This window comes from Octopus sinensis, linkage group LG3 (genome assembly GCF_006345805.1).
Source record: "Octopus sinensis linkage group LG3, ASM634580v1, whole genome shotgun sequence".
Taxonomy (NCBI): domain Eukaryota; kingdom Metazoa; phylum Mollusca; class Cephalopoda; order Octopoda; family Octopodidae; genus Octopus; species Octopus sinensis.
The window spans coordinates 105,237,208-105,289,707 of NC_042999.1; the positions used below are offsets into that span (position 1 = coordinate 105,237,208).

Sequence of the window (52,500 nt, forward strand, 5' to 3'; positions counted from 1 at the left end):
GCTACGTATGTCAGTTGATACAATCTCTGGCAAGGGCTTTGAAATAGAACCAAGAAGAAGTTACAGACACCCAGCTGAGTACTTGACAGACACTGACTTTGCTGACGACATCGCTCTTATCAGTGATTATCTCTCCAATGCCCAGTCTCTTTTACAATCTCTTGAACAAGCCTCAAATTGTGTAGGTCTTTACCTCAATGAGGCCAAGACTGAATACAATAACAAGTGCCTGTCCAACAGTGATTGTATCATCCATACTCTCAACAATGCCCCCTTTAATATGGTTTCTGATTACAAATATCTTGGGTCATACATATCATCATCTGGAAAAGACTTTCTAACTAGAAATGGTATGGCCTGGTCAGCCTGTAATGAAATGCATAAGACCTGGTCATCAAATCTAAGTAGAGACTTCAAGCTTGAAATCTTCAAAGCCACAGTCGGACCAATTCTACTATATGGCTCAGAAACCTGGACGTTATCAAAGACGCTTGAGAGGCGATTGGATGGAACCTACACTCGCCTCCTTATGAGAGCTCAAAATCTCTCGTGGAAGCGCCATCCAACCAAAATGCAAATATATGGGAAACTACCACCTGTGTCATCTCTTGTGAAAGGTAAGAGAGTCCAGTTTGCTAGACATTGTTGTAGAGCTGAAAAAAAGCTAATTTCTACTCTTCTCCTCTGGAAGCCATCTACCCACGATACCAGAGGGCGCACACTCTCCTACCCTGATGTAATCTCCAGGGATACAGGCATCTAGCAACAGGACCTCCGTAATGCCATGATGGACCGTGAAGTCTGGCGTAGCATGGTAAATTCCATTGTCTCGACCACGGTCGAACAATGATGATGATGTTATTGCAGCCCCTATTTGTTCCACGTACTTCTCGAGATTTTTGCTCATTGTTTCCAGGTCTCTTATTCCGTCTGTTTAACTTTGACTTAAGGACCAGTCTCAGTCTGCGCAAGTACTGCATCTTAATTTTTTCTGTCATTTCTTTCTCCATCAACTTATCCATTTCCAAAATCCCCAAGTACTTATTGCCCGTCTCTTCTATCTGCTTCATAACCTCCCCCGACGGTATCGTTAGCCCGTCCATATATTTGATTTTACCCCTCCTCCTGATTAAGAAACAACACTTTCTCACTCGGAACACCATTGTGATATCAGCACTGAAGGTATACACCGTATCAACGAGGGAACTGACTTGGGCTTCATCTTTACTATAAAGTTTGAGATCATCCATGAATAACAAATAACTGACTTTTTGTTAGCGGCTTTTGAATACTTACCCAGCTTTTGCCATCCTCAGAATCAGTGGTAGTGGTATCAAGCACAGTCCAAACATCAATGCGGACAGGCAGTCCTCTTGGAAGATACCTCTTCTAATTTCTACTGTCCCTAAACTTCTTCCGCATCCTGTCAGATCCGTCCTCCAATTCGCCATGCTTTTTCCAAGCAATCGCTTAACATTCGATGCAATACCAAATAGGTTCATACATTCCACAATCCAAGTATGTGGTATCATATTGTACGCTTTACGACAGTCTATCCATGACATGGCTAAGTTACATTCCTCTTGCAGTCTCTAAGTACAGTTTTGTCTTTCAGGAGTTGATCTTTGGTGCCTCTGCACTTACGCTTGCAACCCATCTACTCATGTTCGTACAACTATTCCAGTCAATAACTTCTGCATAAGTGTCAAACAAGATATCGGCCTATAATTGTCTACCGTATTGCCTTTTTCAATGTATTTGAAGCACAGCATTTTCGTACACAATGTCAACCACTCTGGTGTTACTTGGTTGGCATTTAACAAGATGTTGAGTTGCGCAGCTATTCGTGCATGACATTCATTAATCATTTGGTCCAGTAGCTCTGAACTCAATCTGGTTCCGGGGCCTTCCAGTTGCTCATTTTCTGCTGATTTCCTTCACTTCGCTAACTAAAATGACTAGTTCTTCCTGTTTTGGACAGACTACTGTTTATTTCAGTATCCTTCTTGTGCTCCTTGTCTTTGCTTCAGATGTTACTCCAAAACCTTTGACTTTCATTGTTATCTAGTATCAACTTTTCATCTTCATACTCGCCATTATTTCTTTATAGAATCTCTTCTGATCTACTCTGAATAAACGTTTTTGGTGGTAGCACGTCAATACTTGGTCGTATCTTGCCATCTTTGCTTTCTTTGCAACCATGCGATGTTTCAGTTTCTCCATTACCACTTTCAGGCCTTTTCATTCCAGCTTCAAAATTTCCCCAAGACACCTCATGAATGCTGGAGGGTATATCAGCCGAAAAGTTGTGTTTACAACAAACAATATGAGGACGAATATCTGTCAAATGTAAATAATATAAATAATTTATTGCATATTGTTTCTGAGTTTTCAATGGAAGATATTTCATGCATACTATTCAACTGTGAACGGAGTTTGGATCCAATCTAATCGCCTAATTCTAGTAAAATACGTTTTTGCAAATTAGATTTAAGTCTCCTAATGATTAAATAGTATTCGCTTTATCAATTTAAAACTAAACGCGTTTTTCAGTTTTGAAAGTAACGTATATGAGGATATTTCTAATTCCTCATTTTCTAATTTGAGTTTCCATGAGGTTAATATTATATGAAATGTTGATCTTAGATTTAAGCAGAGAACTATTTTATCAATATTCGGGAAGTTTAAATTTGTCGCGTGATTTAATTGTACAACAGGAAAATTTAAACTTCTTTCACAGGAAAGCTGTAAAATTTAGTAGAATTAAATCGTCTATTAATCTCTTGCTTAATGATTTTTCCTCGTGATTCTATTGTAATAATGCTAATAACAATACCGTATCAGTTTACTAGGTCACATTAAATATTTTATGCACAAATCATATAAAAAAAATACCTAATTCACGATATTGATGTTGTGTAAAAGAAGGAACCAACGCTTACGTTTCGTTGAATATCGAGGCCACAGCACCAAAATGTCGAGTCCCATCGACACCGGACACCGCCAAATGCAACCAAGGAGCAGTGTGATGTAATAAACAAAGTGAGGATTTTGAGTCTAAATCCTCATGCAATTATAGTACTTCCGACAACATTCTATAAATTTCGATTCTCTATACGTCATCTCATAAAACTTAACCACCCTGCACATGCCTTCAGTGGCGTTGAAATTGGTATCTTGCTATCACTCTGCAGATATTCTCTTGTTGTTACACACAGAGGAGTCATAACTGCCTACATGGAAATGCCAATGAAATTGATTGTCAAGGCATTATTCACAGACGCGTTTCTGTATTTCATCTGATGAATGTTTTCTCCAATAACTCTCTTATTTCTTCGCCTAGTATCTGAGCCATGTTGCAGTACTTAGGCACTCATATCTCCCTCACTATTACTTTTCTTATCAAATCCCACAGGCTTCCCAATAATTCTCACAAGTGCATGTATTTCCTTAATGTTCCATGTACAACAACTTCAACGGAACGCGCACACCCTCGATTTTACTGGCATCTAAGGCCAGTGATCAACACGAGTAGAGTACCTTCCTCTAGACCTGACAATTGGAATAATTTCACAAATCATTCTTGGATCCAACTCTATGGAACGAGTCATTTGCAAAGAGGGCTTTCAATAATGTGTACAGTTATACCCTTCTAAATTAATCCCACTCAAGAATATAAAGCTGGGAGTTAATGACTCGTACATTCAAAGTTTAGACTATACGTTGTTTGTTCAACGTAGTAATGTGAACATATACAAGTTGTACTTGCTCGTTGTAGTTGTTCTATTTTAGGCATTTGTTAATTTGAGGTTGATAACTGAGTGTCAGTATGGGATTTCCTAAGATTGTTGACGTTTATCCGAATGTATTTGAATTTCATTTCAGTGTGATGAACGCTTAATACAATCTTCTGAGTGAATTATGTCAACCTTTTTTATTGAAAATATATGCTAAGAAAGAAAGCAATTATATTTTAAACTTCAGGCATATTTAAAGTTACAATTTTTATGATAAAAACATTCTAACCCATGGTGAGTTTCAATGACAGTAAGCTTCGTTGTATGCATTTGTTACCTAATTTGACCTTCTTTACTTAAGACACTGGTAATTCGATATATATATTGACAAGTATTTGAATCATTTCTATGTAAGTTGTTGAATAAAGAGTCGGATTAAATTTTTAACATACAAAAGTAAAATTCATGAGCAACAGGAATTTCTTATTTTATCCATTTTTGCATATCAGATTGTGTTCATGCATTGACAAGATATTACTTTAAAGAATAATTTCGAAAGGAAGGTGACATGTTTTGGAAAGATAAAGTGTTCGGAAATTGCTATGTACATATGTAAAATATGCTTATCAAATCCAATTCACGCCTTCATCTACAATACAAAACTCGGTAGTGGTCTTGTATCATATTATTGCCGCTTTTTAATTCCACGATAAGACTGAAAGTGCTCCATTTATGCCCAACATTTCCCCTTTTCAGTATCTTACAACAATTAATGTAAAGAGATTCGTGTGATTTGCAGCACTAAAATAAATAAATAAGTAAATATTTCTCCTATAGTCAACTTTTACTTGTCGTATCAATAGTTACTGGTGTAATTTATGCATAAGCGAATGAGTTGCGTGAATATGAAACGTGTAGAATACTACAGACTGAATATAAATTTAATAGTTTTTCGAAACTAGCCAACTAATTTAATAGGAGCAATAACCCCATCATATCACTGAATATTTACTTGGTGTAAGAGGGATGTCTACGTAAAAACAACTTATTCTAATACAAGCCTATGCAAATTTAAATATTCATTCAACTTCCCATTTTACACTAACTAGCAGCATAGCCCGGCGTTGCCCGGGTATGTAAGAGCCCCTAGTAGGCAACGACTAATCCCAATATAGTCCTTTCTCTCTAGGGAACGAAGGCGCATGTATAGGTTGCAATGTCTTCTCTTCACTCCCAAATAACTATCAAACAGCTATCGATAATTCAACCCAACCAATTCCTACCAGGAAGAAATTACATTCGAAACTTTACTGCTAATAGCTGCTGCAGCCGCAAGTTATTCGAATACTTTTTTTGTTTACACTTTCTTTATAACTACCACCCCAAACGTTTTACCTTAAATTTTTGACGTACCCTAAGGGTCCTCGGACGCTACTTGCAAACTCTTGGTTTATTATAAACCGCTTTTGTCGTGTGCACCAAAAAAACATTTTCCATTCGTTTGTTCAGTTTGGTCACTTTTGACTTTTTCGTTGTTGTCACTCACATTGCTGCCCGCTTTTTTGCCGTTTTGGTACATTTTTATACATTTTGGGATACTTACCCCACGTGTTCCGAGAGTTAAAAAGGTCGAGTTGCGTCCCCTAGACAGTCTGTAGAAAATGTGTTGCATGTAAAAAGCTTAGATTCTCGACCCATGTCGAATTTATCGCTTTTTTTCAGAACTGGGGGAACTTTTCAAAATTTTCGCTGCGTTAGTTTTGAATTATGACATTGGGCTATGTGTGTGTCAAGTTTCATCAGAATCGGTGGTAAGCCGTGGTCAGGGTGAGGGTACAACCTGACAGACACACAGACACACAGACAGACAAACTGCCGTTTATATATAGAGAGATGATATGTCAAGCCACAAATTATCCAGCCCTCGGATATTTTGGAAAATATCAAATATGTAGCGTGTATCTAGCGTGGCTAAGAGACTCATTTGGAAATTGGATTTGAAAATGAACATAAAATATAAGTAGATTTTAGTAAGGCACGAGATGCAAATCTAACATAATGCTAAATCAGGATATAAGAAGTTAAAAAATCTCACAAGTGTCCAAAAGAAAGCTGACACTTATAAATTATAAGGAAAAGAAAATTCTCACTAAAATAACACGAAACGCTTTTCTCTTGTTGCTCAGAAATAGTATTAAATGGAAAGAAATCACGGATAGTAACATGTCTTAGTTTGTGATAAACAAGAACTGAGAAACAAATATGAATATCATAGACATTAGTGGAGGAAATTTGTAAAAGAATGAAGTAGAATAATACCTCTATAAAACAAAACGAAATGGTGAAATATTTTTTTAAAGAAAATAAGATGAAGAGCGAGGATTAATTTAACTCAAATGACAGAAGATATTTCAGCCGAAACAAAACATATCAAGTGTAGAATAAAAAAGTACAAGCAAGTTTACAATTTATTTCTGAAACACACCAAAATATGAATTTCCAGATATGACCTTAAGCAAGTCAAGCAAATGAGGGAAGTGGAGAGAAAAAAATGTTTCCTATCTAGAAAAGAAAATATAAATGTATATCAATAAAATAATATGGACTGTGTAATCGTCAGTTTGTGCGGCTGGTCAGGCATACAATTATTACAGATTAGAGTTCAAGTGGAAAGACATACAATTACGTGGAAGAATTTTTTTCATTTGGTAACACACTGAATGTGTGTTCAAATTGCAACGTTTACATACACACATCAACAAACAGTCTGCTTTGGTTTCACACATCTAATATTGAAACGTTTGTACACAGCCATGATGTTAAGTTGATATTTAGTCAAATTCTCAGTTTAACAACATTGGATATATTTTGATTTGTGTTATATTTCGGAAATTCAGTAACTATATCTTATTTCTGTTATCTGGCAAACAAAAATAGAGGAAGAACCAAATGATAACAATGCAGAAAAATGAATCGAAAACGTAGAATTTTATGTGAATAATAACTAGGAGGTTAAGTCCTCATAAATTAAGTAATAAAATTTATAGGGAGATTGACAGTCATATTGTTCCTGCTTAGTATGCGATCAGCCTAAACCGAGCAGGCACAGAACGAGTGGTATCACATCAGCTAACCTGTTTTTCCTATACGTCTTGTCATTGTATGTTATGCAGATACCATTAGGCAGTATAAATGCTTTATATATTTTTTAAAATGATAGGATTGGATTTCAACGAAATTTGAGTGTGGAGACTTCTCCAGCGGTGCAAGATTTATGATGTTATATATGTGTATATGTATCCTTATGTGTGTTTACGTGTGTTTGTATCTGTCTGCGTGCATTTGTATACGTTTGTCTGCATGCGTGTCCGATTATGTGTTAGTATAACCGAGGTAATTCTAAAATGAAATCAAGAATAATATGTGCAAAGACCCCTCTCAATCGGAGTAGTATATGGTTTATACAGATAATAACTGAGGTTTGCTTAGTAGAGGTGATTTATATCTATTTGCAATATGATGATTGTCAAATTCTGAAATGAGCGATATAGAAAAATCACCGTGGAGAATTATCTTTCAAATAGACGAAAGAACAACTTTTTGAAAAATAGAATAACAAAAAATAAACTAGTGGGAATGCAGTTTTTATGCAAAATTTCAGCCGATATTAAATGTGCTTGTATTAATTTTCATGATTTTTTTTTCTGTCTCTTGCCATATCATTTAATTCCCTCTTATCAATATTTGCATTGCTACTATTGATATAATTAACTTTGTAGGATAGATCTGTGACAATTCATGCATTTTTATGTATTTTGAAATGTTGTGAAAAAAAGAAAACATTCAATTACATTGAAAAATAAACTTAGATAAAAGCATTTAGCAACTCTAAATTTACTCAATATACTAAAAACCGGTTGGGAAAAAAATCGACGACTAATTTATATATTTTGTTTTTAATTCATAGAAAACCATTTAATGATATTGAATTTTCAAATGTTGAGAAAAACACGAAGGGAAAAGAGTTTTATATGATATTTTTTATGCAATATATTAGGAAATATTGCATAAGGATCTAATGGTATTGCACATTGAAATTTCAGGAAAGCATTTGAAGACAGAAATCTATAGTCATTGTTGTTTGGCATTATATTTTTTGGTATAATAACAATTTTGAAATGATGTAATAATTTTTAATTACTATTGTATTTTGTAAACAAGTACATATTCCAAGCACATTTTCAATTTTTTTTGCCTAAGTGGCGTGATGTTTGCAAGTTTTCAAAACATTTGATATAGGTATATATGTGCGTGGGTGCATATATGAGCATGTGAGTGTGAGTTTCTGCGTATGAATATACAAATCTATACATTTATACACGTAGAAACACACAAACACACTCGCAGACACGCCAAAACACACGTGCACGCACACACACTCACGCACACTTATTCAATAACCCTAAATGTGACCGTCGATGTCCAAAAATGTGGGTTCAACTGTTAGTTTACACAGAAAGATAATCTGGTTTCAGGAATGAAGCACAAAGATGATGCAACTGTTTACAATAGATTCAGTAATACACCGGAAGAATCTCCATATCTATGGTTAGTTGCCTTCGCCAATGCTTAGAGTCCAGGCAACCCTGGGTGTCAACGTATGCACCTGGTTACAAGAACTGAATTTTCCTCGGAAATATATACATACATATTATAAACATATATAAATATATGTATACATATATGAATATATATATACGTGTGTGTGTATCTATCTATCTATCTACATACCTATCTATCTATGTATCTATCTATCTATATATAGATATATGCATTTTTATATATATATATATATATATATATATATAATATACAATAGATAATATATGTATGTATATATATATATATATATATGTATATATATATATATATATGTATATATATATAAATGAAGGGTGAAATTAATTAATTTGGAAAATTATCATTACACCAAGTAGTCTTCGGCATGTAAAAGCCTCATTCGAGGAAATTTAAGTAATACTAAGCAATAAGGTTTAGCAACGAGTTGCCTTACCACATACCGAATTTAGAAAAGCAGTCAAAGTTATAGCTATTTTAGTAGAAGAATAGCTATAACCCTTTGACTGCTATTTCTAATTCGGTATGTAAGGCAACTCGTTGCTAAACCTTATTGCTTATATATATATATATATTGTTTGGCATCCTTTCTGTCTCGAGACAATGGAGTTGCGCATTTTTTTTTCTAGGTCTAGTCCGGCTGTTATTTTATTTCCTGTTACATTCTTGCTGTGGCTGTGTAGTCCTATCCTGGACAAACACTCCCTCTGGCAGGTACTGCAAATGTAGCGAAGACTGTTCCTGGCTGATTGTAGTGCCATGGTCTCTTGTTTATGTCTCTTCCTTTCTTTCCATTTCTCCTCTCTCTTTCTGTCACTCCTCTGTATACCCTCTTTTACTGTACGTCGCCATTCTCCACGGTTGCCGGCGACTGCCTCCCAACCGCTAATGTTTATGTTGCAGGCCTTCATATCCCTTTTGCAAACATCCTTGTAACGCAAGATCGGTCTACCCACAGACCTAGTACCCCTAGCAAGCTCTCCGTAGAGTATGTCCTTGGGGATTCTGCCATCTTTCATACGGCTAACATGCCCAAGCCATCTCATACGTCTTTGTGTGAGGAGTGCAAACATGCTTGGTATTCCTGCTTGCCTGAGGACATCTTTGTTGGGGATATGATTCTGCCATTTGATGTGGAGGATTTTTCGGAGGCAGCGCAGGTGAAAGATTTTAGGCGACGCTCTTGGCGTGTGTTATAGCGTCCAGGTCTCGCTTCCATACAGTAGAGTGCTGAGTACACATGCCTGGTAGATCTTCATTTTTGTGGTCTTGGTCAGCTTATTGTTGTCCCAAGCCCGTTTGGAGAGTTGGGCCATCGCAGCAGCTGCCTTGCCAATGCGTATATTGAGCTCAGCGTCAAGGGATAGGTTGTAGGTGACGGTAGAGCCCAGATAGGTAAACTTCTCCACCTCTTGTAATCTGTGGTCTCCAATATATATGTTTGGGATGTCCGATGTAGCCTGGCCCATGATGTTGGTCTTCTTAAGACTGATAGCTAAGCCAAAGTCGTTACATGCTTGCTCAAAACAGTTAATGAGCCTTTGGAGGGCTTCTTCTGTGTGTTACCAGAGCGGCATCATCAGCAAATAACATCTCCTTGATCAGGACGTTTCTGATTTTGGTCTTGGCACGCAGGCGCGAGAGATTGAACAGTTTCCCGTCACTTCTACTGTGCAGAAACACTCCATCATCTGATGTCTGAAAGGCATGTGACAGCAAGAGTGAGAAGAAGATGCCAAACAATGTAGGAGCGAGGACACAGCCTTGCTTTACCCCGTTTTTTATTTAGAAGGCGGCTGATGTTGAACCGTTGTGCTGTATGGTGCCTTGCATGTCATCATGGAAAGACTTGATGATCCTCAGCAGCTTTGGTGGACATCCGATTTTTTGGAGCAGGAGGAAGAGGCCTGTTCTGCTTACCGAGTCAAAAGCCTTTGTTAGATAAATGAAGGCCATATATAATGGCATTTTCTGCTCTCTGGACTTCTCCTGAAGTTGGCGTATGGAGAATATCATATCGATAGTTGATCTGCTTCTTCTAAAGCCACACTGCGATTCCGGATAGATTCGAGAAGCAAGTAGTTGTAGCATGGCCAGGATAACGCGGGCAAAGGTCTTTCCAACAGTGCTTAGAAGGGATATACCACGGTAATTGTTACAATCACCACGGTCACCTTTGTTTTTGTAGAGCGTAATGATGTTGGCATCCCGCATATCCTGAGGGACTGTACCCTCTTCCCAGCACTGACACAGAAGCTCATGAAGGTGCCGAAGCAGGATGGTGTTTTTGCCGGCTTTGATGATCTCTGAGGGGATGCCGTCTTTTCCCGGAGCCTTATTTCTTGCTAGGGAGTCAACAGCCTTGGTGAGCTCTGCTATAGATGGCGGACTGTCAAGTTCGCACATGACTGGCAAGATCTTGACACTCTCGACTGCAGCCTCAGCCACTGTGGTCTCCCGTGAGTAGAGATCCTGGTAGTGCTCCACCCATCTATCCATTTGCTTGCCTTGATCCCTGATGAGATCTCCAGTAGTTGATTTCAGAGGGGCTGACTTGGTTGCGGACGGACCGAGGGCCTTCTTCAAACCAGCATACATCCCACGGGTGTCGCCCCTGTCAGCAGCTGACTGGATACTCTGACAGATTTCCTGCCAATACCTATTTGCACAGCATCTGGCTGTCAGTTGGGTTTTATTTCGTGCCTTTCTGAGTTCTTCGAGTGACTTTGTAGAAGAGTCACTCTTGTATTGCACCAGAGCTGCACGCTTTGCTTCGATAACTGGCTCCAGCTCTGAGAGCCCAGCATTGAACCAATCTGGGTTTTGCCTTTCTCTCATGCCGAAAGTATCCAATGATGTCGTATACAAGGCTTCCCTGATATAGTCCCACCTACTTTCAGCAGAGGAGGTTGGGCAGCTACTGAGGGCAACCTTGATAGAAGCAGCAAAACATTTTCGCAGTGTAGGGTCCGAGGTTCTGGCGGTGTTGATGCGTGGTCGGCCCACTTTCTTGGAGCGATGGACTTTTTTAGGGAGAATCCTCACCCATACATATATATGCAAATTGAATTAGTGGATCCGGTGAAATGCACCTAGCGAGCAGATTTCTCATGTAATAATCACCCAACTAGCTACTCGTCAAGGCGAAGATACTTTAATTATATGAAAGGTTACATTGTCGTTAAGTAATCTCAAGTTTACTCGCCAGAGGTCCCTTCCCTCACTTTGAATTTTTATTTTTATTCATAGCAACTGAAGTTGCTCTCCGTGAGTTACCAAAATCTATTTTCAACTGAACAAACTTTGATATGGGAAAAACCTGCAACCTTCAACGGTAGCAAATTAGTTTGGTTCCTTCCAAGTTGCTTATCATACCTACCTCAGACTGCTCTAATAGTTACATACACACACACATATGTATGTATATATGTATATATGTATGTGTATATATATATATATACACACATACCTATATACAATTATACATACATACTTATAAAGAGAGACAGAGAGGCAAAGTGAGAGGGAGCCGCACACGCGCTCCCCCAAACACACAACTTGTAATTGGATGACAGTTGCTATCTCTGACTTCATTCACTGTCCCAAATCAACTGTACCAAGCAGGCCTGCCGGTTACGCTGGTTGAGTAGGTTAGAGTTCGACCGTGCAACATATTTTACAGGGTTACATGTTACTAGTGGCACTCCAAAATAAAACAAATGGTCCTGGACACAGACAATAACACACACACACACACGAATATATATATATAATATATATATATATATATAATATATATATATATATATATATATATATATATATATATATATATATACACATATATATACGAGTGGGTGAAAGTGTGTGTGTATGTATGTATATATGTATTTTACACTCTGTATCTTATTTTCACAGCTGGCAAACAATATCATTTTCTTCTAAACAGTTACAACGTAGGATCGACAATTATATCTTCTGGAGGACAACTTAACAAATCGATAGGTAATGGAAATGCATCGATTCGTAAAACCATTGCAAAAATGCATATCATGCATAACATCAATTCACATTTTCCCCTGCTGTATGCATTAAATTTCATGCATCGTGACATTGTTTCAAAATCATACCAATATGGAAACATGAAGGATATCTGCTTCATTAGTTGCAATTTAGGCACATTCACAAACGCATATGTATATATATTCTCAGCTAGTTACTTCTACTATAGCCTCGTCCCGACTAAAGCCTTGTCAGTGGATTTGGTATACGGAAACTGAAAGAAGCCCGTCGTGTATATATATATATATATATGTGTGTGTGTGTGTGTGTGTATGTATATATATATATATATATATATATATATATATATATATATATATATATATATAATATATATATATATATATATATATATATGTATATATATATATATATATATATATATATATATATATATATGTATTCGTGAACAAGCGTCGATCTTCCAGCATTTTATTTGTGATATTAAGTCTCGATCGTCAATATATTATAATGCATCTCTTAGAATATATACGTGAATAATACGTCTTGTTCTACTGCAATAAAAGAAATCCTTATTCTTTGGTATCACATGCCGAAGTAATACTTTACTGACAAATATATTCTGCAAAGCTTAGACATGTAATTCTTTTGTGAGTCTAGACATTAGGTTTAAATTATTCATCAGGCAAAAAAAAAAGAATAAACACTTTCTGAAGCATTAAAAAATGAACTAAAATATAAAAACATTAATAAAAGAGAAACATTAAGGGTAACAATGATATAGAAATAATTATAATAAAAGCTGCAAGTGAAAAGTAATGAATGGAAAGGGAATAAAAAAAAGAGAATCTGAATTACCAAAAATGTAAAAGAAAAACAATTCTCTATTCTTTTAAAACACCGAACATATTCTCTGCATAACAATAAAATTTTTCTACAAAATTTTTTCTATTGAGAATCCAAAATAGAAAATGGACACTGAACAGAAATTGAGTTCAACAGAATTGTTGGCCTGTGGTAACATTACAATATCACATTTATTTCGCGTTGGATAGTTGTAGTTCTCATCATATATTTCATTATTCATTATTTGGTGTTAAAGGTACCAGAGAAGTAAGAGAATCAGTAAAACGGGGCACGGGTTTTTTTACGTGCTAATATGTTTAGAAACGATTATACTGCGCCTGGGCATACTATTGAGTCTTGTCTCTTGGCTCATAAATAGTAGACAAGTACAGGGATTACCTGATTTGAATACACCATTCATACACACATTTGTCCTACATTGATGATAAAAATCAACTTTATGAGAAGTGCTGAAAAGTAAAGTTTTAGGTGGTTACGTTGATTGTTTGTATGAAGAGAATGAACCGTTTGTATTTTATGACTATAACGTTGCTATAATCTTAGTAAAATCACTTAAAAAAACAATTTAAGTGTTAACGTAGTTGAGAATATTCACCTTGCAGAGCAGTATTTTAAAACTGTGAGATACATTAGTATCATAAAAATGAGTATGTTTTTGCACTGCCGCAGAGTGTACCGAAACTCTTATAGTTTATAGTTTGTAAAGGTAACGTGTAGAAATCATTGATGGGAACAGCTATTTAGCTCTGTTCATGGCATATATGTTAGCTGGATGATAATTTTATTATTTGAATAAGTATAAATACTTTATTTTATAAAGTAACGTGCATTGAATTGTGAATGCATGCTTTTTCTTAACCCACTATATCGTATCAAAAATTACTTATTTTATTTGCGCGACTGACTTTTTCCTAGTCTAATATTTTTAGTTTTGCTTTTCCTCTCCGATACTTGTGTGAGAGAAATGTCATGGAATGTATTGAATAATTTTTAATAGAAGTCAGTTCCTGTGTATTTTTATAAGTTACTGCTTGTCAATTTATTATTTTTGTTCTATATATTTTGTTTTATATATTTTGTTATTCTTCCTTGCTGACCTGATGGTCTTCTTTCTGTATCATAGTGCATTTATTGACGATTTGGTTAAATTCCATTTTATTCTAAGTTTAAGCAGAAGATATTTTTGCATAATTGTCTAAAGAGAACCTTTTTGTCATAGAAGATGTAAACGACCAAAGAAGTTTTTAAAATTTTCCAAAATGTTTCTGGTAAAGTGTTCGGATGATAACTTAGGCAATAAAATGAGAGGAAGTGAGCATTTTTTATGAAATCATGTCGGTCAAAAAAATGGGCAGCAATTGTGAATTGGGTGGAAAAGGGGATAACATGAGTAAAATTCTACAAACACGTTTTGTATAAATTGTAATGAACAGAAGTATTAGCTCCCTTCCACTATCACGGCCACCAATAAGCATTACTGCTCTTTTCCCACTGCCATCACTATCACCCAGGAATAACCACTACAAAAAAATCTGCATAGTCTTTACTGATATACTGACAATGTGCATGCTCATACCTGGTCTCTAGTGCTGAATGGTCTCTGTATACAGCAATATTTCCAGTATTTCCTCAGTGGCAAGACAAAATTTTCCCCTTAGCGAACACTTTCAGACTATGCTTTCCATCTGAAAGCATTCTACGCATTTCCCATGCCTGTGTGATTTGGCGCTTAAGTTACTGATATGCAAGTTAGAAACCAGACGGTTCTGTCGGTATGCATGCCTGACGTCACTGTTGTTACTGTGGAACACATCGAGTGTAAAGACGTTTGCTACGATTGTAAGTAATGCATGGGGGTATTGGATGTATGTTGGAACAATTAACAACAGTGGACACTGAAACCGACAGCCGTTCGTTTCACGGTCATGCAAATATGTTTCATGTCTAATATGTTTCGAACGTACTGGTAGTTAGAAATTATAACAGCAGTAATCTGAGCATGAACATTCGAACACAGAACTGAGTGACAATTTAAACTACAACGCAGGCGATAATGTCAGACGCTTCTATCTGCTGTGTACTACAATCGCATAATAGACACTTCTTGTCTAACTCCACATGACTAGAATGAAATACCGTAAACTTGATCTAGCTGTCGAAAACAAGATTAAAAAATTAACCAGATTAAAACAGTAATCTAAAGATCGCTATATGAAGAGTCAGATACAACTGCCCGGTAGCGTCGTAGAGCAGAGAACGGAATTACTAGATAAATCACTCGGTGTCTTGTTTGGTCCAAATCTTCAGTGGGAAAGAACGAGAGTGAGCTAATAAGCAAGGTACACATGTATGGGGCAAGAATAAACTACCCCGAAGGATGACAAAGTTGGCAAATACCCCCATTGCTTTCATAATCTATTACCACCTAACTTTCGTGCTATACAACAGATTCAGTCTTGAGAAAACCGAGTAGACCTTCCATATTTTATCCTATGTGGGGAAATTTTTCCTTTTTTTCAATTGTCTACGCGTTCTTATGTAACATCGCAATGCATTGCCATGCATCATATTCAATCCTGTTGCCAACCTTATGCTTACTACATACAGGTTATTATTATTATTATTATTATTATTATTATTATTATTATTATTATTATTATTATTATTAAGTGAGAGAGCAGCTCATGCCATCAAAGTGACACTGGGGTAAAATATACGAAGCCCAATATACCAATCATGACCACCCGTCCGATAAAGGTACACCAGGCACATGCATCACAACCATATGTGCGCGACATGGTCATCTCATATCAAGATAAACAGCACATGACCTTGCAGGTGGGGCCCAGTTAGAATTTTCTTCAGGTTGAGTAGCCCATCCCGCTCAAACGGTCCCTGAATAAGGGTTGTTTAAGGATGTTGAAAGAACCACCCATGTTTCCAGAGGTGAATTATTCAAACCCCAAAGAATCCCTCTCAACACATGGCTATGATGCTCCCCCACTACTTCTGCTCATGATCAGAGATGCACATATCGTCAGCCACTAAGGGACATGCTCAACTGGTTAAGGTCAAACAACTGACAAGCAAATCTGTGGTATTGAGCAGAATATTTGCTGTAGACCATCTTTTATACCAAGACAAAACAATATACATGATAACACTTCCAATCAGTTAAGATCAGAAGCCATGAGAGCCACTGCCTGGTACTGCATCAGGGCATATTATTATTATTATTATTATTATTATTATTATTATTATTATTATTATTATTATTATTATTATTACGTGATGAAATCTCGCAGCTGATTTTGCTGGATATGATGCTGAGTAAGGGTCAGCTACCCAGAGCCAGCAGGATAAGTTGACTCTTGTTTACTGGTCATGCCTCAAGAACACTGCGAAGAATTTCTGAAGTTCCATGCATCGCTGATTTTTGTAGATGTACTACCTTTACATTTGTGCCAATCTTTTTCAGCCAAGTTGGTTGTTGAGTGCTGATACATCCTAGTGCGCCAGTTACTGTTGAGTTCACGTTTACTCTCCTCATTGACCACAGTCTTCGTATTTCTCACTTCAAATCGTCGTAGTTCTTCATTTTTTCTTCTTTCTCTTTGATCTTGTTGTCATCGGGACATGCTATGTCCATTATCGGGCACGTTTTTCTTTTTTTTTTATTTCACCACAACATTGTGCAATTTCCGATGTCTGGTCAGGTGATTGCACTGAATCCTTACATCCCACAGGATTCTACAATTTTCATTCTCGGTATTTGCTTCTGGTTTTTTTCTCATAAAACCCCTTTGCTCTTTGTAGGCCGTGATTTCCAAAAGGATCCCAATTGTTCGTTCTTGCCACATTGTCATGCCGTCTCTTGTATTCGCGTTGTGCCAATTTCGGAAATACGATGTACCATGCCGTGTCATCCCTATCACAATCTCCTATTCAGGATCGATGAACTAAATAACGCAACGGGTTAGACCTTGTGCCTATAATAAAAATGTTTAGTTTCACTGCAGCGGAATTTATTTTCGCGGAGATGTGTGGTATCTAGGAGTGATATTATTTGTATGTTATTCATATTCATAAATCTTGGGATTTTTATTATGTATTCATCTGTGGTTTTAATCTTACCTAATGCATCTGTTAATATAGGGATTACTTTTACTTTCAGGCTCCATAGTCAGGTTACCTCAATTTTATAATTTTTGTATTTCGAGGTTACCCCTTTCTTTTAGCGATAGATTGTCCTCTATTGAAATTGATGGCTATCAGAAGGCATTTCGTTTCTTGGTAATCACTCGCAACTGTATCTGATCCAGTAGCCTTAATCTATCAGCTTGCGTGGTTTGGCATATTTCAGGTTGGTTTGACATTTTCTGAGATTTTCTAGAATATGCATATTCCATCCTTTTTCTCTTGTCATTGTGTGGGCCAGGCATAGCTTCCAGTGTGTACAGGCCGAAATTTCAATGGTTCTATTCCTTTTTAATCAGGAAGGACAGCCAGAAACAATATGATTTATTGTTTCTTTCACAATGCCACATATTCTGCCGTAACGTATTGTATTTTTCTTCCTTGCTTGTTTTTGTGGAGTTGGGGCTTGATTTGCTGCGCCGATTGAAATCTCTCCAGACACTGCTCTGAGTCCTGAGCATTTCAAACAGTGTTGTCTTTCATTTGTGTATGTGTTGCACTGTATCTAGTTCATTGTATTTCATCCTTTCGGGATCGATAAAATAATTACCAATTGAGTAGTTGGTTGATATAATCGGCTACCTCCGTGCTTATAAAAGAAAAGGATCATCATCATCATCACCATCATCATCATCATCACCACCACCACCACATCATCATCATCATCATCATCATCATCATCATCATCTTCATCATCATCATCATCATCATCATCATCATCATCATCATCATCATCATCACACCACCACCACCACATCATCATCATCATCATCATCATCATCATCATCATCTTCATCATCATCATCATCATCATCATCATCATCATCATCATCATCATCATCATCATCACCATCATCATCATCATTATAGTTTCTATTACTGTATTCAACAGAGTATGTAGAAGAGAAGAAAATGTAACCCAGAAAATTCAGTTATCTTGCAAAGTGAGACCTCAGGAAGCAAAGCCTCGACATGTACTCACCCGAGACATTGTGTACACTTAGAACGAGTGCGATATAGTCCAGTGCAGACCTCAAGGTGGACAGGAACGTGAACGATATTACGAGTACATTCTAAGTTGTAGCGATCACGAACATATTACGTGTAGATGCTGAATGCAATATGACATCTTATCTTACTACATTGTACATCAGACATATGATCCCAGTCCATCGGCTACCAAAATGTTCCGTGCAAAGGAATCTGTGACATAGCTATTGAAACATAGACTGCCGCTCAATTTACAGAATCTTCAGTCATTTAGCATGATCGCCTTTGGCGGCATATTCTTGTTCAAACCATTATTTTAATAAAATTGTAGTTCTTGTCAATGGAAGATCAAAACGGAGTGTTTGACAACTGGATTGCTGTCCGGCGATCACAGTCCTTAATCAGTCGAGCAAAACAGCCGGTTGAACATACACGTTTCTTCTCTATAGCAGAGTAGTTCTAATGAGCTGCATCGAATATTTGGGAGTAACTCGTTACATCAATGAAAACCAATTGTCTGCTCATTTTCCTAGAAAACTTACATCTCAGTGACATACGAATGTAGCAGACTTTTTTCGACGTAGTCTCTGGAAAGTCAATGCTCCGTTATTCTGGTGTGCTCATTGTAAGTTCACGAACGATACATTGTGCATCCAATTGATATATATCTGAATACTTCTGACATTGATCTGTTGTCTCATATGAAATAAATCGGGTTATCACTGAGTCCAACGTGAATAGTAACTAACTTTTTTTAACTGGAGAGTAAGCGGTTTTCCGTTGTCTGTGCTTATAGTGAAAGAGGCTACATGGTGAAGGCGACTGAAGGAATTGAAATTCGATACATTATGTCGATGAATATTATATTGACTTAAAATTCTGTATTTTGTATTTCATTTACAAATTACACACCCACTACTATTCACTTTGGTAGCCTCTTTTTATATTCATACATTTTATTATTATTTACACGTAAACAAATTTAAATGTCTAGTTAAAGCACACACATATATATATGTATATGTATATATATATTTGAGAGTGAGAATCCTATGTTAATCAACTACAAATGTTATGTATTTATTTCAGTTCTTAATATTAGTATTTTGCCACAAACTTGTGATCTTCCCATTATTATATGTCTCTTTTAACGATCTTTTCTTATATAAGTTATTTTTTAATATTTCGTTACTGTACTTTGTTAAATTTTATGTGTTTTTTGTCTTTTTAATATTTTTTAGACACGGTGCCACGAAGTTTTCTGGTTCAGTCATATTGGATAAGTTTTCAAATAAGATATAGAAATCATTTCAATAGATTATGAAATAAAACAGATTCAGAAACATTGATGTTTTCATAGATCCCAACCAGGCTTTTGAAAATATATTTATTAATGGGAATCAATGTAAGTTATGTTGCAGACATAAATTTGTTAATAGCTATTCTAACAGAAATATATATACACTGAGTTTGTTTTGAATATGTCATAATATATAAAATCTCTCGACTTCAAGACAAAACCGCAAACATTTTCCCATTATAAATCTATGAAGCGTATATTCAACATGATATTTCAATAATAACTATTTGAATACTTGTATCAGTTGCCTTACAAATTCTGGGCAGACGTCACATGCTGTGTTATTCACACACTCCATGAACTGACTCCAATAATGTCATATGTAGACGTGTGATATTGTTTTGTTTATCCATCAGTTTTCTAGTAATTGTTTCTATCCAGACATTTTGTTTCATGGAATAAGTAAAAATAAATCTTGTGTTTTATATCACAAAATGTTATCCAAAAATCCTCAAAATACACTTTGACTAAGAAATTAAATTACACGCAATATAGGAATTTAACATACAGAACAACGTACCCCTGAATTATTTTTCCTTTAAGCATACATTTGATATTTATAATCAGCGTCACATTTGCTATGTCTCTATTTATCATTACTCGTGATTTTTTTCAATTGTCTGAGAATATACTTCGGTGAGGAAGATAAAATAAGAACCGAACATGTACGTTACGTTCATTACTCAGCTTTCAAAACCAGATGCACCCACTCCTATCTCAACCAGCTTTTTTACTTGAAAGAATCGGTTGATATGACTAAAGACTAAAGTTGCTAAAATAGTTATTGAAATAATCACGGACGCTGGGACGAAACTACGAGTAAAGAAATGTGCAAAACTCAGATTGTTTGTTGTTTCACAACATTTTAACGTGTTACAGAATATAAATATTTTAATATTTACGACTAAGGGAAAGCAGAATATATAGAAATAAATGCATCAATGCTACAAACTCTCGCCTAGTTAATATCCGGATACCTAAAACTGAGCTTCATTAGCAAGTGAGAGACTGTAATGCGTATGGAATTGCAATCAAATGGAGATATTGGCTTCTATTTGCTTACTGGTAGAAGAGAAATTGCACACACCTAAACACACACCTACAATCAATACGCACACATATACAAATACAGTTACACGGCATTACAACTTTGCAAACATGTAGGGAGATAGAACATTCAAACCAATAGTAAAAAGTAAATACAGAACAAGTTAACAAATCAGTGCACGTGTAAATTTTGGCATCAATATTTTTGTATTTATGTATCTGTCTCTCTATGTCTATCTATCTACCTACTTATTTGTCTGTCCCCTGTCTCTCTGTATGTATGCGTGTTTATATATACATATACTTACATCTTAACTATCGTCATCATCTTAGCCATCGTCTTCATCGTTATAGTCCTCACAATTAAATCACCATATTTCATATGATGGTGCTCATGATTATAAAATGGAAATATTATTCGGCTGATGAAGGTTAATTTTTCTAAAAATGTAATAGATAGTGATGTTTAAGATTAAATGAAAAAGTATTTACGCTGAAGATTTATGTACAAATATAAAACAATACAGAAAACTATATAAATTAATATTTACTTTTCTTTTTATTTTACTTCCTTTTGCCTCTATATATTCTGCCTTAAAGACCATGAGGTTCATCAATATTGATAAATATTGGAAGAAAATACGTCTTTTCTAATCGATTAGTTGACATAAATATAACATCACCAGGATAAATTCCTTGCAATATTTATCTCTGAATTTAAATCTAGTCTAGAGTAAAACCTGGCTTCTAGGTCAATAAGTGATAGAAAATATATGGAATAGATTTGACTGGTGTATGTGTGTCATGCAGAATTGGTTTTGCGCAGATACAGGAGGAATTTATATTTCTTGAAGCCACAAATTGTAATACATTTAATGTGGAAATAAAATTTGTATAGTGTAAAATAAGAAAAAAAGAAAAATGAAGTCAAATATTCAACCTTTTGGCTCATGATTAATATCAAATCTACACCAGACATTGTCACCATACATGACTGCTCTATAGCAAGAAGATCTAATTAAATAAGATTACAATTCAAGAATAGAATTGTCATTGAAAAGCTGCTTCTATTTCTCATACACTCTTTTATAAGTCTTTTAATAGTACATTTGAACTGTTACCATTATATAGAATTTTGCTTTCACTGAATGTGTGATCATTGCTACTAGATTTAAAAAAATGATTATCTGAAATAGGTGACTATCAGAGACTATTTTGAAGAGAACTTGCGACAAGCTTTTAACATATTTGAAATGTTAAAATGTTGCACTGCACTCCTGCGAGCGACAGTTTAAAAATTTCCTATATTTACTGTGCATAAACATTGGCATTTTAGAACCAAACGCGCGACAGAATACAGGAAAATAAGTGTTCGATTTTCTTGTGCTATGGTCAGGATATTTCATTCTTCATGTCCTAAGTTTATATTCATATGAAAACTCAGTATAGCAGTTTTAACGAATAAGAAAATCTTATAACGATACCTTAGCAGATCTATTGTCTAAATTTTGTAATAATCATACAAGAGCAATAATATTTATACAAATATGTTTTATTAAATACAAGGACTTGTAGAGATAAGATATGCGAAACTAAGTTTTGGAAGAAAAGTAGACTGTAAAACCCATTTTTACAAATAGCAAATATAACTGAAGGAAATAATAAATGAAAGTATACTGACACAATACATACTGAAAAACTTTTGGATTGATTGATTTCAACAAAGAGTCCCTGGTAAATGTTGTTGTAGAAACGTTCCAATATATTCGTGGTATACATTTTAATTTTACAAGAAATCTCTCATTCAGTTGTTAATTATATTCGGAACCTGTTTTTTTGCCATATCAGCTTCATAATATCTGAGGCACAGTTGATGCACAATTCAGTCAGACTGAATTGTGCATCAACTGTGCTAGCTGCAGAGCTATTGCTAGGTACAGAAGCAGTATTAATACCAAAAGATAACCATTGTATCCAACTTAACACTAAATTCCTCTAAAATATAACTTGAAATTGGCTTATATACAATGGAATAAAAGTTTGTGTCCAAATTAATGCGTAAAAAAATATTTTTTAAATATACAAGATTCATAATAAGAAACATCGGATGTTCACCTTCACTTTTGTATCACGGTAGAAATGAGTATTTGAAGCATGGCTAACGAAAATAATATATATTTATGGGATGTCTGAAAATATGTGAAAGTTCTAATGACCGAGAAGACCACAACGCCATACCGAAAGTCTGCCCACTGAAAACACCATGACAAAAAGCATGAGATTAACGATAGAAAGCCAAAGGCCTTGATGCTATACTCCATGTAGTAAGGACTACATGGGAGCTTAATGTCCTGAAGAACTGAAGAATATAAGAAACAAATAGAGGGACACGTAACTAACGGGTATCGATGGAAATAGTAAAAAAACAACAATATAACAGTTTCCTGAGTAACGTCAACCAAGACTCAGGTGTTTGTGCTCACTATAAGAAACAAATACGGTAGGGCATTATCCCCTAATCTTGCTAACCAGTAGTACTACTCCATCATCGCAGGGAGAGAAAAGTAGTTGAAGTCGGAAAGAAAGAAGAGTCGACATAATGGGAAGGGAAGATTTAATGTCTTCAAATTAATAACGATAAAATTCTTCAAGAAAATATCGAAGAAAAAGAAGAGGAGGAAAAGAAACTAAGCTTCACCATCCTTCGTAAATTTAAGAAACAATATTTTTTTTTTAATTAACCTGGTTCCTTGCAACATCAGTGTCTGAAGAGTCAGTGAAATTCCATAATTCGCTTTCAGTTAGATTTACCTGGTATTCAGCTACCGAACGTCTGCACTGAAGTGACGGGGCACATCGAAATAACGTGATCTGCCGGTTTGAGCGCCCATGGCATATGATTCTTATCTGCCAGCGATATAAGTATGTGTACTTTTATGCACCATGCGTCCATATGAAAAGGTCATTCGACGTAAATAATGCAGTATTTACAGATCTAAGAATATATACACACCAAGACGGATATAAAGACATGTTTGGGACATTAAAACTGCTTCCATCAATAATAATTATTTAACAACAACAACAACAACAACAACAACAATAATAATAATAATAATAATAATACTGCTGCTGTTATTGCTGTTACCTCTGCTGCTGCTACCAATGCTACTGCTGTCACTACTACTAATACTATTGCTACCACTGTTGTTGTTGCTGCTACTACTGCTAGTACTACCACTGCTGCTGCTACTACTACTGCTGCTGTTGTTGCTGCTGCCATTACTATTGCTACTACCACTGTCGCTGCTGCTGCTGACAATGATATTGCTGATGCTACAACTACTGGGGCTGCTATTTGGTTTTGACTGGACTTTGTGTCTTCTGACATACGTTCGATTAAAATGCGTGCGGAAAGTCGATTACGTGTACTTAAAACTAAGTTTGTCGTCAACTGAATTGGTTATTATTATTATATTGTTCATGAGTGTGTATGTGAGCGTATGGGTGCGTATGTGAAGACGGTTGTGCGTGTACGTATGTATATCTTAGTATATCTGTATTTCTCTATGTAGAAACAGTTTCTTGATATTTCAGTGATTGAAGTCATGTTATATTTCGAAACATTAACTGAAAATGCAGGAAAATTTGATGTTAATTTAATTTGTGCATAGCAAATGTACTGACAATCTGCCGATGGCGAAGTAAGTATGTATACGCGTGAGGCTCTGAGTTATTTAACTCAGTGACGCATCAAGATTCTTAATGTTATATACGTGATTATGCATTCAACATCCCATCACATATTCGTAAGAATTCATTGTATGAAGATACGAGTGAAATTCTAAGTTAACTGTCTCCGCAATAAACAGCCTTGTTTCATTAAAACCATACACAAAGAACTAGGGATACAGAATATAGAAAGGACACAATATCTAATAAATGTTGCATAGGCGAAAAATGTTGCATTATTCATGGTTGTAATACATTTCCTTAGATTTGCTGGAACAGCGCAGACCTGCAGGTAAACAACAGCTCTCAGACTATTTTCTTTGATATAATAGACATTATGAAGGATTCTTTAAGTATTTGATATACTCATAACTCGATTACATTCAAATAATAATAATAATTATAATAATAATGATAATAATAATAATAATAATAATAATAATAATAATAATAATAATAATAATAATATTAATGATAATAGTAGTAATAATAATAACAACAATAATAATAATAATAGTAGTAGTAATAGTAATAATAATAATAATAATAATAATAATAATAATAATAATAATAATAATAATAATAATAATAATAGTAGTAATAATGATAGTAATAATAATAATAATAATAATAATAATAATAATATAATAATAATAATAATAATAATAGCAATGATGATGATGATGATGATGATGATGAAGATGATGATGATGATACAAATGATAACATCAATCTTAATAATAGATGGCAATAACAATAACAATCATAGCAATAATACATAACAACAACAACAATATCAACTGCGATAATAATAATAGAGAGTAATGTGGATGATGACGCTGTCGCTGATGATGATGATGATAACAACAAGAATTATGATATTTAGAAAACAATGTTAGGAAAGAAAACAATAAATTACGTGTAAAACGAAAAGAATCAATATGAAAATATTACTAAATATTTCCCAATTCCCCATTCAAAGAGAAATTTTCATTTAAAATTCCAGTCACAAGTATTACTAATTGATACTTGTAATTAAATTATATTATTTTTTGAAGTGATTGAAACTTTATTTGGTGATTATGTGTCAAGTAATTTATTTAAAGTTTCAACTTTCTTCTGAACTTAGAATAGAACGAGTTTAATTAGTTAAACATTTCAGATGAATATTACAAATGAATTAAAAACAAATAAAGCAAAAAAAAAAGAAAAGATAAATTAAGACTGCAAAAAATAAAGAAATATTCAAATATAAATAAACATTCAATATAAATAATAAAATATGAATTACGAATTACTAATATTACTGCTAATGCTGAACTGCTGGTGCAGCAGTTGCAACTATAATAATAATAATAACAATAATAATAATAATAATGATAATAATAATAATAATAATAATAATAATAATAATAATAATAATAATAATAATATTATTATTATTATTATTATTATTATTATTACTTCTTTTTTTCTTCTTTCAAATTTGCTTCCATTTCTTGCCGAGTGTCTTCCCGACTCCTAGGGCAAAGAAACTCATAGTATACATTGGTAGGCCATTAAACCAAACTCAGTAGTTCGTTCATTTTTTTTTTTTAAGTTAAATTAAAATACATGAGCAGCAACAGTTCTCACATCGACAATGCTCTTCTCAATACGTGTGATGTACCAGTTAAGACAATCTTTTGTACTTCTTGCAGGGATGGTAAGCCAGGGATCATTCTCATATAATTTTTGGTTCCCTTCTTGATCATTCCTAGTGCTCCTACGATCACTGGTATTGTAACCGCCTTGAGATGCCACATTTTCTCAATTTCAATGAGTAGGTCTTTATATTTTCTGAGCTTGTCAAACTCTTTCGCTGAGATATTATGATCACAGGGGATGCTCATGTCGATCAATAAGCAAACTTTATTGTTTTGGTCTTTCACAACAATATCTGGTTTATTGGCCTTGATGGTTCGGTCTGTATGTACTGGAAAGTCCCACAGAATGGTTACATTTTCTCCTTCAGTTACAGCTTCAGGGTGGTGATTATACCACTTGTCGGCAGTTTTGATATTGTAATGCCGACTTATTAGCCAGTGTAGATATTGGCCAACTCTGTCATGTCTTAATTTATACTCCACTGGAGCTAAGACTTTATTTCATCCGTCATTACGTTCTGACGTTGAATTGGTCTTTCATCCTTTCGGTGTCCATAAAATTAGTACCGGTGAAACACTGGGGTTGGTGTAGTTGACTTATCCTCTCACCACAAAAATACAGGCCTTGTGCAAAAAATTATTATTATTATTATTATTATCATTATTATTATTATTTATTATTATTATATTATTATTATTATTATTATTATTATTATTATTATTATTATTATTATTATTATTATTATTATTATTATTATTCAGTAGTTTTATTTTTATAGCGTACTTTCACTTCACTACCGAGCGCAGCTCTGTGTGCCTTGGGTATGTGCTGTGATTTGTTGTGATGCTCTGATGGTTATTGTATGGAAAGTGTTCTGCGTAGGATGTGTGCAGTGCCTAGTAGTGCAATTTTCTGTATGTTGTATGTGTTTGTAAGTCCTGGTGTTTTTGTTATGTATTTGTCTGAATATTTTTTTATCATGCCTAATGCACCTACTATGATAGGAATTGTTTCTGTTTTCAGGTTCCACATTCTAGTTACCTCTATTTCCAGGTCTTTGTATTTTGAGAGTTTCTCCATTTCTTTTAGAGAACGTTGTCATCTGCCGGTATTGATACATCAATTAGAAAGCATTTTTTTCTTCATGATCTCTGACAACTATATCTGGTCTGTTGGCCTTAATTTCTCTATCTGTGTGTATCGGCATATCCCAGAGTATGGTTGCTTTCTCGTTTTCTGTGACCTTTTCTGGTGTGTGCCTATACCATCTTTTTTCTGTTGTTATTCCATAATGTTGGCATAGCTTCCAATGTATGTAGGCTCCAACTCTGTCATGTCTGTGAATATATTCCTTCTTAGCCAGGACTGGGCAGCTAGAGATAATATGATTTATTGTTTCTTGTCCATCTTCACATATTCTGCAGTTACTTGTAATATTTCTTTTCATTACATGTTTTTGGTAATTTCTGGTGGGGGGGCTTTGGTCTTGTGCTGCAATTAAAAATCCCTCTGTTTCTGCTTTGAGTCCTGAGCTTCTCAACCATTGCTGGGATTTTTCTTTGTCTATTTCTTTTGCGTTTAGTTTAGTGCAGTATTTACCATGAAGGGGCTTTTCTTGCCATCGTTTATCATGGCTCGTTGCTGTTCTATTTTTAGTTTGGATTTCATTTGTTTTATAGCTTTTGTTGTTTCTTCATCATCTTCTTCTTCTTCTTTGTGTTTATTAGGTGGTATGATTTCTTGTTTGTATTTGTCAGCTTCCTTAAATACTGAGAACAGTTTTTTTGTTTTGCTCGTGTTTTGCTGCTATCTGGATCAGTTTTCCTTCCTTCTGAAGTAGGTATTTTTGCAGTTCTATGGTGGTTATTTTATAGTAGTTTTCCAGCTGTATAAGGCCTCTACCACCTTCTATACGTTGTATATATAGTCTTTCTATGTCAGATTTTGGGTGATGCATCCTAGATCCTGTCAGTATTTTTCTTGTTTTCCTATCTATTTTGGACAGTTCATTTCGTGTCCAGTTAAGGATATTGTAGCTGTAACTTATAACTGGGACAGCTAAAGTGTTGATACCTATTATCTTGTTTTTAGCATTGAGCTCTGTTTTTAGTATTGATCTACCTCGTCTATAATATTCTTTTTTTATTTTCTCTTTCATTTGTGTGTGTTGTGTCTTATCTAGTTCATGGATTCCTAAGTATTTGTAAGTTTGGCTTTGTCTAATTCTTTTATTTCATTGGTTTTATGTAGTGTGATGTTGTTACTCTTAACTAGTTTTCCTCTTTTCATGGTTACTTTGGCGCATTTTTCTAATCCAAATTTCATATCTATTTCTTTGGTAAATCCATGAACTGTCTTTAATAGTGTTTCCAGCTGTTTGTCATTTGCAGCGTATAGTTTTAGGTCATCCATATATAAAAGGTGGCTGATCGTTTTGCCGTAACATTTATATCCGCATCCAGTTCTATTTAGCATATCAGATAGAGGTGACAGTGCCAAGCAGAAAAGGAGTGGAGAGAGCGTGTCTCCCTGGAATATTCTTCTTCTAATGGGGATGTCTTTGGTTTTCATGAGTCCCTCTTTTGTTTGGAGGTGTAGGACTGTTTGCCATTTATTCATAGAGTGCCCTATGAATTTTATGATTGTTGGTGCTACTTTGTTAACGGCTAGTGTTTCGAGGATCCATGTGTGGGGGATGCTATCAAACGCCTTTTTGTAGTCAATCCAGGCCATACTGAGGCCTTTCTTCTTTCTGTGGCTGTCTTCAGTTACGGCTTTATTAATCATTAGTTGATCTTTACAGCCATATGAACCCTTGCGGCATCCTTTCTGCTCTTCTGGGAACAGTTTGTTTTCGTCCAGGTGCTTGTTCAGCCTTTGCGATATCACTGCAGTAAATGCCTTGAACATAGTAGGGAGGCAGGTTATTGTAGTTTTCTGGTTTTGTTGTTTCATTTGATTTGGGGTTTAAGATGGTTTTCCCCTTCGTGAGCCATTCAGGCATTGTCTCTGGCTCTGCTAGTATGCTGTTAAAGTTTTCAGCCAGCTTTTTGTGCATTCCTGTTAGATATTTCAACCAGAAGTTGGGGATCTTGTCATGCCCAGGTGCCTTCCAGTTGCTTAGTTATTGCAGTGCCTGGGTGACCTCTTCAGTCGTTATGGGGGTCCAAAGTTGTTCAGATGCCGAGTTTGTTATTTTCATACTCCTTTTTTTTGGCTGTTCGTTCGCCGACCATATTTCTCTCCAGAATTCTTCCAATTCTTCTGCCGTTGGTGCTGCAGTTATTATTATTATTATTATTATTATTATTATTATTATTATTATTATTATTATTACTTTTTTTTCTTCTTCTTTCAAATTTTCTTCCATTTCTTGCCGAGTGTCGTCCCGACTCCTAGGGCAAAGAAACTCATAGTGTATATTGGTAGGCCATTAAACCAAACCTAGTAGTTCGTTCATTTAAAAAAAAATTTTTTTTTTAAGTTAAATTAAAATGCATTACCAGCAACAGTTCTCACATCGACAATGCTCTTCTCAATACGTGTGATGTACCAGTTAAGACAATCTTTTGCACTGTCATATTATTATTATTATTATTATTATTATTATTATTATTATTATTATTATTATTATTATTATTATTTAAGCTTATTCTTTTCTTATTTTTATTCATATACACACAATACACAACAGATAACACTATTGGAAAAGAAAAAATTTCTAACGTCAGGCTAGAACAAGTAACCTTGGATGCCAAGAGCCCGCCTAAGTAACCTTGGATGTCAAGAGCCCGCCTAAGTATCCTAACTGTCCCTAATAACATTGTTTTCTGGAGATATACTAAACTGAGTTTTATGTATATTTCCTCTATCCATCAGTTCGAATCTTTATAGATACTCCTTAATGCTTTCACAGTACGTAGTTGTCCTTTAAGCTCATTATCGTCTTTGCAATATAAAAATTATCCGTATTAAGTCATCCATATATAATAGATGACTTATTTTCTTTTCACCAATTTTATATCCATACCCTGTTCTTTTAAGTCCGTTTGTAAGGGATATTAGTGCTATGCAGAAAATAAAGGTGAAAGTGAGTCACTTAGGACTTGATATTAATATTTTGTCTGGTTAGTACTCCATTAGTGTGGTATAACTGGAGATTCCTATTCCACATCGACATCAGAGGAGAAATTTTGAAGATGTCCAGCGATTCAAGATCTATGAATGCGGTATGCTGTCGAAGTACTTTTTATAATCAATCCATGCAGAACTGAGATTTCTGCGTTTGTTATGACAGTTCTCAACTATCATGCGATTAATTAGGAGTTTGTCTTTACAACCGTACGAACCTCGTCGGCAAATATCGTTCTGTTGTATAAATTTGTATGTTTTCGCCACGAGAATGGTTGTTAAAATTTTATAGCCATGCTATGGGCCGATAGTTTTGGAGAAATTCGGCTTCATTATTTTTCAAGAGTAGGTAAGTAATACCTCTTGTTATCAGTCAGGTGTTTTCGAAGGATCTCTCATAATTTCATTGAATAACTGGACTACATCTTTTGTGCGCACAGGATCGAGGCGAGCCAGAAATTTGGCACCTAATCATTACCAGGGGATTTCCATTTATGAGCTTTCGTGTGTGTCATCCTTAGGTCTGCTATTGTGATGTGTTTCCATGCTTATTCTGGTAAGCTTTTGTAGGGTCTTTCTGCGCGTCTAATCCAGTCTACATTTTCATTGTAAGTCTTTTCATAAGACCAGATAATTTTTCCAGAAGATTTCACCTTCTTCCCTAGCAGTGAAGTGGTCTACAGCGGCTAATTTCTTCCCTATTTCTCTGTAGAATATTTTCGCATTGGATGTGAACAGCTTATCTTGCTCATTATTATTATTGATATTATTATTATTATTATTACTATTATAATAATTATTATTATTACTATTATTATCATTAGTAGTAGTAGTAGTAGTAGTAGTAGCATCAGAAGCAGTAGTAGCTGTAGCTGTAGTAGTAGTAGTAGTAGTAGTAGTAGTAGTAGTAGTAGTAGTAGTTGTTGTTGTTGTTTTTGTTGTAGTACCATAAATGCGGCGAAGTAGCAGAATCGTTGGAACGCCGGGCAGAAAGTTTAGAGGCATTTTATCCCTCTTTAAGTTCTGAGTTAAAATTCCTCCATGGTCGACTTTACCTTTTATCCTTTCGGTTTCGATAAAATAAATTCTAATTGTATACTGGGTTCGATGCAATCAACTTTCCCCTCTCCCTCACCTACTGTTCTTGTGCTAAAATTTGATGCCATCATCATCATCATCATCACCACCACCACCATCATCATCATCATCATCATCATCATCATCATCATCATCATCATCATCATCATCATCATCATCATCATCGTCGTCGTCGTCGTCATCATCATCATCATCACTACAAGGGTGTCGGTGATCTGGCAGAATCGTTAGGACGTCACGCAAGACGTTTAGCGGCCTTTCACCCGTCTTTACGTTCTGAGCTCAAATTCCGTCGAGGTCGTCTATGTCTTTCATCTTTTCGGTGTCGATAAGATATGTATCAGACACATACTAGAGTCGGTGTAACTGATTAGCCTCCTCGCCTAGATATTAAGGTCTTGTAGAAACATTGTGATAATTAGAAGTATTCGGTCAGCTGACCGAACAATTAGCACGTCGAACAAAATGCTTAACAGTATATCTGCCGGATTTACCTTCTATAATGAAATTCAGCTGAGATCTACTTCACCTTTCAACTGTTTTAAGGGTCGATTAAATAAGTACTACGTGATTACTGTTAATATTTCAGGCCTGATGTCTATGTAAGAAAAGATTATCGGAAATGGAAATAATAGCATCAGCAGCATTTAAAAAGTAGTATTAAAAAAAAGTATAGAGCGCAAGTGTAATTTCAATAAAGAATAAAATAAGAATTTTTAATACTAACGTAAAAGCGGTGTTATTGTATGGGGTTGAGACATGGCGAACAACTGTTAAGTCAAATAAGCAAATACAATCATTCATCAACAGATACTTGGGTAGTATACTTAAAATTAGATGGCCCGAACACATAAGCAATATAGAACTATGGCAAATAACAAATCAAGTTTCAATTAGGGAGCAAATATTTAAGAAAAAGTGGAAGTGGATTGGTAGTACAATTAGAATAGAGACACCAAATATAGCGAAAAGTGCTTTACAGTGGAAACCAGATTGATATAGAAAGAGAGGTAGGCCTAAGAACTCGTGGCGTAGATCGGGACAAAAGTAACTAGAGAAAGGGTGACATTCATGGCAGATTATTAGTACAGAAGCGAAACATTATGCGACATGGAATTCAACTATAAGTGGCCTATACTCCGCGTTGGAGGTTTAAAGGCAGAAAAAAAAATAGTACGTATTCTTTCAAATTATCCGATATCGATCAACGTTATGTGCGTGAGAATACTTTTAAGGATATTCGCCATGAATAAATATCAATATTTACCATAGGCGTGCAGTATTTTACTCAGTGAACAGGCAATCTTGCTACGTTGGCTCTGTTTTATACACTTACTTCGTTCGAAGACCACATTCAGTGCGTATATAACATATAACAACGAAAAAGAAAAAGAAAAGAAGCTGTAAAATCACAATGAGTGTGGTGTACTTTGTCGCTTTTGTTATCAAGTGCATAGCATAGCATAATGAAGTTGGTGACGTATCTCTTTCAGATAATACTATTTTTCTAATGAAATGTTGCTTTTCTTAAAAACTTAAACATAGGCATTTTACACCAGAAAAGCAAAGACGAGCATTAATACAGATCACTTGTCAGTGGATATACATGTTCTGCTTCATTTGCACCTCATACAATTATTAACGTTGCCAAATTATAAGAGCTTTGAAATTCTTTATTTCGGTCTACATCAAACAAAATTGTTATTTGCAAAAAGCCTCGTTTCTGGGTTTAATTGAAATTCCTTAAACTTGAAGGGAAAATGAATACCTGATAATAAATGATTATATTCTAACTTCAGATACCTTATATCGCATAAGAAAATGCATTTAATTTTCATTTCTATTGTTTTATGAATTATTGTATTATTATTTTCTTTTTACCAATAATCATTTTTAATGTTTAAATAAAGACAAATACAAATGAAAATTAGCTATTTCATAAACATTTGTACTTTACCATTTCAAATGCTTAAATTTCAAAGAACTGTTTTCACATTGAGTTTTGATTCATTGTTTAAATTCTTCATATTCTACATTAGCATTATCACAGTAAGAAACATCACTATTCTCAAATCACAATGAGTCTAGTGGCACTACAACATTATCAAATTCCAATAAATTTACGCAAAAGATCTTCAGAATCCAATATTCCTTAGTTAAAGACAATTAAGGAATGGCTTTAGATGCTTGAAGTTTAATTTCAGAAGAGATTGTAAATTCATAAGTAGGAATGGTAATATAATAACAAAGGATATATAATAGGAAAGGAATTGTTCAAATTAGCTGACAGGATTTCAGCAAGTAGTTCAATAATTGAGAATTTAAATAGAAACATTAAAACTAAATTATATAATTATTTTCCAAGTGGGTAGAAGGTCACACAATAAGGGACACTAGAAGGTATTGATTCACACACCTATATAGTAACTTTGTTTCAAACTTTGGAACACAGCCAGCAATTTTGAGGTAAATCGATTACATCGACCCAAGTAGGCAACAGGTGTTTATCATATCGACTACGAAATGATAGAAGGTAAAGTCGACCGCAGTGGAATTTGAACACAGAATGTAAAGACTGACGAGATGCAGCTCAGCATTGTGTCGGGCGTACTAACTCACCCATACTAAGTCAGTTTCAGCGAGATTTGATCTCACACAGAAAGTGGAATCTTAAACACCGTAAAGAGTTTCAATCAATTATTTCACCATTTCGACCAGCTCACTATCCTTTAAACTATATTATGTAATAATAAATTTGAGATAACCGTTGATAAACTGTACTTATCATATTACAGCTAACGATTTATGAATACTAATTTATGAAGCGAAATATTATTAACCAAAATCAAAGGAGGTTTAGTTAAAACATAGTAACCGAAGCTTAACATTTCTAAAGTGGAATATATAAAATAACAAGGGCATATCACAGTATTACTCATAATAAAGGAATTATGATTAATTAGGAAGAATACAAGTATAAAATTTTCTTTTAATTTCATAGTCTCTTGGATTGCTTTATAAGAGTCAAAAGGCTAATTATTAGTAGTCAAGCAGAAAATATAGCTATTTTATGAGTGTGAAATACGTAAATAGTTAATTATCAAATCAAACTGCTCGCATAGTACAAGCTTGCAATAACATCATGAAGTAGTATGTCGCTTTTTAAAAGTAGTAGAGTCTGATATGGGAATTAGAGTAAACAGATAATGTCTTATCTAACCATATTCACTAATTTGAATAGAGTGGTTTTGGAACTGAACAATCAATATGAAACATACACATAGATAAAACTTTACCTTTCTAAAGTCCCAAACATACAGAATAAGAAAATAAAAAAAAATGTGTGAAGAGAAAGAGCTTCAACAAGGATCGGAATCAATGAGAATCACAAAAACTTATCAGTTTCAGCTGTAGACACAATGCTGAATATTTGGGAGAGGGGCAGGTCAATACCAGTGGCACTTGACTGTCAGTTTATGTTATTGGACTAGAGATGATGAAATGAAATCTTGGCTCGGCTGAATTTGATGTGAAAACGCAAAGAGCTGGGGTGGTGATTGTATAACTACTACACTCACTTGTTTAAGTAGTTATGAAATAACTACATACTGAGTAAAATCATTCCCGAAATTGATATGATCAACTAAAACTTTGAGGTGAGTGCACCTTTATGGTCGCTTCCTATTGACCAAAACGAGTGAAGAATAAATCCTGTAATAATTTTTATTCATACATTTGTATGCAGTGTTAATATTACTGAATGCTACATAATCCAACTCTACTTAAAGATATGAATATTGTTTTCCCACCATTTAATTTCGTTAAAATCATCTGCACCAAAAATAAAATGTCTTAATTTTTTGCAACGTTACCAGGGCTTTCTAGCAATTTTTTAAATCTTAATCCGTTTAACATTCGCAGGTCAGTGTAAAGGCTTTTATATGTCTCTATACACTACTCTTAAATGTCAAACTGATTTTCATATTAGCATCATTCTTAATAATACATGCTTTCCGACTTTTTATATTTGTAATCTCTGTTTTACTATGTTGGCAATAATCAATAAAGTTAGTTAATAAACATTAAATTTATTTTCATTATTTGGAATTATGTTGACCATGTAAACTAAAGCTTCTTCGTTTAACTCCTGTTCCACAAACATTTCCTGAAGTTCTTCGGCAACTAAATCATGCAACCTCTCATCTAGCGTTGAACGGGCGACAGTATGTCAGTGTTTAAATTTAGCATTTTTTAAATTCAACTTTTTTGCTTTCCAGCATTTATTTAAGCTGGTTTTATTAATTTTTCAAATCGCTATTGCAATTATCTTTGCAGGGTGAAGAACATTACACTTTTACAGTACCTCAAAAGCAATAAAATTACTTGCTTCCATATTTAATATTTATACGAATATTAAGTAAAGCTTGTCTTAATGTTACAAATCTTGTGGCTTGATCTCATGGTCGTATACAAATGGTGTATTAGCGGAAGGTGGAAGTTAAAAGGGGGTATTAGTTCTAATTCTACATAGAAGTGTTGAATATTATCTATTGATTATCTACCAGGGTTGAATCTTTGAGGTGATACAGGATAAATAAAGTTTGGGTAAAATATTACAGTTGTTATCCAGCTTTATATTTCTTTACACGCTAATGAACTGGAACATTACTGTTGCTCAATCCTCATTTGTGAAACCTGAATAAAGATACGTATTAATCGAAACTCTTAAGACAACCCCGTCCTGATGTGATTTCACGTCAAAGGCATATACTCGATCGCCATAGATGACCGACTACTAGGATTACCATACTCAAACAGGTCAACTAACCAATCCTACGAGTAACTGGATTACAGGAGCACGTTACAATTCACAGCGTTAATAATAATGATAATAATAATCCTTTCTGCTATAGACACAAGACCTTAAACTTTGGGGGAAGAGCCAGTCGATTTCATCGACCCAAGTGTGTAATTCATACATGTTTCATTGACACCAAACGGGTGAAAATCAAAGTCAACATCGGCGGAATTTTAACTCAGAACATAACGACAAACAAAATGGCGCTAGTCATTTAGCCCGTGGTACAATCAATTCTGCCACCTCACAAACTTCTTCTTCTTCTTCTTCTTCTTCTTCTTCTTCTTCTTCTTCTTCTTCTTCTTCTTCTTCTTTTTCTTCTTTTTCTTCTTCTTCTTTTTCTTCATCATCATCTTCTTTTTCTTCATCATCATCATATTCTTCTTCTTTTTCTTCTTCTTTTTCTTCATCATCATCATATTCTTCTTCTTCTTCTTCTTCTTCTTCTTCTTCTTCTTCTTCTTCTCTTCTTCTTCTCATTAGCATGAAATTTTGGGGGAAGGGCTAAGTCGATTACATCATCTCCAGCGTTTCACTGGTACTTAACTCATCGAATCCGAAAGGATGAAAAGCAAAGTCGACCTCGGCGGAATTTTAAATCAGAACTGATAGGCTGTATGCACCTAGAAACAGGAGAGGAAGAGGCCTTATAAGATGCAAGATCTGTGTTGTCAACGGGAACATCATGCAAGGCTACATTAAACAGCAAAATGAATCCTTGTTTGTCGCTGTTACATTAAACAATATAATACGTACTGAAAATGTGATACACCCATAAACATTTATCAAAGAAAACGAAGAAAGGATAAACAATTGGAGAATGAAGCCAACGTATGGGCAATATCTCAGAGGAATGTAAGGAAAAGACAGGAAGAGCACATGGGTAGGGATAAGAAAATGTGATCTGAAAGGATGCACTTTGATATTGAAATGCATCGTTCTGAAAACTAATGAAACCAAGTTCCAAATAGATAAGAGCAGAGGTACCACTCCTCTGTAGGATATATGACAGCAAAAACGAAACAAAATTAAGTGGAAGCAAGTGAAACGACCTGGGCATATTTCAGTGGAAGCAGACTGTGCAAAGTTTGCTTTGATTCGAGGCCAATGAACCTATAGTGTTCGCACTATACACGTGCTTCCTTGAATATAAAAAGAGAAATTGTTCGTCGGTGACATCAGGAAGGAAAATTTGTTTTAAAGACGATGTCTTCTTCGTTCGCTGACTAGCGAACTAAAATATACATAAAAGTACATAAACTGACTCTTTTAGTATAACAGTAACAGGATTGAAAAGCTTCTTTAATACAAAATTATTGCAAAACGCTGACTTGCGCTTCCATTGCGCGAGCATTTTTGGGTATAATCAATCAATATTACATTATACAAATCGGTCCATATTGAGTCAACTGTGACACCAAATACCCAAAACGGTGCTAATATATTTTCAAGGTGATTCGCTCGCGGATATTTTAGATAATTTTGTTAGCATAATCAATTCAATATAGACCGATTCGTCTATTATAACATTGAAGGATTATATCCAAACGTACTTGCGTAATGGAAACGCGTGCTGTCTTTTTGTATCTTCTAATCCTGTATTAATGAGGTCCTATTCTTCGTTTTTTAAACATACTTATATAGTCTGGAATTTTTTCGAAATTCTTCTAAGCTAGCTTCGGGTTTACTGATAGGACCATGAGCTTAATACCGAATGGTAATACTTTGGATCCTATAGATTCCGATCCATCGACATAGCCAGCTAAGTTTGGATGTCTACAGAGTGTTTACAAAGGTGTCTGCCTGGTTTTTGAATCCCTATCACTTTCAATGATATATATATGTCTGTGTGTATATATAAAGAGAGATGAGAGCAATATATATATAGAGAGAGAGAGAGAGAGAGAGAGTCAGTGTGTGTGTGTTCGAAAAATATGAAAAGAGAGAGATATGGGAAGTATATGACAGATAGTTCAGATAAAGTGATACATAGCAAATAACAGGAAAATAAATGTATTAGGAGACAACATAATAAATAGTATAATTTCTAAATTGACAGTTTCACTTTTAAGTGAATAAGAAACCTTTTATTTTCTTCGAATACAACAGACTTGGAAAATATAATTTTAATACGTTAGAAAAATTTCGCAAGGAAAATCTATAAAGTATATAATCGCAGATATGTCATTTGTGTTTAATATCTTCATTTAACCATATTTTACTACTAAGTTACTCAATTTTAAAAATAAAATAATACAATATTCATTAGGTAAAGCCCTATAGCGTTATCTCTCACATCACAAACAAAAAATTTATACAAGAATATTGAATCGAAAATTTTTCAAGAACAAAAGCATTTCATACTGCCTTGCTGCAAGAAATACAGTTTTATTTAAATGTGTTCCCATGGAAATGAATTTAATAACGGGAGAATAAAATATGCTGTCATATAAATGAAGTAATAATGTGTTTCATCTCATTTTCATGTTATATTCATTTGGCTTATATTCTATAGATTTTGTTTTATAAAATGTTGTTTTTCTTTTCTCTCATTCTCCGTTATTGGTTTACTTTCAGCAAGATTATAAATACGCTAGTTGCAATCTGTCAATTGGAATAACGTACACTTTAGGATTTAATATGATATTGTTTCGCTTTCAATAGTCCCTTTATTTGTTGCCTTTTAGTGAGCTTGCATTATTTACTTACGTTTATGTTTGCAAATGGGTATGTATGAATTCATGGGAAATATTTTGAATTAGAATGTTATTTTATGTTCCCAGCTAATACACTAAAACTGTCAATGCTTCACAAATGCAAATTTGGGTAAATATACTGATGCAATAGGAAAGGAATAGTATTTCAAAAATAGAAATCACAGACGTATTAACACGATTATTTGTATTAACGTCATTTTAAAAAAGAAACCGTGACTATATTCCAAAATTTAAATAGATTCAGCATGAAAATGGGATATACAGGGCTGGTCGAATCTGAGTTTGAGATGATAAAGTGTTAACGACAAAAATGCTTCGGTCGATAGTACCTGCCCCGCAAATTGATAGTAATTTACAGATTTTTGAATGACTTAGAATACTTTACGTGAAATTTATTCTCAGATAAGACGATTAAAAGCAATGACATTCGAATACGTTCCATATATGATTTTTACATGAATAATAGACTCCCGTGTGTATCTTATCATATTAGAGAACGCAAAATAAAACAGTAATCAAGTGAAATTAATCGTACATTCATTGGTGTTAATGGTTTACTTGCCTGCTTTGTATTTCTGTGTGCTTGTAAACATGTTTGTGTGATGTATGTGATTGTGTGATAATAGTGACCGGGATGGGGTGGGATAGTGACTTCCCTTGTATGCAATAATGGGCGTGCAGTCTGTTGCGTTGCACTTATATGGTCATATGGTTTTATGCGTTTCTGAAATTTTTTTCGCAGTCACCTTCAATTGAAATTTCTGAGTACTGTACCATAGCTCTTTTGACACGAATTTCCCTCAATGCTAATGAATTGTCTTTTCATTAAAAGTGTAATATCAATTGGTGGTATTCATTTATCGATTGACCGCTCTACGTTGGCGCACACCTGTTTTATTTTCTTTATGCGGAAGACGTTTTTGAGAAACTTCATAAAGAACCAAAGGATAGTCATCTTCTCACTTTATTTGGAATAATTTTAAACAAAAATCACACGTGTAGTTCATGGACAGGACAATGTGTCGGACAGGTCGGTAACAACCTCTTTTTTTTTAAGCTAATGTAATCACATTAGAAAATAAATAAATCATTCATTTTCTGTTGTACTTAATCCGAAAAATGCGGTCAACTGGCAGAACAAGTTGAACGGCCCACAAACGTATGTTTCGAACGAATTCTTACTAATTTTTGCGTTGTGCAGAGCTCAGCTTCACGTCTGTCCTTCAGAAATCGATGGATAAAATACTAGTTGTATACCGTTCTCAATTCTTCTCCCTACTTTAATTAACGTTGCAATTATTTCTCTCCTTCAGTCTCAGGATCTGCAATGCTGTGCAGTGAGGGATTTGGGAGAAGTGGCTTTCAATGAACTTTCCTTTAAAGAAACACAAGTCGGTTGAATCAATGGTTAAACAGGTGTCGTATCTAACATGATAAAAGGAGCATTTCGAGGAAACCATTTAACAGTGTGCATAGAAGATATTAAGTGGGCCAGACAGAGGTTTTACAGCAATAAAATTGGTTGGGTATTTTAAGAGTTTAGCAAAGGAATAATATTCAAGAGTCAAGCAGTGTGTAATAATGCTCGATAGATAATTCAACAAAGTCTCCTTTCATCTATTACAGTTACAGGGATGACGGCGAGGATAATGTTGCTGGTGCTGCTTTGGTGTGTATATAGATGTTATGAAGTGATGGACGGAGCTTTAGAATTTCCCGTACACACACAACACACACAACACACGCACACACACACACACACACACACACCACACACACACACCACACACACACAAACACACACAAACACACACATACCAAGTATGTCTACTTGCTTGAAATAACAGTCAATATTTAATGCTACTTTTGGCCTGCTATCGCCTGTGTCATTAATTCTGTTATAATTTTTTAAATAGTTACATTGGAGAATAACAGAATTGATGACACCTTCGCAAATTAATTTTTGCTATATATATATATATATAATATATATATATATATATATTATATATATATATATACACGGTGGGCTTCATTCAGTTTCCGTCTACTAGATCTACACACAAGGCTTTGGTCGGCCCCAGGGTACAGTAGAAGACACGTACCCAAGGTGCCACGCAGTGGGACTGAACCCGGAACCATGTAGGCTTGGGAAGCAAGCTTCCTACCACACAGGCACGCCTGCGACCAACATATACATACATACATACATGCATGCATACATACATACATACATACATACATACATACATACATACATATATATATATATATACATATATACATATATATTATATATATATATATATATATATATATATATATATATATATATATATAATATATATATATATATATATATATTATATATATATATATGCTTGTAGTTTACTCCTCATGCGCAATTTGACCACTTCCTGTACGTACACCTTAGCACCATCATGGCATCTGATGTGGCTCCTAAAGCCAGACAATGCTCTGAAATGACACCCACACAGATTGCACATCCGATTTGAACCACCAAGAGCTGTAAATAAGTTCTGATCATTGTGTATCTTAAAATGTCTTTTGGGGCCTCAGTTGAATTTGCAGACTTTCTGGCATACACTGTATTTAAAGGTGTGCTTAGGCATATAGGCAGAAAAGCTGGTAGAGGTTCATTTTCCATTGGTTTGTAGTTGAATTTTGAGTCCAGCAGAAGACAGGCATGGTCTGTCACAGACTTGTGCACACAAAAAGGTCATTGTCATACACCTCGATCGTTAGATTTTTCCTAAGATATCTTTCGAGTCTTACATGCGTTATCCTGGCCTCTTCAAATACTTCATCGTAGTCCTTATGCCGTCTTTAAACCTATTTTCAATTTACGCCGATAGCGTTTCCCGTCTACATACTCACCTTAAATCAACTGCACCCCCATCAGTTAATTGTGGTACCTGCCCCTTCCTACTTGAATGTTCTGAATTTACTTTCAAACAAGGAACAAATTTAAAATCAAGACCAACTTGTCTTGTTCCTCTGAGAACCTCATTTACGTTCTTACATGCGTCGGTTGCCAGCACCATTATATCGGACAAACGGGCCTATCTTTACGCAGAAGGGTAGCAGTCCATAAAAACAGATAAATCTCACACAATACCGTCAAATTCCACTCAGTAGCCACATAGACTCTTGCGCTAGACATAAAAATCCCAAATTTCATATATTCCCTTTCTATCAATGTAAAGACAAAATCTGTACACAAGAAAGAATCAACAAGGATAATCTTTTTATTGAAAAATTCCAAACGCTTCTTAATATGCAAACTCCAAGGTGACTGTATTCCTTTTTCTAACATCCTGTCTGACAAAAGATAGATATAAGCATCCGTTTGACAAAAAATCCAGCATTTCAATTAAGGAGTATAAAATCCACAGAATTGCCTCCCCTTATTCACAGGAACTGGATAACTCCTATTCCATTTCCTGTTTTGACAATACACATCCAACATTTCCAAACAAAACAATACACTAAAACACATGAATCTTAATCCCCCAAAGAAGTTTCTCTATGGACTAATATTGAACTCTAAAAGCATAAAGACACTACAATGTATTGGTATACTTATTTATTAATTTTTGTATTTATTTATTACTATTTAGATAAAAACATTATAAATGCCTTTGTTCACCTTCCTCAATTTAAAAAAAGTTCCCCTTCTAATTCTTGAAAATCTGCCTCGCCATGAAAGCTAGTTTGATTTTTAAAAAAATTTTCATACACCTATTTTTATTAAAATTTACTTTCAATTTAGCATTCTGCCTTATTATTTTTTCCTCTCCTATCATTTCTCCCCGTGAGGTTAACACAACCCCACCTTTTACTGACTTATATATATATATATATATATATATATATATATATATATATATATATATATCCAATATGTTAGATCTGATGCTTATCAGTTTTGATATTAGTCAATATTGTTTTGACTTGATGTTACGGTATTAATTTTAAAATATTGTCTTCATTGGAATGTCAATACGAACTAGACATGCAGCTATATGGAACCATTGACACACCTAAGTAGATGCTGATCTTAGGCCTCATAGTGTAGAGTTGATGCAAAAGAAGATATTTAATATTGCTATATCGGACCAAATCCCAACATGCGTGAAACAAAATAACATTTAAGATATATCAATTATCAATAAAATTGAAAATACTCCTAAAATTTACTATGGATATATAATCTACCGAAAGGAATCTATTGTTTTTAAACTTTTTATTCTGCACAGAGTCTCTTTATATTTTCTGTTTTCTTAAATATTTCATATGTGTTTACTAGTATTATTTCAGAGACTGAAATGTTTTTCTCTATGAAATCACGCAATATTTAGATATAAAGTTTTAGATTATACTCATCAATGCATATCTCAATATGTTAGCAAATCTTGTAATCTATGGTTAGAAGCAATAATGTAAACACAATAATACGGAAATTAAATTTCTTGTACTATAACACAGCGTAACGCAGGAGACTATAAGTTCATTATCTTATGTAAACCAGTAATTGTTTCCCTGTTTTATATGCAAGGAACATTCAATATGATCTAGCAATATGATTGACAATATGAGGGCATTTCTGATGTATAACCAGTGACAGAACGAGCTTTATTTTTAGAAGTAATGAATGGTTATTTATGACTTATTTTTAACTTAGTATTATAAGATGCTGATCTGATTATTATTCATAGTGTAAAATTTCTATGATGTGAATACTGGTGTTAGAGGCAATAGGTAAATGGTATCATAGGTCATATGATCAAAAAATAAAGTATCTGTGTGATAAAATGTTACGTTATTTGCATATGAAGTATTTTTGTTGTTGAGTGGCTCTGTATGTGTTTATTCAAGGCCATACCTGTAATTACATTAACCAACCAAGTAATTATTATGTCATTACATTAGCAATGCATATCTACTAAAATGCTTTTTATGAAAATCAACTCAATTTAAGGCTTTCAAATACACTTGGCTGATATAAAGACTATGATAATATTTGCCACACATGCATGAAGGAGTGATTGATGAAAGAGGAACATTCTGAGGTACGATAACAAGCTGTATCAATAAAATAGCTTTGATAATAAACTAGCATTATCCAAGACAGTGCCCTGTGCAACATCAATCACTAATTGTGCTTCCTTTAATGTGGCTCCATTGGCCAACACTGTCTGTCTTCTCTCTTTCGTAAAGGCATGTATCCATTCTCCAACATTTTCATCTAAGCCAAAATCGCGAAGTTTGTGGCATATGATACCATGATCAACTTCATCAAAAGCTTTTGCAAAGTCATGGTATATTAAGTCCACATTTGAATTGCCGAGTAACTGCTTCAACAACCAAGTGCTGTACAAGCTGTATCAAACAGCTCCTACCTGGTCGAAAACCATGCGAAGTATCATTCAGCAACTAGCTTTCTTCAGGGAATGCGATTAGTTTCCCTCTGGCTATTCGTTCCATGAGTTTACTAATGTGTGAAATCAGAGAGGTAGGCCTATAATTTTTGGCATCTGCTCTACTTCCTCCTTTATGGATTGTGCATATTAATCCTTCCTTGAGTTCGCTTGGTATGTTGCCATTTGCAAGTGAATCTGTAGTCGTTTTCCAAAGGAAAGTTTACATGATTTGAGGAGGATTGCTGGGAAACCAAATCAAACCAAATTAAAAATAAATAGCCTCCCTAAGGGACATAATTTGTATAGGATTATTATATTTCTTCATTTTATTTCAAAGTAAGGAGGGCACTCTTCTGTAGGTATGTCTTATGTGTAATTATAACGAGTGTGTGTGTATGTTAGGTGTATAACTGTAATAAGCTCTATTATTTGATATTGCTATAAGTATTATTTTGCATTCGTTTTATATTTATATCTGTAGAAGATCAGTTTTCTTTCGTTGCCTATCTTCACAATAGAAACCGTAGAAGATTACTGTTGTCGTATTCCCTGTAAACCTTCAAAATATAAATCGCAACTTAGATTTTACTCCAAAATGTTTCCTTTGTTTGACGCATCCCACATCAGAATTTATCAGGACAGATGTCATTTTCCTATCGCACTTCAGCGCATGTACAACTTTTTATTTGAGAATACCTATTTTTATTTTATATTACTCTAAGAAAAAGAAGAGCTGAGGTTGATGGTCTTCTAAGTATAAAAGTTTTTAACTCGACAATCGGAAGAGGTTATTCTGTGCATCCGAGTCACTATGAATGTTTCTCTTTTGAGGCTGCTTCTTCATGAAATAAGAGGACCGACGTCTTTCTCCTTTCTAAGAACGATTGATGGTCAAACTGTTCGTACTTATAGAGAAGCTTGTTTAGCCTTAAATGTTTTAGAAGATGACTATCAGTGGGATAGAACAATGGCTGAGGTTTCAGTGTCACGCATACCTGCTTCTTTGAGAGATCTTTTCTGCAATTCTTCTCCTGAATTGTGAAATAAGTAATCCATTCGCGTTGTGACGCAAATATAAGAATGATTTAGCAGAAGACTACTAATATCAAGCGCAATTAAGATTCCCTGGAAGGGAAATAGCATTCAACGATGACATATAATTCTGCATTGTTTTGATATTTAAGATAGTGTTGTGTCAATGGATGTGGGTGATATCAACATGTTTGGCTTACCTGAAACTCATCGAAGTGAGGCGAATAGTTTAATCACACAAGTTTTGCTAGAGAAAGTCGTATGATATTGATTCATTAAGAAGATTCCCTGAAGAAAATGTCGCGAAGATTTTTTCCAGGCCGAAACATTGCATATGCTAGAATCATTGACCACGTGACACTAAGAAGAGGATTATAATTTTTAGACGCTCCAGGAGGAACTGGAAAAACTTTTGTTGCAAATTTAGTGCTAGAAAAGTCCAGCAGAAAAGGAAATAGCCTTAGGTGTTGCGAGCTCTGGAATTGCTGTATCTTTACTCCCAGGAGGTCAAACAGTTCACGCAGTATTTGGGCTGCCATTCAATCTAAGTTCAAATGATGGACCTGTCTGCAATATTAGTAAAAGTTCTCCTTTAGCTCAAGTTCTTATGAAATGTTCTTTGATCATATGGGACGAGGCTGCAATGTTCCATAAAAATTCAGTAGAAATTGTTATCAGAATGCTGTAGGAATTTGGCAATTCCAATTGTTTCATGCGAGGTGTGAGACAGTAGTACTTTCAGGTTATTTCAGACAAACTTTGCCAGTGATTCTTAGTGGAACAAAAGCGGATGAATTGAAAGCATGCTTGAAATCTTCTATTTCATGGGAACATATCAAATGAAAGCACATTTGCATGGAGATCATCTGTCGGAAGAATTTTCCCATACTATTTTGCAACTTGGAGAATTGAGGCTAGATATCAATCATGAAAGTGACTTGAAACCATCAAAACTCAGCGCATTGGTCGTCGTGGTCGGGGAAATTATTGAAAATGTTTAATCAAGTATAGTTTCAAATTACACAAATGCTGCAGGTCGTGCGAAAGAGCAATCATGGCACGAAAGAAAGTTACTGTGAAAAATTTAAATGAAGGGCGATAGACTTTTACCAGGAAACGAACATACAAATCTATAGACTCTGTTTTGGATGAATCGGAAATAGTTATCCGGTTGAGTTCTTAAGCCGACACTGCAGCCTCTAGGAGCCCCTCCGCATTGCCTTTTATTGAAAATAAGCAAATTTATGAGAAAAATTATACAGGCCACAATAATATTTGGCTGTGCAAAAGGTGAAGATATTTTTGTTCCTCGCTTACGTTTAAAACCCTCCAATATACTCTTCGAGTTCAAATGACTTCAATATCCAATACGTTTGTCTTTTGCGATGTACAATAATAAGTCCAAATTCAAACTTTGAAAGTTGCTGATTTGCAATTATAAGTGGACTGATTCTCACACGGTCAGTTATATGGTGGGGTAACGTGTGGGTAGCAAGAACAATATTTTCATTTTTGCCCCTGCTGGTAAAATAGTCATGGATCAGCAGTTTATTTGCACTCATTATAATAGATTTCCCAGAAATAACACCGAAATCTTTCTCATAGAAAACCTTAATATCAGAGCAAAGAAAAGACACATTAGATAATTTTGTCCTAGATAAACTATACCAGTAATATAGGCGACTCTGACAACTCAGAGGACAGGCCTAACCTAGGTATGAATTATGAAAGTAACCTTACACAGTTTGTCTTTATTTTCAGTCTTCTCATTTGTCAATCTCTCTTGTATCACAAGACTTCCGATCCTGCTTACTCGATAGTTTTATGTTCTCCTTTACCATTTGGCCTCCCTTTTTTATTCTCCTTCCGTTTTATGATTTATTTTTTACGATACTTCTCTTTATTATTCTCCACCCATTCTCTCTTTTACTGTTTCTTTATTAATTTCTTTCGTCTTCTCTAACTTACGTTAGTAATTACATCGGAAATAATTTTGGTTTTCTTTCTCTCATATGAGATTTAATATATTTCGTTCACAGAACAATTTTGTCGTACTCAGACTCCCTGCCTTTCTTTAGCAGTAACATGAATCTATTTGTCTGACTTATATCTCCCCACTGAATGTATTTTTTACTGGTTCTTTTCGATTTCTGTCTTTCATTATTTATTTGCTTGTTTGTCGTCTCGTCTTCCTCTCCTAATAATGTCATTCTATCTATATGTTTATAGAAACTATTCTTTTACTACTTTTTCCCCTTCCACATATATCTCCTTCTTTATTGCAGACATATTAGTATTTAAAGTGGAGAAAGAAACAGTGAAGAGACAGAGGAGAATCACAAGAGATAGAGAGATACAGAGTGACACATAAACAAACAAAGTAACAGAGGAAGAAAGATGGAGGAATGCATGTATGATCTACAGACATCTCAACTAAAGGTTAGACATGATATATTGGTGTTATTTCAATCTTCAAAAGTCACTGCTAAGTCATCATGCAACTTGACAGTTTTCATAAAAGCAATGAAGAAAAAGACGAAATGAGGGAAAGAGAAATAAAAAACAGAAGATATAAATCAATTTTCAAATTATACTCTGTAATTTCTTGTCTACCGACACCAGCACACAGTCAGTACGTACGCCACTGTTATTCTTCAATCCAAGAAAAATATTAATTCAAGAAAAAATGAATTATAACATTTTGAGATTGGTAGGCGGCAGAATTGCTAGGTCTCTAAAGAAAATGTCTTGAGAAGCATTGGCCTTCTACAGTCAATGTCTAATTAAGTTTGTGTGCACGCATATGCACGGGGTCAAGTTGTCTACACAATCACATAGCAGTCCGTCCAATTCCACTGGTTATCATCATGTCGAATAAAGTTTCAGTTGAATAACGGAAACAGTACGGATGTTTCGGTTACTATAGGTTTATATTTTCTATACCTAATTCGTACTACGGTTAACAGAACCACATGTCGCTGAGTACTTTCATTTGTCTACGTTCTATTACAAGTATTCGGTTGAGCTTTCCGGTGAGGTTAAGTTGATATCTTGACTCATTGCTATGTGCTTAAGTGACACATAGACCCGAGTACCCACCTGCCTCAAGCTGCTATTCAAACCTGCACAAAACTGTAATAATGTCATACACCCTCCTTCTAAGGAACCATACAACAAATTGCTACACATTTAATGAAAGTTTAAACAAAACTGTAACATAAAATGCAGCTATTAAAAAGGGAATAGACGATTGACGAAATGAATCTAGAACTACATATAGGACTGCAATGTGGTTGAAATATAATGAATATAGTTTTTGATACTACTTTTCAGATTTTGATTACCAAAAATGAATAAGTTTATATATTTTTCAATAGGTAATGGTCGGAATATCATCACAGCCTAATATTATCATAGCCGTTCTTCTTCTCGCTCTACGTCTCATCATCATCGCCATCTTTATAGTGTTTTGTGGTTGATTACACGTAGTGATTATAAATTGAAACTGTATCACAAGTTTGTTGGGTATTGAAAGACATCCACCTAGTAATCATTTGCTACAACAACATGCAAATACCAAAATCTGCGAGCTGTCAGAAACGTTAGCACGCCGGGAAAAATGCGTAGCCGTATTTCGTTTGCCGTTACGTTCTGAGTTCAAATTCTGCCGAGGTCGATTTTGTTTTTCATCCTTTCGGAGTCGATAATTTGAGTACCAGTTACACACCGGGGTCGATATAATCGACTTAATCCGTTTGTCTGTTCTTAATCCGTATGTCCGCCCTATGTTTAGCCCCTTGTGGGCAATAAACAAATAAGAAACGTTAGGAAACCGGGCGAAATGCTTCACGGTATTTCGTCTGTCTTTACCTTCTGAGTTCAAATTCCGCCGAGGTTGACTTCATCTTTCACCATTTCGGGGTCAATAAATTAAGTACCAGTTCGTACTGGGGTCGATCTAATCGGCTGCTCCCCCCACTCCCCAAGATTCTGGCCTTGTGCCTAGAGTAGAAAAGAAACGTTAGCACGCCGGGCGAAATGCTTAGCAGTATTTCGTCTGCCGCTACGTTCTGAGTTCAAATTCCACCGAGGTCGGCTTCGCCTTTCATCCTTTCGGGGTCGATTAAATAAGTACCAGTTACGCACTGGGGTCGATATAATCGACTTAATCCGTTTGTCTGTCCTTGTTTGTCCTCTCTGCGTTTAGCCCCTTGTGGGTAGTAAAGAAAAAGGTATTTCGTCTGCCCTTACGTTTTGAGTTCAAATTCCGCCGAGATCGAATTTGTCTTTCACCAATTCGGTGTCGATAAATTAAGTACCAGTTCCATAGTGGGGTGGATCTAAATGACTGCCCCCCCCCAATTTTGGGCCTTATGTCTATAGTAAAAAGGAAAATAGAAATACCAGCATTAGTGAGATATTTAGTTAACAGGAGCGAATGATTAAATTTTCATAACGTGTTTTAACTCAATTATAAGAGGTTTACGAAAAATGCCATCTTTAAAGCTATAGGCACGGACTGAGGAAGTTATAAGAACCACACACACACACACACACACACACACACACACACACACACACATGTATGTATGTGTGGGTGTAATATGTGATACATATCTTATTACTTATGATCCAGAAACAAAATACAATCGCATCTATGGCTCCAGAGAGGCATACGTATACAAATACGTGTTTGAAGCGCTGAATGTTTTCACTGGGTTGTCAGATAAACTGTTCTACTAACAGCTGGGTTACTCGCATGATACTGTCGTCTGTTACCTTCACTCAATGGGTAAAGTCAAAAAATCGGTGCATGGGTTTCACGCGCTCTGCATGAAAGAGACAGTGCAGCGCTCTTCTATCGTGGACACTTTCCTCGTTACTGTTTACAGACTTGTCACAAATATATCTTAAGGAAACGTTGCCAGTGAGGAATAAATGTGCCATTATTTCAATCTGAATGGAAGAAAAGTATAACTGAATCCCGAAAAGTGAGCAAAACTGCTATCCTAACTAGATTTTCATCCACTCGAGACAATGATCTGCTTTTAGTGAGGTTGGAAACGGCAATCCATTAAAAAATGCTTGAAAACAACGACTCGCTGAATGCAGATCTTTCAGTTCAGCAAATGCACAAACTCAGTGAGGTGACCCGACAGATACGACTCGACTGGTGACAGATGTGCTCCTTTAACGTGACAACAATCACTTCCATTTTACTAACTTGACCAAAATGCTATTCAGGGTTTCTGATGGGAATATATGCTGTCGCACACTCACTAATGTAGAGACTTCAGATTATCACGTTTTCCCTTCGATCTCCAAGTCTGCGAAGCATTTCGTTCAACAATACCCCAGAGCTGAAAAAAGGATTCGATGAAATATTCGAGTCAAAATTCGAATTGTTCTACATAAAACTAAAGCTAATGAAACTTTGTAAAGAAGAGAACAATGAAGAAAAATAATATAATTGACTGATTTGTTAAAATTGTTGATAAAACATAAATGGAAAAGAACGGATTTTTTTAACAATCCCACATATCTTCTGCCAAATTTTGGAGATTATCTATTTCATTCCCTTGTATCATGCTTCCAGTGTGTTGGTGTATCAGTGCTCCCATGACTACTCTTCTCACATTTCATATCAAACTGTTCTTGATTCTAGTCCAAGCTGAGCTGTTTTAACTTTTCGTCATGTTCAGATGTTGAACAGTGACTGAAACATTAGTCACTGCATGGAAAATAAACTTTATGTAAAATGAATTTATTAACTAATGAGAATTTGTTTCAAATTAGAATAAAAATAAACTGGTTTGCAGAAATATAGTCCGTTTACTATGTGTAACTATCCTTATCTAAGGCTATACGAAATATCGCAGGGTTACGAACTCGGTACCAAGAAGTCCATATGTCCAGAATATTACCCAGTCAGCCGCTGCATGTCTACATAACATTTCTGTGTAAGTAAGCAGGAAGAAAATATAGTTCTGCTGTTTGGAAAGTTGTAATTCAATCTATTCAGAATAAATCGATTCATAGCTAAACTAGTGAGGTATAAATCATGTTAAACCAAGCTTAGTTATCGATATCGTAAGAAAAATAATCTAATGTACAGTAAAATATAATCCATCAGAAACATTTACAACCTAACCTTTCACACTTTATTCTGTTGTCCAATGAAGATATATTTCTGCCATACACCACTGTGATCAGTCATGCTCAGTTGGTTTACCTAACTAATGGATCAGGTCAGCTTAATTTACCAATATAAATGTACTTCAGTGCAGATCAGTGTGCTGCAATATATTATATATTTATATAAAATATTATGAACAAACACACTGAAGTGAAGCTCCGTAGTGTCTGAATAGGAAATTACAGAGTTAACATAGGGTCTAATTTTATCAATCTGTCCGCGATGTTTAATATGAATTTGTTATTCATAGCAGGAATCTGCTAAAAGTGTGTGTATTAATGATATTATTGCAGTCATGTTTAAGTGTTTCTTGCCTGCTTGTTAAGTAATATGGCACACTCTATACTTCTCTAATAGATTTAATCTTATCTGTGCAAGGAAATTCTAAAATAAATTTTTAAAAAAGAACAACAAAAGAAAGAAATCATGTAAGTTACACTCAAAACAGGAAGTAACAGATAACAATGTATTGTTCAAAATTCTGACATGTTTCAAGTTTGATGTATTAATGGAAGTCATGTGTGAAATACCAATTTATTGGTAATTACATTATTGATTTATTTTGGCTACTGTAGGAGACAGACATGGAAGCTATGTGGTTAAGTTATTACAGAAACACTTTGTAATCTTTTAATGCTCGCGCTAACTTTACAGGGTACAGAAAACAAAGCGCATATCTTTACTAGGTAATACGACTATGCAAATTGTGATTATTTTAATTCAAACGGACAATAGCATTTATAATATATGATGAAAACTAATAGCTGCTAAGTAAGGAATGCAATC

General features: G+C 34.8%; 1 long non-coding RNA gene across 1 annotated transcript; it reads right to left on the minus strand.

Moving 5' to 3' along the window:
- Positions 1-16,524: 16,524 nt before the first annotated feature.
- On the minus strand, positions 16,525-27,345 carry LOC118762776. The gene is made up of 3 exons (XR_004998526.1): positions 27,333-27,345; positions 20,622-20,625; positions 16,525-16,591 (listed from the first exon to the last, which is right to left on the minus strand). It is a non-coding gene; the product is annotated as an uncharacterized LOC118762776 (long non-coding RNA).
- Between the last annotated feature and the right edge of the window lie 25,155 nt (positions 27,346-52,500).